The following is a 72,089-nucleotide window of genomic DNA, read 5'->3' on the forward strand; positions in this document are numbered from 1 at the left end:
GCTCAGGCCACTTGGATGACATCTGTCCCTGAAAACAGTCCTTGTGGCCAACAGGAGGGAGCATGCTGTCCCCATCCCCGCCTGAAACATGTGGGCTGAGAGCCGGAGGGCAAAGCGCAGCGGCTGCCCCTCACGGATCCCTAAGGAAGGGGCGTTCCAGGTCAGGCTTGGCACCCTCCCCCAGTGCTAGTGAAATGCCAACCTGATCGCACCTCAACATCGCAAATACATGCCACGCCTCCTCTTTCAACTTACCTTTGATGCTTTGAGCCTTGGATGCTGCATTAATGTTTATGTTGCCACCAAGACTCTCTGCTTGCGTTTGCCTGGGATGTGTCTATCTGTTCATCCCTGTTTTTAACCTCTGTGTGTCTTGTTTCAGAGAGGCCCAGTCTGAGAGTCTCTGCCCTTGAATAGCAGAGTTTAATCCATTCGTATTTGTTATAATTGATGTTTATTCTTCTGCATTTTATTTTAAGCTTTGTTTCTTATGTTCTTGCCATTTTTAAAAATGTTCTAGTCTTTTGCTGTATTAATTAACTTTGCTTAGTTTTTATATACACAATTTAGGAGTTTTATATTCTATTTTCATTTTATTAATAGTGCCCACAGACCCCCTGAGGCCCTTGTAGGTGCTCAGAAGTTCCAGGCGTGGCTGGCTCCTTCTTCCTGTGGTGGAAAATTGGGGTCCACAGGCTGATCCATTGCACCCAGGCTCTCAGAGGTCCCAGGCCAGGCCCTCGCAGACACAGCCCCTCTTTCCCCACAGAACACGGTCCCTGAACTGTCCTACCTTGGCGTCCTTGCCTACATCACAGGACATTCTGCTGCGTACCTCCCCTTCTCGCACAATCCTTCCTGGGACAGCTGAACTGATATCCTTGCAAATCTCCCTCTGTGGCTCCCAGGCATTCCCAGGTTTGGATCCAGAGCCCAGTAAGGAGAAGAGGCTCAGCAGGGCGGCCACTCGCCCGCCAGGCTCAGGTGCAGGCCCCTTGGTGCAGTTCAGAAGCCCCGTAAACAACAGGTTTGGCGCAGAGGTCGTGTCCCGCGGCGGAGAAAACAGTGGCTGAGCCGACAACCTCAGACCCGCTCCCAGGCAGCCGCCTCCGATACTCCCTTTCTTCCTCCTCCAAGCCATCGTTTTAAACCCAAAAGAAAGGCACCACAGTTCAGCTACTTGCTTTATGCCGTTTAATTCACACAAAGACTAACATTCCCTGGTGATAACGTAGTGTTTCCCTACGATCCCTCACGTGGTGGTTTCATTTTCAAAGAGAAGCTTCTCAGCCATAAAGGATTTTTAATCTCTGACGGAGAACTTCTGGCAGGAGCCTTAGGAGCCCCCTCCAGTGAGGATCGGAGTGGAAGGTCACCAGCCTCGGACACCGGAGACCGGGTTCTAGATCCTGCTCCAGCATTCGGTACCCAAGGCACCTGCACCAAGTGGCTCAGGCGTTTGCACCTGGGTTCTTCATTGGTAAACGAGCATCGGACGGGTGCCCTGATGACTTCATGGGTGGGGGTACCGTGCCCTAAGGGTGAAGCGGAGGTCACCAGCTGGAGGGGCTGGAAGAGCAGCAGACACAGCACCCCCGTGGGGAGGGGGGCCGGCCTCAGGCCCCCCGTGGAGATGTGGGATCCTTTTGTTTTTCACAAGGCCAGCAGTTCCCACCCAGGATTTGGATCCGGGGTCCAGTGATGGCTGTTTGTCCCCCGGCCCTTTGCATTAAGGAAGATGAGCAAGAGCAGCCTTTTCTCACGGCCCCACTGAGAGAGCGGCCGACACTCAAGCAGCCCCCGGGGGCCGTCGGGGGCCTCTCTCAGCTTCCACGCACGGGAGCCCAGGCCACTGTCGGGTCGGGGTGGGGAGCTCTGGCACAGAGGCCAATGGGGCATTTGATCCATGTTTGGAAAACACTGGGGTCCCCAAACCCCAAAACCCAGCCCAGGGGCCTGCCTTCGTGGAGCTGAAGTTGCCGGCTGCACCTCAAAAAATGCACCTCCCGTCTGTTCCATAGGCCAGTTCTGGGGGCCCGAGTGGTGGGTTAGAGAGTTGGGGGTGCCCAGGACCCGGAGCTGAGTTCTGTCACCCCCCTGGGAGGGCGTGTCAGGACAGGCCCTCTGGTCCCTGCGTCCTATGGGTGACTGGAGACAGTAAAGCCTGACCTGAGATTCCGATGGAATAAAAGGTGTGCTGTGGCTTAGTTGGGGGTCGTGTGTTTGTGAGGTCAAGGCTGGCGGGGAGTTTCTGTGGATGTCAAGGGCAGGAGGTACGACCAGGTCCAGCAGTCACCAGCAGGCCAGCGTCTGCCACCTCCATGCCGCCTCCCACTCTGAGGCCAGGAGGTTCTCTGCTTCTCTGCAGCCCTTGTCCCTGGCAGGGCTGAGTGTCCGCTCCCCAACATGTCCTTGTGTGAGGATCAAGGTTGCCAGGAGCCAAGAATGGCCCCCTCTGCACAGCCTTGGCACTCAAATGTCACTTACTCAGGCCCAAGAGGGGACATCTGAGTGACCGCTGGCCCACCGTCCATTCAGCTGTGTGTGGGGGGCTCTGTTATCCAGGGGTCAAGGTGCTTAGAAATCTGCAAAGCCCCACGTGGAGGCAGCAGAGACCAACACCCAGAACGACCCCACGTGTCACTGGGACAGCCCGGGGACACACCCTCTGCTCTTTGTCCTTGATACGCCTGTAGCTTGCCTCGAGACATTATAGGTCTTCTGCACCTCAGTTTACCAATATGAAAAAAGGGGGTATGGACGACTAGACCATCCCTATGGTCCCTGGGCACAGGCCCTGCCATCCTCGCAGTGGCCACGGGAGGGCAGCACCTTCCCTCTAAGGGCCACCCCATGTGCTCGGCCCTCCCGCCTGTCTCTGGCACAACCTTCCCTGCTTTCCTTAGTTTTTTATTAGTACAAAATGGCACCAACACAGAAGGCCTTTCAGAAATTTTCAGAAAATTTCTGGCACTGGTGAGAGGAACACCCACTGCCAGCGCCACGGAGCAGCTGACGGGCTGCATCCAAGGGATGTTTTGTTTCTCAAAACTTTAAGCATCATGAACTTACAGAACCAGTAACAGGATGTTGCAATTCCAGGTCCTGCTAAGGGGTCCTCCCAGCCTCTGCCCCCACCCGCAGCAGTCGGTCAGGTGACTTTCTTCCCGCTGACAATGTGAAGCTGGTTTTGTGGCTGCTTAAGGAACAGAATTCTGTCTGCTGCCCCTGGGGTAGGAGGCCCCAGCGTGGCTGGGCCCACAGGTGCGCTGCAGCTGCCGGGAGAACGTCTTCAGAAAGCAAAGTTGACCTCAGCCATTTAGTTTAAAAACTGAATATTAGGCCGGGCGCGGTGGCCTGTAATCCTAGCACTCTGGGAGGCCGAGGCGGGAGGATTGCTTGAGCTCAGGAGTTCAAAACCAGCCTGAGCAAGAGCGAGATCCCATCTCTACTAAAAACAGAAAGAAATGATTTGGACAGCTAAAAATATATAGAAAAAATTAGCTGGGTGTGGTGGCGCATGCCTGTAGTCCCAGCTACCCGGGAGGCTGAGGCAGTAGGATCGCTTAAGCCCAGGAGTTTGAGGTTGCTGTGAGCTGGGCTGACGCCACGGCACTCACTCTAGCCCGGGCAACAGAATGAGACTCTGTCTCAAAAAAAAAAAAAGTGAACATTAGTCCAAAAGTAATAGCACTTGAAGCCTTTTTATTTGGGTTTTTGTTTTGTTTTGTCTTTAGTTACTTAACCCAATTCAGCCAAATTCCTACTCTGGGTTATTTGTAATAGTGACAGTGGGAATCCTATATTAACAGTAATAACACAGTTAAACCATAACATTTGCAGTTTCCATTCAAGTTATGAAATTGTCTATTGATGATTGGAAACTTCCATTTTCAACTTTTCAATACAATTAAAACAAACTAAACTAATATAATTGATTGTTTAAAAGTTGAAAATTTTAAATGCTGAAAAAATTCTAGATATATTTCCTTCCTTCTTTCTTTTATCATTTGATTTATTTTTTTATTATTACAGAAGCAATGTTTGTTTACTGGCATTCCATAACATAAGAAAAGTTATAATCTAACCCAGCCAGGAGAATTTATTATTTAAACCCTTGCCATGGAAGCTTCCAGATCTCTTTGTATGCACTCATGCAAGTGCTCGCATACACATGCACATTTCATGCCTGTTCCCATCTCCAAATTCTGTGTGTTTAGATATTTAGGTAACATCCAACTTTTGATACTTCAAAACTGAGCAAGTATAATTGGGTAAAATTTACTAAGAAGTTTTAAAACTTAAAAAATAGCGATTTCTTTACCCTCAAGTGCTGGACAACGAATTCCTCGGTTGCCTTCCTGGGTGCCCACCTTCCTCTTCTCTCCCAGGGAGGGACTCTCTTCCTTTCCCTTCCGCTGTCCCCAAGGGGTCTCTAGAAGGAGGTCAGGAGCAGGCCCAGGCCCTGCTGCTCCAGGGGCTCCTGGAAGGCCCTGGACAGTGACAGAGGCCGAACCGCCCAGGTGGGCTGGGGGCAGGTGGCCGGGCCTGGGTGGCTTGGGGCCAGCTCCCTGGAAAGACTCAGTTCTCTGGCTCAGACCATTCCCTCACTTCCTGCCGCCTCGCCTGCCCTGGCTGTCCCACCTCCCCCTGCTCCCGCCCTGCAGCCACGGAGCCTGGCAAGCACCTTGTACCTCTGGGCTCACCCTCCCTGACCCCCCAGGCAGGACCCCCTGAACACACCCACCTCGGTGCACTCACATGGTGGGAACAGGGACCACCTGCCTCTGCCCCCTACCTTGACCTGCAGAAGGGGGTGCCGGCCAGAGCAGGGCCTCAGGAAACTCTCCGCACAAGACGGATGCTGGGGAATAACAGCGTGCCCGGGGCTGCAGGGTGCTTCAGGCACCCAAGCTGCTTGTCCCCGCCGTTAATTCCTAAGTGCTGAAGGTAATGATTTTTCTAGACGCCTCAGCCATATTGATGGGAGCATTGCCTGGTCCTCCTCCCCGCAGAGGGAGGTGCAGAGCAGTGGAGAGAGGACTGGCGCAGCGTCCGAGACCTGCGTTCCAACCCTGGTTCTATTGCTGATGAACTCTGGGCCTCAGTTTCCCCGCTGGTAACCGGAATCTGAGTCCCCAACTCATGGTGTTGCCATGAGGCTCAAGATGAGCTGAGATCCATGGGAACTTTCAGGAACTTTTGAAGCACAACATAAATGTGGGTGACTCTTGTGAATAAAATGTCCCCAAGAGCTGGGTCCGTGCTCAGCCTGAGTCCTGCCTGGGTCATCTGGGGTTCCCCAGCCTCACCGTCTGCATTTGGAGCTGTGCTCCCACCCGGGGCCAGAGCAGAATCTCCTGGTGGCCCCAGGTGGCTGCAGTGAACACATGGCTCATTGGCCCAGGGATCCAGTGGAGGGGATTTCTGGAGGCCACCATGATTCTACCCGATGACAGTCCTTCCCTCCTATGTGACGCATTCTTTCTAGAGCCACCCTGAAGCCCCATGCCCCGATCCAGAGATGAGCCTGCCCAGATAGAATCACACAAGCAGTGGGCTCAGCTCTGGGATCACAGCGCAGGGCAAAACGGTGAAGAGGCTGCCACTGCGGTGTTACCTGAGAGAGCCAGGGTCACCCCAAGCTCATTGTCCGTCTCTGCGAACAGAAGATAGTCTGGTGGCCTCTGTGGTGACATGGGTAGAGAAGCAGGTCCATGCCCTATATTCAGTGCAGAGAACAGCACATGCAAAGGCCCTGTGGCAGGAACATGCTTGGTATGTCTGAGGAACACTATGGCCAGAGCTCAATGAGCAAAAGGGAGAATGGTAACGTGGTATCCAGAAAGTAGCCAGCGGCCACATGATGGCGCCAAAATTAAGACTTTGGCATTTGTTACAAGTGTAATGGGAAACCCCTGGAAGGTTTTAAGTAGGAAAATGATATAATTACATTCTTCTTTTAAAGGGAATAAATAGTAAGAAAGTAATAAAGAATAATGAATACCCACGTATCTGTCACCCACCTTAAAAATACGTCATTACAGACACAAAGATTGTGTTGCCTTCTGTCCCTCCTCATCATGGATGTAAGCCAATATTCTGAATTTGGTGTTAATTACTTTTACTATGTATTAAGCCACCTTAAAATTCTACATTCATATGTCACTTAACAATGGAGATATGTCCTAAGAAATGTGTCATTAGGCGATTTTGTCCTTGTGCAAACACCACAGAGGGCGCGTACACAAACCTCGATGGTACAGCCTGCCACACACCTGGGCTAGCAGGTGTGTTCTGTTGCTCCTAAGCTACACACCTGTTCAGCATGTTACTGTGCCGAGTACTGTAGGCAATTGTAGACAATGGTGAGCATTTGTGCATCTAAACATATCTAAACATAGAAAAGGTACAGTAAAAATACAGTGTTACAATCTTATGGGACCACCATTGCATATTTGGTCTGTAAGTGATAATATTATTTGCGGTTTTCTTGAGACAGGGTCTCACTCTATTGCCCAGGCAGCTCACTGTAACCTCAAACTCCCGGGCTCCTGTGATCCTCCCGCCTCAGCCTCCCTAGGAGCTGGGACTGCCGGCATGAGCCACCACTCCTGGCTAGTTTTTTTTAATTTTTGTACTTTTTGTACAGACAAGTCTTGCTTGTTGCCCAGGCTAGTTTCAAATTCCTGGCCTCAAGCCATCCTCTCACCTGGATCTCCCAAAGTGCTGGGATTATAGGCGTGAGGCACCATGCCCGGCCTGTTCAACTTTTTATAAATATTATGCTATCCATTTTTCCTGCTGCTTGGTTTTATTGCTCAACATTGTGTTGATAAATTTCTACCATGCTGATATTTCTAATTCTAGTTCATTCTCTTTATACTACATAAATGATCTGTAAAATATCGTTATTTTACATTAACCTGTTGACAAACTTTTATGTTGTTTCCTATATTTCTCAATGACAAGTAATGCTGCTGTGAAGGTTTTTGTTTGTTATGTATATAAGCAAGTCTCTCTAAAATAAATACCTAGGAGTGGAATTTCTGGGTCACAGGAGATGCACCTGTTCAACTTTACGAGGTCATTACCTAACTGCTTTTGGAGTGGTTGTACCTGGTGACGCTCCTCCCAGCACTGGGTGGAGATTGCACCACATCCTCAGGGCGCTTGGTATCATCGTGTCATCAAACTTCAAAGTTTTTGCCAGTCTGGGTTGTGAAATGGTATCTCACTGTAGTTTCGTCATTGCCTTAATTACCGCCGAGATGGAGTCTCTGTGTGAATTAATTTATTGATCATTCCTGTTTCTCCTCCTGTGAATTGTTGGTTCATCTCTTTTTATGATTTTTCTTTTGTGTTGTTAGCTGTTTTCTTACTGATTTTTAGGATTCCTTTATACGGATGCTAATTCATTCATTCAGCACATTTTGATTATGTGCCAGATACTACTACTACTGTTTTTCTTTTTTTCCTTCTTCTTCTCCTGCTCCTTCTTCCTCTTCCTCTTCATTTTTAGACACAGGTTCTTTTTTTTTTTTTTTTTCTTTGAGACAGACTCTCGCTCTGTTGCCCAGGCTAGAGTGAGCACCGTGGCGTCAGCCTAGCTCACAGTAACCGGGCTTAAGCGATCCTACTGCCTCAGCCACCCGAGTAGCTGGGACTACAGGCATGTGCCACCATGCCCAGCTAATTTTTTCCATATACTTTTAGTTGTCCGGTTAATTTATTTCTATTTTTTAGTAGAGACAGGTTCTTACTCTGTCGCCCAGGCTGTAGTGCAGTGGTGCAATCATAGCTCACTGCAGCCTCAAACTCCTGGGTTCAGGTGATCCTCCCAAGTAGCTGGGATTACAGGTGTGCACCACCATACCTGGCTAATTTTTCTATTTTTTGTAGAGATTGGGTCTCGATATGTTGCCCAGGGTGGTCTTGAACTCCCGGGCTCAAGTGATCCTCCTGTCTCTGCCTCCCAAAGTGCTGGGATTATAGGCCTGAGCCCCCACACCTGGCCCAGATACTCTTGTTAGGTACCTGGAGTTTATTGTTCTTGCGGAGCTTACTGGTTTATGGCAAATTCCACATCTTTCTATGCCTTGAATTCCCTGAAGCACAGCTTGTTTCATGTTTAGTGACATTAACACTACTCAGTGTTGCCAAAGGCTGTCAGACTGATGCATCCATTATAATATAATCCATTATATTCATAATGTAAAAATCCCATGAATCTCCCATCTAGTGGAGTTAGGAACCAATCACGATCATCACCTGGGTCCCTTATTTCACTGAGATTGCAAAATAATTCCTTCTGCACTTACCAGCTGGGATTCTTCCAAGAAGAACCTCCATCATCAACTGCAGAGGGGTGAATGGTGGCTGCCCTAAAACAATGTCCACCCAGAACCCGTGAAGGTGACCTTATTGCAAAAAAGGGTCTTTGCAGATGTAATTAAGTAACGGTTTTGAGGTGAAATTGTCCTGGATTATCGAGTAGGCCCTAAGTCCAATGACAAGCGTCCTTACAAGAGAGAAGCAGAAAGACACAGACAGAAAAGAGAAGGCCATGTGAAGACGGAAGCAGAGCCTGGAGCGATGCGGCCACAAGCCCAGGAACGCCGAGAACCAACAGACGCTGGAAGATGGAGGGAGGATCATTCCCCGGAATCTTGGAAGGGAACTTGGCCCTGCCAGCGCCCTGATTTCAGATTTCTGGTGTCCAGAACTGGGTGAAAATAAATTTCTGTTCTTTTAAGCCATGAAGTTTGTGGTCATTTGTTATGGCAGCCACAGGAAACTAATACAACCAACTATGAAATTAATCTGAAATGCATTGTGGACACGAAAAATACTTGGTTTTTTTTCCCCTCTATTTGCCAATTTACAGAAAAATAAAGGGCTGCTCTAGCAACCTCCAGGATTGACCAGTGAGTTTTCTTTCATTTTTTTTTTTTAAGGATGATTATGAGCTCATGCGTGTCTATATAGCTGGTGTTTCAATCCATTGCAGTCATTATTCTTTTCATGATATTATTCTTTTGGATGCTTAAGTTGTCCCAGGAGCCCCTTAACGATGGCCCCAGTGTTTTTTTTTTTGACATAACTCCAGGACTCTTAGATAGATTTCTTGTTTTCTGGCTTAAAAAGAAAGATAGCCCAGGTTCGTCGTATACATTCTTGCCCCAGATCTGGAACCAGCCATCTCCCAGGAGCCCTGAGTCCTGTAGTGGAAAATGGTATTTAGAGACCACAGTCTGGTTATAAGGGTGTTCATTGCTTCTAGGTGGTTGCTGCTGCTAGGTCTTTTCATTGACAGACCTAAGAAATTCATGCTTTTTAGAAAGAGAAAAGGAATTTATAAATTCATACTGATAATTCCAATTCAAATGTATGATTATCTAGCTTTTTAATTTTTATTTGGATCTCTTTTTTTAATCCTGCAAATCTTGTTACTAAGGACATTAACATAACTATGTAGGCATATACAGTAATAGAATATAGCAATTGCACACTCACATGCAGAGTTTCGAAATAATGATACCAATGTAATTACTAACAAGATTCCTGTGTGCTGTTTAAGATTTCTTGGTACATCTTGTCCTTAGGATGTACCTCACCAGGTGTGTATGGTAAAAATACTGTGTTTAAAACAACACGGAAATATCCTTCTCTGTGTGGTTTGTGCCATCAGATCAATGTACAATTATTCGATTGTTTTACTATATTTTGATGTTTCAAGTTAACTTGAGGCTTAACTTCTAGGGATTGCTTCTTCCCTTCTTTATTTAATTTTGTTTTATAATTATGTAAAACCCAAGTTTCCAAAGTCAAAACTACTAAACAAGGTGCACCCAGAAAACCCCACCTTCCAACCCCACCCTCCCCATTCTTTCCCTGGACAACTCCTTTTAGGTAACTATTTTTATTAACTTTTGGTTCCTTTTTCCCTTGTTTGTGCCTGAAACATAAATAAATACTTAAATATATTCAGATTTTCAACTTTTCTTATGCCATCTGTAAAGCTGCATGCATACATATACACTGTTCTATACCTTGCTTTTTCCACTTAAAAATATAGCCTATAGCTGGGCATGGTGGCTCATGACTGTAATCCCAGCAACTCAGGAGGCTGAGGCAGGAGGATCACTTAAAGCCAGGAGTTTGAGACCAGCCTGGGCCACATAGCAAGACCCCATCTCTAAAAATTAACAAAAATTCAATTAAAAATATATATGTAGCACCTACAGATTATTCCTTATGCAGTTCCCCATTATGTGAATTACTCTGGTTTAGTCAACCAATCCCAACTGACAGAACTTTGTGTTGTTTCCAGCATTTTGCTGTAAATAGAGCCATCATGAATGGCTTTTGGGAATAGAGTTTTGGGGTGAGAGGGCTGGGTCCCAGGATGCAGGCAAGAGTACTCCCGTTTGTTTACATTTCATTTATTTGTTTATAGCATCTCTCTCCAGACAGGAATGTAAGCTCCTTGGCCATATTGCCCACTGTTGTGTCTCCAATTCATCAGAGATGCTCTTTTCTGGTTGAAAGAATGAATCTTACGATGTCATTCCTCAGCTAAAATCCTGCAATAGCTGCCATCCCCCACAGGGTAAAATCCAAACCCTTTAGTGGCACAGAAGGTACCAGTGATGGCCTGACCTCCCCCAGGTACCACCCCTCCCCTCCTTGGTTCACGAGGCGAACCCTTTCTCAGTCTTCAAAACCCAGGCCAAGCACCAGTCCCCCCGTGGAGGTTTTAAACATCGGCGTTCTGTCCATCGTAGGGCGACTGGTTATTTCAATGTCCGTGCTGCTCTCTGGACTTGAGCTCCAGGAGCGTGAGAACCGTCTGTCCCTCACCCGTCTCTCAACCGCCTGTACTTAGCACCATGTCTGGCACATGGCAGGTGCTCACAAAGCTTGTTGAGTAAACAAAAACGAAGACTTCTGTAGTTGAGAGAAGGTGGATACAAAAGGCTTGGGTTCAAATCCTGGCCTTTTACCCACTACCTGGGGGCCTTGGGGCGAGTCTGCATCTGGGTCTCTTCTTCTGTACACTGGGGACCATGCAGCGTCATCGGGGGTGGCCGTCGGGGCTAAATAAGTCACGTGTGGAAGTGCTTTGGGTATGATAAAGAACAGTGTGGAAGAGCAAAGTGGTAACAGGGTAGATAAAGGAAGTCAGAAGCAGATGTGAGCTCAACCAGAGATGAGGAGTGTGTTACGGAGTGACAAGGGGGCAGTGAGGGTACACATAACTGACCAGTAAAAATAACGGCCACACTGCTGGGCACTTACTAATCAAGCCTCAGCACTAAAAGACAGATTATGCTCTCATCCCACATGACTCACAAGTGGCAATGAGCACTTGAACCTGGGTCTGGTGGCAACAAGGCCCAGGCACTGCTGGACTAACCAGGGGGTCTGCAGGGAGGTCCTCTCTCCTCCCTGTCTCCCGGGAGCCTGCCTTCTTCCTCATCCCTTGTCTTTTTTTGATGCACAGGGCATGGCCAGGGCTCCAGATCTCCCACTGACAAGAATCTCTTTCCTTTTTATTGATCTTGGTCCCGGAAACTCCTCCCACCTTGATCTCTGTGCCCTCAGCTGTGTGTGTCCCCTGGGGTAAGGCAGAGAAGGGATATTTGAGCAGGTACAGAGGAACAGAAAAGAGAACATTTTAAATGGCAAATTTCCAAAATCATTTTATTACATCTCAATGCTAAAGGGAGGTTGGGGCTGGTTTACAATTTATACAGATTAGGGTGATGATTTCATGGGAGGGTAAGTGGGCTCCATTGCCTTTAAATTTCTATTCCTATCGACTTCCACTGGTGATGTCTGACTCAAACCCCTTCTCGTGTATTTAGACCATCTCACTTCCGTTCATGGACGATGGTTTCCCCCGGTTTAATCCGAAATTCAGCAGGTATCTCAGAGGGGTGATGGGCAGGCAAGGTGTGGCTGCAGCATGGCCTCCTCTTCCTGTCCTAGCTCAGGCTTCAGGCTACTTAAAATGCCAGCGTCGTCTTCTCCTACCATTCTTCTCTTCAATAAATCTTCTCAAGTACGAGAGGTTGTTGTTGATCTTGCTTAGGTAAGACTGGAGCTCAGAGGCTAGAACATATTCTGTAAAAGAAGAGTTAGTCGGAAAAGGTCAAAACTTGGAGGGTCCTCGTGAAAACAGAAAATGTGGCAGAGCCAGACGCCATTCCCTGCATCATATTTAGAAGTATTTCTGATTCCTTGGAATGCCCTCCATGCTCCCATTCCACTGGCTTCAAGCACCTTCACTGTGTCTGACCTTGGGCTTGTAGCTTCCAGAATCCAAGGGGTGGTGTGTTGAAGAGGGTTGTATTCTTGGACCTGGGTTTCCCATGCAATGCTCGGTGGCCCTTACCTGAGGGTATGTAGGTGTTTTCTAATAAATAAATTGCAAGAGGTCTGTATTTGGCTATTGTCTTGTTTTTGTAACTGACCTTGGTTCCTCAGGTCATTCTTCCTTGATGGGTTAGCCATATTTGCCAAGCTAGGATGGAATTCTACAGAACTATGAGATGTGAGTCACGCAACTGGGGTGCCTGAGTCACGCAACTGGGGTGCCTGGGTCCAATCGCTCCTGCACAGAAATCTGGGCCTGCAGGAAGTTGGGGCGAGAAGACGCCCAGTCCTCTGTTCTGGCATCAGTAAAAGGAGGCCACAGTTCAGATCCTTTGGCTGGGGGCAGGGAAAGCAGCCCCCTTACTATCTACTGGGAGTTGAAGTAATGATCCTAAACAGCAAGTCTAAGGGAGGGCCACGGTGGACTTACAGGCAGATTGCGATGTGGGGCCCCAGGGCACGTGTCTAGGACATCAGATCTCCCTTGTGAGGACAAAGTGGAGCGGCCCCTAGGGAAGGAGCATTTAGGACGTGGTATATGGGAAACCACCCAGTCTGTTGGTGTAGAATTTTATTAAGGAGCATGACAAATCCAGAATGGGGAGACAGATCGGTGGGTCTAAGCTCCCTTTGGTTACCCTGCTAGCAATTGGACCTGTGCAAGAGGACATCACTTTGGAAAAAGGAATTGTTGCTTTTAATATTGTCTATAGTATAATATGGGGAAATTATAATTATAGCTGACATCAGTTTTTTCCTCTCTTAGTATGTATTGGAGGAATAAAGTGATATAAGAGGAAACAGTAAGTGAACCAGGAAGGAAATATGGGGAGAAAGTCACAAATGGGACTTTATCGGGGGTGGGAGGTATGGAAATTTAAGAGTTTTGAAAGACACATATTAAGGTAGGGTAATATTGAGTGAGCAATACTGATTGGAGACCAATTCCATTGTATCAGAGGATGTAAAAGCATCAGGAATGGTTAACAGAAATAGATAGCAAAGACAAGGGATCCAGGGAATGTGTACAGTTCACCACAACTTTACAGAGAAGCGGATAAAATAAAGATGGGAAGGTTGCAGAATATTGACATTTTTGCAAACACATAAATGTGGTGAGCCAAGAACAGAGTTGGAGCCTGACCCAGTGAATTAGAGGGTGCAGTGGAGGCCAGACTGCCCAGTCTACTTCCAGTACCCTGTGTCTGGGGCTTGAATCTTGAGCAGACACAGTAAACAATGTGTGGTCTAGTTAACCTCACCCTTAGAGAATGTGCAGGAGGAGTTAGACGTGTGTTTGCAATACAGACCAACAAAAGTGTGTGGGAAATTATTTGGGTCGGGTTTAATAAGGTTAACTTGAACCCATACTTTTATGAGACCTTCTGGATGTTGTCATCTTGATTCTCCTACTATCTCTGGCCAAGACCAGGGAGGTGATAAATCACATAGTTGTCTATCCTTATTGTCTCCTTTGCTCTATTCACTGGCATCACTGCCTGGACTGGGAAGGTGAGTCTTCACCCTCTGCCCAATATCTGTCCGGGTTGGCCATCTGGGCCTCCTGCCATTGAGATGACTCTGCTTCCCGTACTATTGCCAGAGGAGACGGGTCCACCCAGAGAAGGGAGTAAAACAGGAGTCGACAAATTGCAAAATATAAACAAGAGTTGATCTCACTCACCCTGATCAGAGGGGTACACGAAGTTGGCTTCCACTACTCTGTGGTTCAGGGGCTGGGTCCTGCGATAGTCATTCTGGATAGTCTTGTTCTCGTGATCCAACAAGGAATTTTCTAGCCTCAAAACCTGTGGACGATATGAGGTGACTTATGGAGGTGAAGAGGCACTGGGCAACTTAAAAATGTTTAGTTAACAACTGGACTACATCTTGGATTTATGTAACCCTTATTAATAAAATAAGAAGATCTCAAGTCCAGAGGAGGTTCTGGATACTATGTGCTAGGCATTAATTCAGAACATATCTACCCATTCATTCTTCCAACAAGTATCTACACACATCTCTTTTCATCTTTTCTATGAGTATTTGGTCAAAAGTAGAAAGGAGGGAAAGATGTAAACAGAAATATATCAATTGGTAGGCTCAATTTTTGTTTTTCTGAAAATGTCTATAATTTGTCTACATCCTTGGAAGGCATTTTTGCTGCATGTACAATTCTATATTGGCTATTTATTTTCTTCAGCATTTTGAAAATATGGTACCACTGCCTCTAACTTTCATTGTTGCTGTGTTGAATTAACTCTTGGTCTAATAGTACTCTTTTCATGTTAATCTGTCTTTTCTCTCTGACATATTTTTAAATATTCTGCATTTGATAGTTTCACTGAAGTATTTAGTGCAGAGCTTCATATATATATTAAAAAGATATATACATATTTTATATATACACACACACAAACACATACACACACAGAGGGAGAGGAAGAAACAGAGGAAGAGGGAGATGGGGAGGGAGAAACTGAGACATTGGGAGTCTTGAATATATGACTCAGTATCTTTCAACTCTTCCTGAAAATTATCAGTCAATATTTTGTCAAATCATGCCTCCTTCCTATTGTGTCTCTCTTCTCCTTCTAGGACTTCGGTTAGATATTTGTTAGACATTTCCACTATACTCTGTGTCCCTTTACTTCTTTTTCATATTTCCATCTCTTTTTCTCCTTGTGCCGCATTCTAGATAATTTTCTCTGCTCTGTCTTCCAATGTACTAATTCTCTCTTGAACTGTATGTAATATGTTTTTGAACCTATTCATTGGATTGGGTACAATTATATCTTTCCATTTCTATTTTCCAAATTCTATTTGGGTTTCTTTTTCCAAGTCTGGTTGTCCATTCTTACACTTTTTTCTTCTTTCCTCATATTTAAATTTCTTATTTCTTTATACATATTAAACATTCTTATATTAATTATCAGATATTTCTAATTGATCTGATATAATTATCTGAAATATTTATAGGTCTGATTTTGCTGGCTTTCACTCATAGTGTCTTTTTCCTTGTGTGTTTTGTGCTTTTTTTTTTAATTGAGCTAATTTCAGGTAACTTTATTTGTGAAAATTCTTCTAGATCTGCATTTAAGGTGCATTTTCCCAGAGATAATGTACATTTCCTTTTTTCAGGCTTCTGGGGCACTCTCAGCCTGGGTGGCAACATTTTTATGTGTGGGTGTCCTTGTGTAGGGGTCTTTTTCACCTTTTCCTCAAGCAAGGAAATGAAAAGTTTAAGAAAAAGAAATATTTGTTCCTGAGGAAGAATATCAACTCAGAAGGAAATGTCAGCTTTGCCTTGCAAGCTTAGTAACATTTGCCCGTTTATTTAATTCAACAAACCTTTATTACATACCTGAACTATGCTAGGGGACAAAAGATGACTGACATGGCTCTTCTCAAAAGGCTACAGGGAGTTTAGAATGATAACGAGCTAACCATGAAGCTGTCCTTCTTGCATAAAGCCATTTAAGAAGTTAGAATGTCAAGGACCTAGAACAGTGCCTGGAAAGAACAGCACTCAATAAATATCTGCTTCACTGGGCAACTCCTCTCCTATGACTTGAATCAGGCTCCAGTCCTTTCACTGCATTTGCTGTTGTTGGGTTCCCTCATGCCTCAGTTTGCCTATCTCTACCACAGCACTGGGAGGATCACCCGTGGCTATATAGGTGACGCACAGTAGCCCTGTGCATGGAAAAGGCCGCCGGAACCCCAGGAGTTAACATTAGCTGGGATTTGGGGAGCACTCTTCTTAACCAGGCAGTCCAAACAGAAACTTCTGCAAAGCGATGCCATGCATTACCTGGGCCTTGGAGAGCTTGACAGAATCTGCAAACACAAACCAGTGGACGTTCTCGGTACAGGGAGGAGTGGTGAGTGATCCCTGGTAGCTGTAGTAGTGCTGGAGGTCCGCCGGCAGCATGTCCCTAATGTCAAGGCTGGTCAAAGTTGTGTTTTGTCCTAACCAAGGAGACAGGAGGGAAAGGAATGCAGGGGCCGCTGCTGCCCCTGGGAGGACCGCTCAGGCCCCACCATATTTAAATGCCCTGATTTAAGCAGAAGAACACAGAAGCTGATAATTGGGAAACATTTCCTCAGTGTACGCCTTACTGGGAGGGGTTAAGAGGAGAGACTCTGGGGACAGCCACCTCAGATACCTCCTACTGGCTGAGTGGCCTTGGCTGGGTGCTCGCTCTGAGGCTGTTTCCTCGTCTGTAAAAAGGGGACAATCAAAACGATTGCTGTGAGCAGAAAGGGGAATAATGTTTATAAAGTGGCTGGTACATTGAACCAGTCCATAGGGAAGTGGCTGTAGTGTCACTGCTATCCTCATTCTCATTGTTTTCAGTGAAATGAATGACCCCTAGAGACTTCCGGGTAAGTGTCCTCAAAGACAGAACAACATTCCTTGGTTTGGGCTCCTGTAGAAGCAGGTGGGTAGAGGTTAGAAAGGCAGAACCAGAACCGAGCCAGGGGCCAGCTGAGCATCTCCTGCCACGCCCAGTGGGAAGCCAGCTCAGCCATAGCTGGGGCGTGGGGACAATGCACTTCTGTGGGTGTCTGAGGCTCCCACAACAGCCACACCCATTCCTACTCCAGAGAGTGACTTGTTTTGTTCACGTCAACCACTCTCTGAGCCCCTGAGCCCAGCATGATACTACCAAAGCAACATGGAATGGAGTTAGATTGTCTCTTAATTTTCCTGAGCACTATTGCCTTTTTTTCTTTCCTTTTCTTTACTATTTTGGTTTTTTTTTTTTTTTTTTTTTTTTTAGGGACAGGGTCTCACTCTGTCACTCAGGCTAGAGCACAGTGGCACAATCATAGCACAATGCAACCTTAAACTCCTGGGCTCAAGCGATCCTCATGCCTCAGCCTCCTGAGTACCTGTGATTACAGGTGTGTGGCACCATGCCTGGCTAATTTTTTAAAAAGTTTTTGTAGAGATGGGGTCTCGATATGTTGCCCAAGCTGGTCTCAAATTCCTAGGCTCAAACAACCCTCCTGCCTCAGCGTCCCAAAGTTCTGGAATTACAGGTGTAAGCCCATGCCCAGCAGTTCTGCACTTTTTAAAGGCAAAGACAGTTTTGATATATGCATAAATAGGCTTGTTCAACGAAGACCATAATGTCTAGCAGTACATAATCCCACAAGTAGGCAAACGATGTCTAAGTTTTATTATTATTAGAGGATTTCAAGACAGAACCTTCTAAAGGGTTCTATGGCACAGATCTGTTTTCATTACTCTAATATATTTAAGTGAAGGTCAAGAATTCCAGAATCATGGTGCGGCCACTATGAAAATAGTATGGTAGCTCCTCAGAAAATTCACATAGATCACCACACGATCCAGCAATTCCACTTCCCAGTACAGGCCCAAAAGAATTGAAAATCAGGACTTCAACAGATATTTGTACACCCATGTTCATAGCAGCATTATTTACAAAAGCCAAAAGGTGGAAACAACCCAAATGCCCACCAATGGATAAATGGATGAACAATGTGGCATATACAAACAATGGGATGTTATTCAGCCTTAGAAACCAATGTGGCCAGGTGTGATGGCTCATGCCTGTCTGTAATCCCAGTGCTTTGGGAGGCCAAGGGAAGACAATCACTTGAGGCCAGGAGTTCAAGACCAGCCTGGGCAACATAGTGAGACCCCTGACTCTACAAAAAAATTTTTTTAATTAGCTGGACATGGAGGTGCATGCCTGTAGTCCTAGCTACTTGCAAGGCTGAGGTGGGAGGATGGCTTGAGCCCAGGAGTTCAAGGTTACAGTGAGCTATGACGGGGCCACTGCACTCCAGTTTGAGTTACAGACCAAGACCTTGTCTCTAAAAATAAAAAAGGAATGAAATTCTGATACACGTGATAGCATGAATGAACCTTAAAGACATGATACTAAGTAAAATAAGCCAGACCAAAAAGGACAAATATTGTATGATTCTTCTTACATAAAGTGCCTAGAATAGTCAAATTTATAGAGATAGAAATAATGGTTACAGGGTTGGAAGGAAGGGGAAATGGGGAGTTATTGTTTATCGGGTACAGAGTTCCAGTTTAGGAAGATGAATATTCTGGTGATGTGTGGCAGATGGCTGCATAACAATGTGAATGTACCTAATGCCACTGAATTGTACCTTTAAAATAGTTTAAGTAGTAAGTTCTATGTTATATATGTATTACTACAACAAAGCAAACGAATTTCAGAACCATCTGCAAGTTTAGGTAACTGGAGACCTTCTGGGGGTCGAACATACCTAAGGCTGATATGTGGGAATTTAGGAAGAGGTCATTTGTAATTAAAGAACTTTCGGGTTGCTGAAGGTACCTTCTGGGTATTCTGTGAACATAGACCTGCTCCTGTCATGTATTTGACAAGAATTTAATGCCAGCCACGTGCCAGATGTGTTACTAGTGCCAGGGTTGCCACAATAACAAGGCAAAGTCCTTGCCCATTGCACTCTAGTAATGGGACAAGATAGTAAACATGTATATAAAATATAGGCGGTCATGAGTACTGAGCAGGAAATTAAAGCAAGGTGATGTGTCACGTTTCAGAGGTGAAAACATGGGGACAAGTTGATGGTGTGGACGTGGGGGGCAATGGAAAGAGGAATTGCCGGAGGGGGCGGGTGTTGAAGTCAGGGCCTGGGAGGCTGAAGGTGTGGCTGGAGTAGGCTGTGCAAAGTTGAGGCTTCAGAGCTAACACAGCTATAGCTCAGGGTCAAGGGTTGACCATGGCAGCGGACAATTGCTCTGACATGAACTCTGCCTTCTGGAGGCAGATGGTATATAGACACCGAGTGCCTCTATGTCCAGATGGGATGAGGAGGGGCTTCATTTTTGACATTCATCTCAGCTTGGAGCCGGGGTGGACCTCTCTCTAGTGACCAGGACTGTCCCTGCCAACTGGGGTCAGAGGTGAGAGTCACTGAAATGAGGCTATCCTTGCTTAGTGGAACTCCAGCCACCCAGAAGTTCCAATCATGGGAGTCAACAAGTAGAGTTTGTCAACAGGTTGCTCGGAGGTGTCCGCTGCCTGAGCCAACAGCAGGAGTCACTGCAACAAGTGATCTCAGGCAGGGAAGGGTGGGCTCCCTTGGCAGGGCCTGTCAGCCACCTTGTCGCCCGTGTCACCCTCCCTCTGCCCCCGCCCTACCTCACACTCATTCCCCTTCCCTTACCTGGATACCTGATGTTGGCCAGATGAGAAATGAAGCTGTTGTAATAAGTGTTTTCGGCGTAATCCTTCACCTGTAGGAAAAACACGGAGCAGTTAACGTAGTGGAGAAGAGCCCTCCCGCCGTCCTGCTCACCCAGCTGCTGGGGTCTCGCTGACCGGGCAGAGCTGAGAGTAAGGAGGAGACGGCCCACCCCCCAGCTGTGTCTGGGGGGCACAATCTGGCTGTTCTTTGCCAACAGCTTCCTGGGCTCATGTGTCTCTTCGAGGGAGGATTAATGCTAACTTAATTCAAGTAATATATACCAACTTAGCTCCAATATTACTCTGTTTCTTCCCCATCCTTTCTTCTATTTTTGTCATCTATATTACATCTACATATATTATAAACCAAAAAATATAGTGGTATAATTATCACTTTAAATAATCTTACAGGTTTTATTAAAAAAAGAAATTAAAAGGAGAAAAGACAAAAAATATATGTATATAGTTTTTCATATTTACCATTTCTGGCATTCTTCATTTCCTTTTTTTTAGAGACATGGTCTTACTCTGTCACCCGGGCTGGAGTACAGTGGCGCAATCATAGCTTACTGCAGCCTTGAACTCCTGGCCTCAAGCGATCCTCCCACCTCAACCTCCCAAGTACATGGGATTATAGACACAAGCACCACTCCCGACTCTTCATGTCCTTCTGTAGATTCGAGCTACTGTCTGGTGTCATCTCCTTTCATCCAGAAGGACTTCTTTTACTACTTCTTATAAGACAGGTCTGCTAGCAATTATCTTGGTTCTAGTTTGTCTGGTAATGTCTTTATTTCACCTTACTGTCTGAAGGGTGGTAGTTAGATACAGAATTCTTGGCTGCCAGTAATTCTACTGCCTTCTGATGACTTGAGAAATCAGCCATTAATTGTACTGTCATCTCCCTACATATGATAAATCCTTTTTCTCTTGTTGCTTTCAGCAGTTTGATTTTAATGTGTCCAGGGATTTATCAGACTTCGGAGATGTTGAGTTTTTTGGGTTGGTAACTTAATGTTTTTCATCAAATCTGAGAAATTTAGCTATTGTTTCTTCAAACATTTTTTTCTTACACTTTCCCTCTCTCCTCTCCTTCTGGGAGTCCCAGTACATACATATTGGTACGCTTGGTTTGGTCTCCATGAGTCTGTAAGGCTCTGCTCATTTTTCTTCAATCTTTTTTCTATGTTCTTCAAATTGGATAATTTCATTGCTCTATCTTCAAATGTGCTGATTCTTTCTTCTACTGCCTCACATCTGCTTTGGGCCCATGTAGTGATTTTTTCATTATGTTCACTGTACTTTTCAACTCTAGACTTTCCATTTATAGTCTCTGTTTCTCTATTGAGAGTCCCTTTTTGAGTCATTGTCATCATATTTTCCTTTAACTCTTTGAACATAGTTTCCTTTAATTCTTCAAACATATTTATGATAGTTGCTTTTAAGTCCTATCTGCCTAACCACTCTCAGTCCGTTCAGGTCAGTTTCTATTGGTTTTTCCTCCTAAATATAGATCACATTTTCCTATTTCTTTGCATGCCCCAATTTGTTGTTGAAAACTGGAAATTTTAGATAATATTTGGCATCAAATCTAGACTTTGATTTTTAAAAATTGTCCTGAAGGGTTTTGTTTGTGTATTTGTTTAGTAACTTGCTTGGGCTTAATCTGTAGGATATGTCTTCCCAGAAGTAAGCAGCAGCTGATTCTCTGCTCAGTTTTTAAGTCTTATTTTATTTTTTAGCCTGAATTCCTAGGAGCCACCTAAGGTGGACATAGCTTTGTGGTCAGTCAATGATTTGGGCACAGGTTGTGCTCCATCCCCTTGCACCTTCTGCAAGGTACAATCTGCAATCTGATGGATCTGTATATGGGTTGAGAAGCACATTCAAAGTTCACCCAGTTCTCATATTGGCTTCAGCTTTTACTGTCCATGAGGCCATGCTGGGGAATGTACAGAGTCCTTCTGTGTCTCTCACTTCTAGGATCTTGCTCATTAAATTTCTGATTGGTCTGCTACTCTCCACTCACACTAACTGGGACTGCAGCCTCAGACTACCAGAGCTGCAGGTTCTTCCTGTTTGCTTTCTGTCTTTTCTGCCAAGTTTGCTACTTTTACTGGCAGTGTTCCTGGGCATGGGCTTTCAACTTCCACCCCTAGTCAAGTCAGCCCTCTGCCCCAACAGTGAAGCTGCTGGTTTTCCTGACCAGCCCTGCCCTGATAAAACCACCTGCTGACCAAATTAGGGGTTGGGGATGGGAACAGCCCCAAGCAAGAAGTCTGTAGACACTCATTATTCTTACTCAAAATTCTAGCCATTTTTCATTAACAAATGCTGCAATTTATTGTTTGGCCTTGGTCCATTTCCAGAGCACCAAAATGATGGCTTTCATCATTTTATCCAATTTAATACTTGTTTCTTGGGGATTGGACTCCTGACTACTTCTAGCCACCTATCCCTAAGTCCCACTCTCTCGACTGTCTTAGAAGTGCAGAGGCACTGCCTTTGTCTGGTTGGACTGCAGGCTTCCCCTTGCCCTTCAGACTAGTTTGTGTCTAGTCAACCCTTCTGTGACTCCAGCTCTTTTAAGTCAGCTTGCCCAAGTTATTCAAGGTCCCCGAGGTTGATGACACAGAAGGAGCACAGGAACTGTGGGCAGGGTGGGAAGAAGGGTTGATTGCCCATCAAGTCAGTGTTTGCAAGAATTGTGAGTGCAGAAAAGGGTGAAGAAGGCTACGAAGGAAGACCCTTCATCTAGACTTCACCCCTTGTTTGGACGTCAAACTACAGCTTCAAACACAGACACACACTCGAGTTTCTGCCTACCTCAATGAAGGCTGCCAGTACAGCCAAACCATCTGGGGCATCTTGGGCGACGTCGTAGCTCTTGTACTTAGAATTGTAGTGAACAACATGAATCTGTGGAAACAAGATAGGATGAGTCCAGGGCAGTTCATAGAGACCTCAAATGCCTGAGGTTTCCTGGGAAGGAGGAAAAGAAGGAAAGATGCTGCACCTGAGGCCCCAGAATGTCCCACAAACAATTCTGACCCGTCCCCTTCATCTCTGCTCTGAGTGCCATGTGTCAAGACCAGAAACTTCTCCAGGAATGGAGAGAGCAGGAGTGGGATTCTGGGAAGAAGGCAGCTCTAGTGCATTTCCCCAAGCCCACCTCCCGCCCAGGAGACGGGCTGGCAGAGTCTGGAGGACTCATATGAGGACAAGGGATCTCCTGGGGTGCCTGGGGGGTTGGGGGAGAATGAGCATGAGCTCCCTTGCCCCAGGAAGCCACCGTAAATCTGCAGTAACCCTAAGGACGGATCCAGGCAAAAGAGGTAACCCAGAAAATCCAACACATACAAATCCTGCGGACTGTAGATTCCCTCCACGCTGTGAGTTCTCTGCAGGTGGGGACCCTGCCTGTACTCCCAGCACAAAGCTGTGATCAGTCAATAGTTGTTGAGTGAATAAAAAATAAACTTAACCTCAGGGTGAGTTAACTGTCACCACTGCACAAAGTCTTTTGGGTGCTTTAATAAGAAGAGTGACTATGGAGTTTGAAGGAAAGAGGACCCAATCAGGGTTCTCACATACCTCGATCACGTGTCTGACCCCATCAACGGTGTGCTCGGAGCCGCTGATCTCCAAGGATGCGCCACCCCAGTGGAAATGCATCTGCTGGGCTATGTACCGGGTGCCATCCGCGGTCGTCACTTGCATGGTTGAGGGCAGGCTGATCTGGACTGGAAGAGACCAGGCAGGGCATGGGGTGGGCCAGGTGGGCGTGGAGGGGTCAGGCCTACAGGTGAGGTGGCTTCCCTGGTCACCTCCACCTGCCTGCACCCAGGGCAAGCCAGTAGCATAGGCTAGCTTACAATGCCACGACAAGGGTCACCAAAGGAGAGGGGCACTGGCATACAGGGTGCAGGGTGAGGTCAGGATGGGAGCGGGCACCTCTCCCGGGGTGCACACCTTCCTGCCCAGAACCAGCAGGTCGGGGGCAGGACCACGCAGTGGCAGGTCCCGCTTCTTTGGCCCTAGGGAAAGGGAAAGCCCTGAAAAAATACAGCTGATGGGTGTGGAAACCAGAATTCCACTCGCTGCCTCTGACTGATTTTGGAATTTGCCCAAGGTGTGGGAATAGGAAGTGGGGCTTCTTGGGACTATTTTGATTAATTTTACTACCCAGAGTTAGTATTGTTTGTAAGGTCAAGGTGAGGTTGCTGTCTTCTTCACAACATGGTTAAAATCCTCATCCCATGTAGCCTTCTAGAACTAGCCCAGCTAACAGCCGGCTGTACCCGGATGTCAGAAAGTGTCCCAGCTGGGCTTCGACACTCCTATTTTATGGACAAGGCAGCTGACCCAGGGAGGTGGAAGACTTGCTCAAAGGCACACAGTTCACTAGTCAAGAGCAGATCCGGGCTGAGAACTGAGTGTCTAGGTCCTCATCTCAGACCAGATGTCACCTCGATGTGGCTCAACATGTCTTCAGAAGACAAGAGACCAAATCCCACAGCAAGTCAGGGACACGCAAATTCTTGGCTTGGGATTTAATCTGACTGTGATCATCAACAGATGCATTAAAATGTTCTCTTGTCAGTGGAAAAATGAAGTGTTCTTCCAGCTTCCTCCTGTCTCTCTCCCTACTGATGTCCCACAGGGAGTCACCCCAGTCAGACACCTGCAATATTTCACCAGCTCAGGCCTTAGGGAAGTCCTTGTCTTTTGGAATGAGCTAGGCAAAAAGGAAAAATGGACTGAATGACTAAGAAAAATATCTATGAGGATTTAATTTGGGCCTTGGAAAGGGGCAGACAGCATCTGTCTTGTCAGCAAGGTCTTCCTGTTTAAAGTCATCGGGGTGTGCTCGCTCCGGCAGCACATATACTGAAACTGGAACGATGCAGAGAAGATTAGCATGGTCCCCGCACAAGGATGACACCCAAATTTGTGAAGTGTTCCCTACTTTTTAATAAAAAATTTTAAAGTCATTGGGGCCCCGGCACAGTGGCTCATGCCTTTAATCCCAGCACTTTGGGAGGCTGAGGCAGGAGCATCACTTGAGGCCAGGTGTTTGAGACCAGCCTGTGAAACATAGTGAAACCCTGTCTTCACAAAAAAATTTTAAATAATGAGGTGGGCATGGTGGCACATGCCTGTCATCCCAGCTACTCGGGAGGCTGAGGCAGGAGGATCGCTTGAGCCCAGGAGTTGGAGACTAGTGAGCTATGATCACTCCAATGCATTCCAGCCTGGGCAACAGAGCAAGACCCCATCTTTAAAAAAAAAACAACAAATAATAAGGTCATCAAAGATGGTTGTAAACAAGTAAGTTTTCCTAAAAAACAAATATTAGATATCTGGTACCTGTAACAAATATTAGATACTTGGTACCTGTAACTTCCAAATTGCCTAAAGGAGCAGGCAGCTCTGATTAAATTTATAACGTAATATGCTATAACACAGGAATCTGGCCTCAAAGATTTTAACAGGCCCTTTGGCAGAACAAATGCTTTGTATTTAGAGCTTGAAATGTAGCCGGCTTCAAAAATCAATGCTCGCAAGAAAAAGATGGAAGAGCCTTTAAAAGGAGACGTGCTGAGAGCGACGACGATGGGAGCCTGGGAGCCGAGGGCCAGGCCAGGGCTTCCTAAAGGGACAGTTAACACCACGTGAGCAATTACAGTTCCCCAAAACACAGTTCCCGGGAGACAGACACGTCAGTTCTGGTTACACTGACAGGCCTGCACAGGCCAGGTTGGAAAATGGCAGCAATTCTGAGCTTGTTGCTGTGCTTTTGAAAAGGAGAAGCCAAAATATCTATCCCCAAAAGTCAAACTCTCTGCACCTTCCAGATCAGAAAATGGACTCAACTTACAGAAGAGGTTGCTCCCCTTGATGGGAAACCAATTTAACCAGTTTCTCATCAGACAAGAAAAACCACATCATCCAAGCACTTGCTGTGTTCAAGAAGCAATCAGCAAAGTGTCAAGGTCATGAAAGTCAAAGAAAGACTGAGAAACTGACAGAGCCTGGGGGTACTAAAGAGACAGGACAGCTAAGTCCAATGTGGGATCTGGGAGTTGATTCTGAGCCAGAAGAAAAACAAGAGTAGGAATGTGATGTCATTTAAATGAGGTCTGGAGTTAATCGTATTGTATCATCTTAATTCCCTAGTTCGGTAATAATTGTACTATGGCTAAAAAATGTTAGTGTTAGGGGAAGTGGGAGAAGGGTATATGGGACTCTCTGTATTACTTTTGCAATTTTTCTAGTGGAAAACATTTTTAAATAAAGTTTTTTTTAAAAAAAATAAGACACAACCAGCCTTCAGTCTTCAAAGATTAAAACCTGCTGAGAAATCAGCATCACCCATGGGTGGCTGTTGGGGGTTTATCCTGTTACGTGTAAGTCCTTTCTGCTCAAATGCACCATTCAGTGAATGTTTTCCAATCTGTTCTATGTCAGGCTCTGTGGCAGGTACTGCAATAGAAAGATGAATCAGGGATTGTCCCTGTTTTCAAGGAACTAAGTAAATGGAGTAGCCGTTAGCATGTATTAAGAAAACAGTGCCAGGTATGGTGGCGCATGCCTGTAGTCCCTGCTACTCGGGAGGCTGAGGCAGGAGGATTGCATAAGCCCAGGAATTTGAGGTTGCAGTGAGCTGTGATGAGGCCACTGCACCCTAGCCTGGGTGACAAGAGTGAGACCCTGTCTCAAAAAAAAAAAAGAGAGAGAGAAAACATGCCACTACACACTTATTAGAATGCCCAAGATCCAAAACACTCACAATGAAAATGGTATAACCACTCCGGAAGATGGTTTGCCAGTTTCCGACAACAGTATACCTACTCTTACCAAATGATCCAGCAATCGTGCTCCTTGGTATTTACCCACATGAACTGAAAACTTATGTCCACACAGAAACGTGCAGACAGATTTTATAATATAATAGCTTTATTCATAATGGCCCAAACTTGGAAGCAACCACGATGCCCTTCAACAGTTGAATGAATAAGCTGTCCTTCATGCAGACAATGTACTGTTATTCAGGACTAAAAAGAAATGAGCTACCAGGCCAAGGAAAGATATGGAGGGAACTTAAATGCATATTCCTAAGTGAAAAAAGCCAGTCTGAAAAGGCTACCTGCTGTAGGATTCCAAGTACATGACATCCTGGAAAAGGCAAAACTATGGGGACAGTAAAAGGATCGGTGGTTGCCAAGGGTTAGTGGGGAGGGACGGAGGAAGGGGTGCAGTACAGAGCATTTCTGTGGCTCTGAAACTATTGGCGGATACCTGTCATTATAAATCTATCAAAACCATAGGAGGTACAACACCAAGAGTGAACGTTAATGTAAACTATGGACTTTGGGTGGTAATGATTTGTCAGTGCAGGTCCATCGACTGTAACAAATGTCCCACTCTGGTGTGGGATGCTGAGGGGAGGGGCAGCAGGGAAAAGGGAACCCCACTCTCTGCTCTCAGTATTTTCTGCTCAATTCTAAAAAATAAAGTCTATTAAAATATATAATAATATAGAACAATAACATATATATGTTCCAAGATACAAAAAGAAACCTAGAAAATCAAAATTAACAAATCATGACAACTTTTTTGTTAAATTTGGTATTCATCAAAATTTCATTAGTTTGAAATTTGTAGATTAGTTTTTTTTCTCCTTCAGTAGAATTCCCAATGTGCTTCGAGCTTGCTAAAATATAGCCCATTGTAAAGAGTATAGCCAAATAATTGCAAAAGCTAAATTATAAAAATCTTTCAAAATACTTGACATTAGAAAATATAATTAATGTGAACTTTGGGTGCATTCTGACATGCTGTAGTGTGAGGTGGGGACCCCAAAGGAACAGGCTTTCGGCCTACAGAGATCCAACAGCCCAGAGGAGGAAGGCACCTCTGCAAACTGGAAGGAGGGAGCCATTGCCGGCTCCTGGGAAGCTGGGCTCTCCCTTTACACCTGCCCTCTTCTGGGCCCTCAGCACAGAGCCCCGCACGCAGCAGGTGGTACCAATAGAGTCTCAATCATCACTCCTGGTGACTGTCCAGGTGGGGTTAACAAAGCTTCTCCTCTTCCTTTGGCCTTTTTGCTCCATCCCTTCCACCAAGGGCAAGAACGGGAGGAAGAGCTCCCCCACTTGCCAAGCTGCTGGAAGCTTCAGAGAGTAAACTTTGGAAACAGGAGCGCAACATTAATGATAAGAATGAGACTTTCATTAAATATTTGTGTAAGGCTGGGCACAGTAGCTCATGCCTGTAATCCCAGCACTTTGGGAGGCCAAGGCAGGAGGATCGCTTGAGGCTAGGAGTTTGAGGCCAGCCTGGGCAACACAGTGAGACCCCATCTCCACAAAAAAATAGAAAAATGAGCTGGGCATGGTGGCGAACACCTGTAGGTCCCAGGAGGCTGAGGCAGGAGGATCACTTGAGCCTGAGAGTTCAAGGCTGCAGTGAGCTATGATCCAGGCTACTACACTCCAACCTGAGCAATAGATCCAGACTCTGTCTCTAAAAATAAATGAATAAATATTTGTGCGTTTCTGGGCTCCTGGCCACACATACCTGAGCCCTATTACAGACATGACTTCTCCCACTTGCTACTTTCACCAGCTGCACAAAGGGCAATTGGATTTATTTTCTCAACTGTGCAAATAGGAAAACCAAGTCTGGTGACTTCCATACACCTGTGCGGCAGGCAGTAAGCTCACCCGACCCGGTGGGAGTGATGGAGTGAGAGCTCGAGGTATCCAAGGAATAGACATCTGGGGTCCGGGTCCAGCTTGGCCGTTAGAGACTGTGTGACCTTGAGTGAGCTCCTCGGCCTCCTGAGACCTCTGGTTTCCCACTTAAAACATGTCCCCCTCTTGGGGTGCCATGAGGCTCAGAGGAGATGAGCCCACTTGGGACACCAGGAAGATGTTCTGCAAACGTAAAGCGTGGATTTTACAGTTGCCCAGAATGGACTCCCAAAGTGGGGGTCCCGCAACCTAGCTTCTCCTCTCTGACCTTCACCCCCTTTCTAGTAGGGAACAAAACTAGAGCTTTCTTTTGAAACCCCAGAGAAACACTGGGCCTACCTGTCAGGAGCTTTGAGCTAATCAGACTCAATATATATGGAATATATATGGAATATAGATATATATTACTGTATATGGAATGAACATATATGAACATATATGTGGACTCTGTGGAAGGCCAGCCCAGGGCACAGATGAACAGAAGACACAGGTGAGAAGCTGCCTCGGCACCATGGCCCGTCCTGCCTGGCGCTGGCGGGGCAGGTGGGAGTGGGCGCGGGTGCGAGGATAACGCAGCGGGAAGGAGCCAGCGGGACGGACGGAGGCTGCCGGCTTTGGAGGAGCCATCAGGATTCCAGGCCTCAGGGCCTCAGTGCCCGATGCTGAGCTCTGGAGCTCTGTGGCTCTGTGCCGGCCACTCCCGGCAGGTGTGCCTGTCACCTGCCTTCCCCTGCAGACCGCCAGGGCTGCCTGTGGTGCCACAAGCCCACCCTTACCCGTGTGGCCGTTGTTGGTCATGGAGAAGTCGCCGGCCTGGCTGCCGTAGCCGGTCAGGTTGAGCGGCCTCAAGGACGGGTTGTACTTCACGTTCCTCGTCTGCAGGTCGATGGGTGACTGTTTCTGTCCCCCGCAGGCAGGGTAGTGCAGCGACCAGTGAGCTTCATCCAGCGCCCCCTCTGTGACAGGAGAGAGCAGGTCACAGTCCGAGGCCCCCCAGCCGAGCCCCCGCTGCAGGCCCCTCAGCAGGCCACAGGCCAGGGCCCCGGGCCCACAGGGGCCTTCCAGAAAGCAGACGCAGGGCGTCCGCAAGGAGGCTGACGGGACATCTAATGAACTCCCAGGACCCTGATGACTGGGGGCTTGGGCGCCAACTTCTAACTTCCCCGTGGCACCCACTGGCCCTGGGAACATGACTTAGTGTTTTGAACACAGTGAAAGTCTTTTATACGTAACTTTTTTCCTCTCCTTTGAACTATTTCCAGCTGATAAATGCATAAATGGGGTCCTCGGCTTGGTAGGACTCTGCCGCTGCCGGGGGCTTCTCCTCATTTCCTCTAAATGGCCCAGTTTTCCTTCCAAGCCCCCAGGAACACAGCCCCCTTCTCCCTGTGCTGCAGGAACCCCCTCCCCACTTTCTGGCTCCAGCCCCTGTTATGGGCCCCCAGCATGGCGAAGACCACCTGGGTGTTTCCACCTGTAGATTCCGGGCAACTGGGGAAGCATCAGGCTCAGGGAGGACCTAGAATGGTTAATTGTTTTCAAAATCCGAGGAAGGAAATTTATCTTTTCAGAGATGATTGATAATCACAGGGGACAGAGTAATGAAGGCCAGTTGTCATTACGGGTGACTTGGCCCCCAAACAGCTGCAGATCTTGGTTTTAGCCATTTGCAATTGAAGACCCAACCTCACCCCCGCTTCGGGGTAGCTCTGTGGTGAGTACGTAGCTTGCTTTAGCAAAGGTGTTCGTACGGGGGCCTCTCACAGCTTCTGGGTTTGCCATCAATGGAAAAGTCAATTCTTTATTTCTCTGCTCTTCACTATTTAGTGATTCAAACCCATTTTTAAGCAACTCTTTCCTAGAGGCAGATGCCAAGACCAAGGGACCAGGCAGGAGGCCTCCAGCACAGCCCCTTCTTGGATCCAAATGCTCTGGCCCAGGGCCCTGTCAACACTGGGGCATCTCTCGGAGGTTCCTGGAAGGCGTTTGCAAAAGCTGCCCCCGGAGCCTCCAGTGGCTTTCCAGGAAGCCCACAGTCTCCAGGCTGGCTGAGCCTGGGGAGGACAAGACCTTCATTGTCTGAATTCTCTCTTCCGTAACTTCGGAACCGCACCCAGCTCGGCTGGGCCAGATGAAGCAGAAAGCCCCAGTGCCTTCCAAGCACCTGGCAGGTATGGGGACAGCCTCTGCTCGAGGACAGAGTGATTGGTTAGAGTCGGCCCCTCTGAAGCTGGACTTCCTGGGCCTCCCTGGGTGTCCCTAATACAACTGCCCTTGACTTAATGGGACATACCACCCGCCCTGAATGTGTGCTTCCCGCGTGTCCAAGGGAGGGGCAGATTTTGCAGACAGCAGGCTCAACACTGTCTGCCCCTTCTTCCTGCCACCTGCCAGTGGCCACCAGCCTCCCCTGAGGCCCCACACCACTGTCCAGTGCAGAAGAGAAGGGGCCGCGGGCAGGAGCTCCCTCACTGGCACAGGAAAGGGTGTGCAGTGTTCCGGAGCCCACAGACACGGTCTTCCCACCTTCGGCTCACGTGCGGGCCAGGACCCTTGCTAAATGCCAGGATCTTAAATTTCACATGTTAAAAGTCTGGTTTGGGGAGGCTGGAGACGATGTAAAGGCAACTGGGTTCTTATCAAAATGTGCATGAAATTTCCTAGAAGGAAGTTCCCCCAAGCCCTGCAGCACCTTCTGTGAGGCTACCAGGAGTCCTTTCTAAGAACTTTATTCTCCATGTACATAGAACAATAAAGCAAAAGCTTTTATAATCAGAAGCAGCGGCGTATGCAGGCAGGTGGGGAGTGGTGGCTCACACCTGTAATCCCAGCACTTTGGGAGGCCAAGGCAGGAGGATCACTTGAGGCCAAGAGTTCGAGACCAGCCTGGGCAACAGTGGGACCCTATCTCTACAGAACATTTAAAAATTAGCTGTGCGTGGTGGCTCGTGCCTATACTATAGTCTTAGCTAGTCGGGAGGCTGAGGCGGGAGGATCAGTTGAGCCCAGGAGTTCAAGCCTGCAGTGAGCTGTGATTGGGTCACTGAACTCTGTCTGGGCAACAGAGGGAGATCTGGTCTCAAAAAGTAATAAATAATAAATAAAAAAGCAACAAGGGGGCTCAAGCCAGCCAACACAGAGGGTGGAAAAGATTTCAAAGCAGAAAGCCCACAAGTGAACCAGGGGGTTGTGAAAGGAGAAAGTTATTTCCTCTTTTCCTTACTTGAAGTTTAAGTTCAGTTTGTTCTCCATACATTCCGAGACCTTGGAAAGGCAGCGACCGAACCACAACCAGCAGACGCCACAGCGGGTGTGGGGGCCGCCTTGCCACCCTGGGAAGTGCCAGGCTCCCCTCTTGTCCTCAAGAAGGGGGCTGCTCCCTTCTTTGTTGCAGGGGGAGCCGAGGAGCCATGCAGGGGTGGGGGGCTTACCTGAGTAGGTCCACTGGGCCCCATGCTGGGCCTGGGTGCCCAGGAGGAACAGGGACAGAAGAGGCACCAGGGCCCTCATGGCGTGCAGGTCTGAGATTAGGACTGATTCTGGGGAAGCTCTTCTTTTAAAGGCTCAGGAGCTGTAAATAACAATTTGCCGTGTCCAGCCAGCTGATCCACCCTTTGCTGCACCCACTAAAACAATAACATCCTCCCCACAATGGCTCTTCTGACTTGGTTCGTCGGGCCAGGTGGCCCGAGCACGTGGCTGCTCTGTTCCGAGTCATTACCACATCCAGGTAGTCCATGGGTTCGGTTAACTTAGGAAAAGTCACCGGAAGGCCACACAGTACAGCCATTGTAGACAGGTGACCACAGGAGGGGAAAAGGCCCAAGGCAGGCAGAGGCAGCTTGAAGGCCTTCCCTGCACAGCAGCACTTCCTGTGCCCTTTCTCCTGCCACCGGACATCCGGAATGGCTGCGGGGCATGGCTGGTCCCTGCAAACCCTGCAGGGTTTCACCTGGAACCTCCTGCCTGTCTCAGTAATGGCCACAAGCCACTGCTGCGGACTTACGGCTGCCTCGAGCCAGGCACCTGGGGAAAGGGCCTGGCCCCACGTTCGGGCATGAGGTGGAGGGTCCTAACTAGAGCCACAGAGGTGCCCGTCCTTAGCAGTGCTTGCTCCTGTGTCCCAGCTCATGGGCCACGTCCCACTCTGTTCCTTTGGGCCACCTGAGCTGGCAGGGGCGTCCATGATCCTCCGTGGATCTGTTCTGATAGCTGCAGAGCCCTAGGACACACCCAACCAAGCAACAGAGGTGGCTCCATGGATTGTCTAATCCTTGTGCATCCACTTGGCTAAATAGTCCTTAAAGTTAGCTGAGGGAGAAACTGCCGAGCTTATACCTGCTGACAGGCGGAAGTCCCAGGCCCTTCAGAGAGCCAGAGGGCAGGCCAGGTCCTGTGGGGTTTCCACGCTGGCCAGACACAGAGCAAACCCCCTCCCTCCCTCGTTTAACCCATTGCTCGCCCGTCCCAGGGATGGCAGATGGCAGCACACCTTCACAAGGACGTTAAAGGCAAACTTGGGATCTCCTTACATTTCAAAGGGCTCCCTATTGTCATTTAATTAGGGAACATCTGCTGCTGCAAGGATCTTGCTGGAAACAGATCCCTAAAGCTCAAGAGCTGAAAGAATCTTAAAGAAAACAAAGCGTGGTTAGGAGCTAGGGTTCCGAAGCCAGACAGGGCTCAGATCCCAACTGTGCCAGTTACTCACTGTGTGACCTTGGGCAAGTTACTCAACTGCTCTGTGCCTCAGTTTTCCTGTCTTTAAAAGGAGTTAATGATAGTACCTCACTCCTGGGGATTCAGCAATAAATGTATGCCTAGTAGTCTGGAGCAGAGCCTGGTGTGTGCCAGATGGCATTATTATCCATTCAGATTCCTCATTTTATGGAGAAAGGAAGTGACTTAACTTTGTCACCCAGTTAGTCAGTGAGGGAACTGGAGGTAAAAATGACTCTTAACCTCCAGCTCATGGAACTCTTTTCCATGTTTGCAGAAATTAAATGTTTGAATTCTTTTTGTAGAGACAGGGTCTCGAACTCCTGGCCTCAAGCTGGCCTCAAGCATCCTCTTGCCTCAGCTGCCTTAGAGACCAACTCTCTGCAGGGCTCAGTGGCTCACGCCTGTAATCCCAGCACTCTGGGAGGCTGAGAGGGAGGATCACTTGAGCTCAGGAGTTCAAAACCAGCCTGAGCAAGAGTAAGATCCCATCTCTATGAAAAATAGAAAAATTAGCTGGGTGTGGTGGTACACACCGATAGTCCCAGCTACTCTGGAGGCTGAGGCAGGAGCATCACTTAAAGCCCAGGAGTTTGAGGCTGCCATGAGCTACCATGATGCCACTGCACTCTAGCCTGGGTGACAGAGTGAGACTCTGTCTCAAAAAAAAAAAAAAAAAAAGAGAAAGTGAACCTCACTTTCCCCTATCCCCACTGAAAAATAAAATAAAATTTAAAAAGGACCCACTCTCCAGTCCTTGCTAAGTTTGTCACACCCTGCCTGCTGAGCCCTGACCTGCAGAAAGGGCTGCCTTATAGATCATGAGACCCCACCTCTGCCGAGGAGAGTAAGACCCCTTGACATCAAACTGGCCAGAAAACACAAACTGAGCCATCTGAATTGGGAAACACAGAAAGAATGGGGAGGGGGCTGCAGATGGGCGGAGGCTGCAAGTTCAGGATGTGACAGAAGCCAGGGAAGCTGGGATGAGCCCGGGCCATGGGGAAGGGGACGGCTGCACCGAGGGGCGAGAGAGAGAGGCCCTGGGGCATCAGAGGAGCTGAGAGAAGCTTTCAGAGCTAGGAGGGCTGGAGGGCTGTTGGGAGGCTCACCAGCCCATTTCCCATGGGGTTTCGCTGCCCTGAGGTGGGCGCTATAGTTGAGCTCTAGCACTTTTGCTACCCCAGGCGTCTCCTCACAGGCAGCACACAGAGGGTCCTGCAGCCGCTCTGCGACACACCGTCGGGCAGGTCTCAGGCCGAGCCCTGAGTTCTCTGTATCTTTGGCTCAGGCAAGAGTCTGGGCGGCCAGTGGTCTGTGCAGCTGGCTGATGCTAAGAATTGGTGTAAAAGTGAGTAATTAAGGTAATAAAGGGGTTGGATCAGCGACACTCTTGAACATAAGAGCCATCTGCTAAGGGGTTAGGAGGTGAGGAGAGAGGGCCCCTCCCTCTTCTGCACTGCACACTCCCAATGACAGGAAGGACTCAGGATCCGACAAGGTCACTTTTGTTGCCTAATTTCTTACCCATTGTCTTCTTCTGTCCTAAAATTTTCCATCAGCTTTGAACAGGAGTCTTCTCCGTGCACTTGTGAGGCACAATGTTTGCTTTGGTTTGTTTTTGTTATTGTTTTTTTAGTGTGGCCCTTTTTACCCTGAACTTCCTTCTGCTTTCATCCAGCCACACACCCAGCTCATCAAGGCTGTTTTTTAATTCTAAATGCCTGTTTTTCTAGGGCTTATGGTTTGAGTGGCTGTCTGAGATGAGCTGACAAGTATGTCATTTTCATTACAACACAAGGTCAAAAGGGAGAAAGGAGCTTTTATTCTGCTTTGGTTTCACCCCTGCTGCATGGCAAGGCCCACCGAGGCAAAGTAAAAGAAGAGGGCAGGGAGGCGCGGTCAGCCCAGGTGAGCAGGGAGGTCCTGTCAGCCCAGGTAAACAGGGCAGCACCATTAGCCCAGGTAACTGCGAGGCATGGTCAGCCCAGGTAAGCAGGGAGGGATGACGACCCCCGGTGAAGAGAGGCCCCACCAGCCCGGGTGAGCCCATGTGCAGGTTTGCACAGGACCGGGTGGAAGAATGAATCTGACTGCACCACAACATGCACATTTGGGCTGTAAGGAACACACACAGGCCATGGTTCTGTTCCAGGTGGGAGTGCCAGCTCTCTGGAATCTGAAGAATGAGTCAGTCTTCCTGGACAAGTGAGTTTTCTAAATGGTTAAAGGCTCAATCTTATATAAGCCCAAGACATTTAATCCATTTTGGATTAAAACCTCTAAAATGTATCACACTTTTAAAATAGATTAAGCTGAGTATTATTGAACTGTTCTTAATAACATTCAGCTGAACTTCCTTCTGCCTTCACGAGTCGCACGAATATATCAGTTATTACCCTGCATTGTAACATACTGATGTCTACCGGGCCTATAACCATGTAAGACAATTCTCCCTACATGAAATAACCCCTAACTGTAATGTTTTTGGATTTCTTATATCAGATATTGAGGGGGAAATGTCACCTAACTTACTCAGTTATTAAAGTTATACACATACATGCTCACTCGTGATATGCAAAATCTGAACGACCATAAGGCAAGAGCATGACCAACTAGAATGGAAGCTAGACTGGGTGCTGTCACAGGGTCTGGAAGCCCCCTGCTCTGCCAGGTGTTAACCCTGGAAGTTGGTGGATGGTAGGGAGATTTGCAGGTTCCCAGGAAGGGCTGGGTGGTGGGAGCAGTAATGTGTATGTGTTGATTTTATCATTACCATGGCCAACATAGGCTGCCAACTGTTGCCCCTTAGGGTTGTTTGTTTGTCTAACTTCATCTCCTGGCTTCCCGTGTGCTGTTTCGGATCTGTTTGGCCAGAGACCAGACGACCACACTTCTTGGAATTACATGTACAAGAAGAATGGACGGAGCTGAACTGAGAGCACAGAGACTGTCATCTAGCTAAAGTATGCAAACCCTCAAATGCCTTTTTAGACTACTCAAAAAATTTCTATTTCCTGGCCCAGGCACGGTGGCTCAAGCCTGTAATCCCAGCACTTTGGGAGGCTGGGATAGGAGGATCACTTGAGCCTAGGAATTCGAAATCAGCCTGAGCAACCGTGAGACCCCATCTCTACAAAATATTTTAAAAGTAGACGGGTGTGAGGCCGGGCGCGGTGGCTCACGCCTGTAATCCTAGCACTCTGGGAGGCCGAGGCGGGTGGCTCGCTCGAGGTCAAGAGTTCGAGATCAGCCTGAGCGAGACCCCTGTCTCTACTAAAAATAGAAATAAAAATTATCTGGACAACTAAAAATATATAGAGAAAAAATTAGCCAGGCATGGTGGCACATGCTTGTAGTCCCAGCTACTCAGGAGGCTGAGGCAGTAGGATCGCTTGAGCCCAGGAGTTTGAGGTTGCTGTGAGCTAGGCTGACGCCACGGCACTCGCTCTAGCCCGGGCAACAAAGTGAGACTCTGCCTCCAAAAAAAAAAAAAAAAGTAGATGGGTGTGATGGTGGTGCCTGTAGTCCCTGCTACTTGGGAGGCTGAGGCACGAGGATCACTTGAGCCCAAGAGTTCAAGGCTATAGTGAGCTATGATCTTGCCACTGCACTCCAGCCTGGGCAACAGAGCAAGACCCTGTCTCAAAACAAACAAACAAAAAAGTTCTGTTTCCTTTCTGATTTGCAGCTATGTCCATATAAGTGAAGCATTGACACACCAAATTATCACATGAATATCCAGCTACATCCAGCCCCAATTCCATGAGTACACCCTTGCTTTCTCTCACCAGCCTCCCTGGTCTCAGAGTGCATCTCCAGCCTCAAGTGTCCTCCTGGAATTCAGCACCTGTCATGTCGGGGTGACCACCAGCAGGCACTTTCCTCCAGTGTAACTACCCTACCACTTCACTGGGTACCAGTAACCCACAGCCAAAAACACCCACCCCAAACCCTGGTGGAAATCCTCTTCTATTATTAATCTAGGTATAAGCGAAAAGGAGCCAAATACGTAAAAACTATTCATAGCTCAGCCTGCCATCCACATTCTATGCCCCTTCTCCCTGCAAACTCACCGCAGGTCCTGCTCTTGGAATTAGATGTTCTGTTTGCATCTTCTGCCAGCTGGACCTTCTACTCCTTGGAGTAGCCAGAGTCTTGCTGATAACCCTTAAATATACTCCAGCCCCAGTCACTTCTGTAGGGCAGGTTTGTCTGTCTTTCAGCTCCACCCTTCACTGGCCAATAAGCAATTCCAAGTCCATACCCATACTTGCTGGTTATGCAAGTAGAAGACTGTATCAGTTTCCTGTCATTGCTGTAACAAATCGCTAAAACCTCAGTGCTTAACACAAATTTGTTCTCTTACACATCTGGAGGTTGGAAATCTGAATTCAGTTTCGCTGGGCTAAACCAAGGTGTGGGCAGGGCTAGTTTCTTCTAGAGGCTCTGCAGGGATAATCTGCTCCCTTGAGTTTTTTCAGCCCTTAGCGGCCAGCTGCACTCCCCGGCTTCTGGCCTCTTCCTCCAATTGCTCCAATCTCTGGCTTCCTCCTTTGATCCTGACCTCCTCTTATGAGGGTCCTTGTGGTTACATTTAGGGTCTACCCAGGTAACCCAGGATAGTCTCCTCATCTCCAGATCCTTAACTCAGTCACATCCACAAGTATCCTTTGCCCCATGAGGTGACATTTACAGGTCCCCAGCGATTAGGATGTGACCATTTTGGGAGAGCCATTCTTCAGCCTACCACAAGGATGTAGGGGAGTGCTAAGCTAAATTACACCAGGAATTGCTGGAAACCGGATTTAGACTTCAGAGAACAGAGTAATAACTCAGCAATGGCAAGAAACGCACGAGGGAGGGTGTGGAGGGACAAAACAAACGAGGGCTAATCTGCCTGGAGAAAGCACGGTTGCCAGGCACTTTCGAAGCTCTTCATGGCCACAGTGGTGTGACCAGAGTTGGCGGATAAGACCAGAACATCCCTGGTAACCTGTAAAACGGTCAGCAGCACTAAGGGGAAGGGCCAGGGGCCCAGTGTGGTCAATCTGCCAGGAGCTAGAGGAACCATCACTGTCACCCAAGACAAGAGTCGACGTGTGGCTGAGTCACAGTCTGGCGTGTAGGAGGAGCCTCTGCCTCACAAATGCAGAGGCCTTTACTTTGTGCCCACACAAACCTCTGCCAGATTGGTCTAAAAATGAAAAGGATGTCGGCCAGGCTCGGTGGCTCACGCCTGTAATCCTAGCACTCTGGGAGGCCGAGGCAGGTGGATTGCTTGAGGTCAGGAGTTCAAGACCAGCCTGAGCAACAGTGAGATCCCATCTCTACTAAAAATAGAAAGAAATTATCTGACCAACTAAAATATATATATAGAAAAAATTAGCCAGGCATGGTGGCGCATGCCTGTAGTCCCAGCTACTCGGGAGGCTGAGGTAGTAGGATCGCTTGAGCCCAGGACTTTGAGGTTGCTGTGAGCTAGGCTGACGCCACGGCACTCTAGCCCAGGCAACAGAGTGAGACTCTGTCTCAAAAAAAAAAAAAAAAAGAGGATGTCACAGATACACTGAAATTTAAAATCTCTAAGACTTTCCACTTCTGCAAAGGCAGTCTGACTTATTGTAAAGCAAACCTGCCGCCGAGAAAACTAGATATGTTACACGATTTTTTCTTCTTCTTCTTCTTTTTTTTTTTTTTTGAGACAGAGTCTCACTTTGTTGCCTGGGCTAGAGTGAGTGCCGTGGCGTCAGCCTAGCTCACAGCAACCTCAAACTCCTGGGCTTAAGCGATCCTACTGCCTCAGCCTCCCAAGTAGCTGGGACTACAGGCATGCGCCACCATGCCTGGCTAATTTTTTCTATAGATATTTTTAGTTGTCCAGATAATTTTTATTTCTATTTTTAGTAGAGATGGGGTCTCTCTCAGGCTAGTCTCGAACTCCTGACCTCGAGCGATCCACCCACCTCAGCCTCCCAGAGGGCTAGGATTACAGGCATGAGCCACCGCACCCGGCCGATTTCTTCTTTTTTTTGGAAAATTTCTTAGAAAGCATCTGAGATCACCAAAGCAGGGGTATATAAAAAAATTAATATATCACTAAAAGTTGGGTTTGTACCAGGAATGCAAGGTTGGTTTAACATATGAAAATCAATGTAACAAAAATAAAGGAGAAAAAGATATTAAAAACATTTCAACATGTACAGAAAAATCAATTGACAAAATTCACCATCCAAAAGAGAAAATTAAAATCTACTTACAATTAGAAAACAGAAACTCTTAGGAAGCTAGGGGCAAGCCAGGTGTGGTGGCTCATGCCTGTAGTCCCAGCTACTCAGGAGGCTGAGGCAGGAGGATCACTTGAGCCCAGGAGTTCGAGGCTGCAGCAAGCTGTGATCTGGCCACTGCACTCTAGCGGGGCAACAGAGTGACCTAATTTCAAAAAAAAAATTAAAAATAAAAGGAAACTAGGGGAAAAGGAGGAATTTTCTCAATTTGATAAAGAATACCTACCCAAAAAACTACAGCAAACACCAGACTTAATGATGAAATATTAAAAGTTTTCTCCAGAGATTGGGAAACAAACTAGGATGCTTGCTACCACTGAGAATATTAAAATCTTCCTGGAGATTCAGGCTAGTGCAATAAAGGGGGAACATTTTAGGGATCAGAAACGAAGAAACAAAACTGTCTTATTTACAGATGACATAATTGATTACATAGAAAATCCAAAAGATCAACAAATAAACTATGACAATTAAGCAATGAGTATACAAAGTTGATGTATACAAAGTCAGTATATAAAATCCAATTGTATTTCTATATAACAGCAACAAACAACCAGAAAGTGAAAATTTTTTTTAATTTTATTTTTTGAGACAGAGTCTTGCTCTGTTGCCCAGGCTGGAGTGCAGTAGCATCATTATAGCTTAATTAAACCTCAAACTCTTGGTCTCAAACAATTCTCCCACCTCCACCTCCTAAAGTGCTGGGATTACAGGAAAGCATTAACACACCAGCCTGAAATTTAAAATTTTTTTTCTTTTCTTTTTTTTTTTTTTGAGACAGAGTCTCGCTTTATTGCCTAGGCTAGAGTGAGTGCCGTGGCATCAGCCTAACTCACAGCAACCTCAGACTCCTGGGCTCAAGCCATCCTCCTGCCTCAGCCTCCCAAGTAGCTGGGACTACAGGCATTCGCCACCATGCCCAGCTAATATTTTCTATATATTTTTAGTTGTCCAGCTAATTTCTTTCTATTTTTAGTAGAGACAGGGTCTTGCTCTTGCTCAGGCTGGTCTCGAACTCCTGACCTTGAGTGATCCTCCCGCCTCGGCCTCCCAGAGTGCTAGGATTACACTACAGTAACTCTTTGTGCTATCATTGTCACTTTTGTATAAATCTAAAACTATGCTAAAATTAAGTCTATTTTTTAAAAACTTATACAATCTACAGTGGCATCAGAAAACAGCAAACACTGATGAATAACTCTAATAAAAGATTGTTGGGAGAAATTTAAGACCTCAATAAATGGGGGAATAGACAAGAATTTCTTAAACCAGATATAAAGAAAGAGATTATTTGAACATTAAAATTAGAAACTTTAGTTCATCAAAACATACTGTACCAAGTGAGCAGTCAAGCCCCGTAATAGAAAAAGATGTTTTCAGTACCTATAACCAATAAAGGACTCATTCAGAATATATAAAGAACTCTTACAAATAAATAAGAAAAAAATCCGGTAGCTCATAGACAAAAAGGCCAAGACTTGCGTCATCTTACGGAAGAGGATTTCCAGATGGCCAATGAACAACTGAAAACGTTCAAGCTTTTTAGTGACAAGAGAAATGAGAATTAAAACTATAATGAGATGCCACTACAAATTCATCCCCACCATGCTGGCAGAAATTTGAAAGGACGACAATACCAATGTCAGCAAGATTTCAAAACAGTGCACACTCTCATATTAACACATTGCTATTGAGAGTACATGAAATTGGTTCAGCCACTTTAGAAAACTGTCGAATATATGCAAACCCTGTGACCTAACAATTCTGCTCATGGGTATATACCCAAATGAAACCTGTACATTTAGTTACCAAAAGGCATGTACAAATGTTCATAACAACCCTATTCATTATAACCCCAAAGTAGAAACAACCTAAGTATCCACTGACAGCAAAATGGGTAAATAAGTGGTGGTATATTCATACAATGGAATGAATTGTAATAGTTACTGCTAGGCCGGGCGCCGTGGCTCACGCCTGTAATCCTAGCACTCTGGGAGGCCAAGGCGGGTGGATCGCTCGAGGTCAGGAGTTCGAGACCAGCCTGAGCAAGAGTGAGACCCCCATCTCTACCAAAAATAGAAAGAAATGATTTGGACAGCTAAAAATCTATATAGAAAAAATTAGCCGGGCATGGTGGCGCATGCCTGTAGTCCCAGCTACTCGGGAGGCTGAGGCAGGAGGATCGCTTAAGCCCAGGAGTTTGAGATTGCAGTGAGCTATGATGATGCCACTGTACTCTAATCCAGGCAACAGAGCAAGACCCTGTCTCAGAATAAATAGATAAATAAAAATGGTTTAAATATTCAGTTTTGCAAGGTAAAGAGTTCTGGAGATTGGCTGCACAACAATGTGAATGTATTTAACACTACTGAACTGTACACTTAAAAATGGTTAAAATGGTAAATTTTATGTTGTGTATATTTCACCACAATAAAAAAGTTAATAATGACAATTTCTTTGTCATTAATTTGAAAACTTAGATCAAATGGACAAATTCCTATGAGAATATAACTTAATAAATCTCAGGAAGAGACAACCAGAATAGTTCTGTAATCATTACAGAAATTGAACCAACAGTTGAAAAATATTCTCATGAATCAAAAACAACCCCATGACGTATTACAGGCAAGTTTCCCTAAACATTTTTTTTAATTTCAGCATATTATGGGGGTACAAAGGTTTAGGTTACGTATATTGCCCTTGTCCCTCCCTCCCTCCCCTAAACATTTAAGAAACAAACAAATAGGCTGGGCGCGGTGGCTCACGCCTGTAATCCTAGCACTCTGGGAGGCCGAGGCAGGTGGATCGCTCGAGGTCAGGAGTTCGAGACCAGCCTCAGCAAGAGCGAGACCCCGTCTCTACTAAAAATAGAAAGAAATTATCTGGCCAACTAAAATATATATATATATATATATATAAAATTAGCTGGGCATGGTGGCGCATGCCTGTAATCCCAGCTACTCAGGAGGCTGAGGCAGGAGGATCGCTTGAGCCCAGGAGTTTGAGGTGAGCTAGGCTGACGCCATGGCACTCACTCTAGCCCAGGCAACAAAGCAAGACTTTGTCTTAAAAAAAAAAAAAAAAAGAAACAAACAAATAATCCCAGTTTACACAAAACATAGCCTAGACAGGGACAGGTAAACCACAGGTGAGGGCGCGACGTGGCGTTTACGTACCGTCTGTGGCCAGCCTCTCGCTGTGATGGCTGCACGGAGCAGTCACAGTGGAGACTGCAGGGTCTGCACGACCCACATGTTTACCAACCAGCCCTTTACGGGAGAAGTTTGCCCAAAGCAGACAACTTTCTCTGACTCATTTTATGAAGCTGGTATGTCTTTGGCATCAAAATCTAACAAGGACAGCATGAAAAAAAATTATAAGCCAGTGCCCTTCATAAACTTAGATCTAAAACTCCTAAACAAAACAGGAATGAATGATCTTCCTAAGACGTTCCTAGTTTTCAGCCTACATTTGCTGGGCTTTTTGGGTCCCTCATGTGAGTGTCATGTTTGTATTGATCAATCTCTTCCAATTTATTGACTCAACTGTAGCAGGCACCAATGCTGACTTATCCATCCCTTTCCCCTTGCCCACTTCCCAGCTCCTCTTGTAGCTAAGAGAAGCTATGTCACTCACTTTTAGCTAATGAGACACACAAAGAAATCTGCTGGAGAGACTTTGGGGAAAGGATTTGCTTTCTTATAAAAAACTTACAAGAGAAGAGCAGGAGAGCTTGACAACATTGCTTCTTTTCCCTTCGTTGGCCCTAAAATCAGGTCTGATGCCTGGAGCTGTGGCAGCTATCTTGTGACCCCGAGGACAGAACACCGGCATGCTAATGACAGCAGATCAGAATAAGAGGCAGAATTTGGGTCCCCAAAAGTGTTAGGCAGGGACCAAATCTGCAGGTGGCAGATACAGGCCAGGACAGAGGTTCCTAGGGGCAGAGAAGCCAGGGAAGGGACTTCAGGAGAAGGCAGCTAACAACCACAAACAGCAGGAATGTGAGGTTTGAGGCACACACACCTGTGCAGCTGCAACTTCGTTATAAAAACACCTGTCAATCATGTATATCAATCACCTGGTAACGCCCCACACCTCCAGTAACCGCCCCCCCACACACACCCCATACCAGGCCAATAAAAGGAAACCTCCTAGGAGTCCTTAGGGTCTTTCTCCACTAGTTCCTCTCTGGAACATACCCTTGCTTTGCATAGCTCCCTTCTTTTCTGCAGTAAAAGCTGTTTGTGTGGAATTGCTTCCTGTCTGTGGTCACTCCGTCACACTGGCCCTACTTGTGAATTTTCTAAGCAAGGAGCCAAAGAACTAGGACAACAGTCTGCCGAAAGGCCGGACCTGACACAGGCTTCCTCGAGCAGCTGAAGCAGCACCAGCAACTGCCTCCAGACATCTTGTTTTCCAAGGAAAGTAACCCCTCTTTTATTAAGTCCCTTGTAGTTACGTGTTCTGTTGATTACATCTGAATGCATTCTTAAGTAATATATCCACAAATATATAATATTTCAGTCATGAATCACTTTTCTAAGCTTTTCTTAAAGAGATGGGGTCTTGCTATATTGCCCAGGCTGGTCTCAAACTCCTGGACTCACGAGATCCTCCCTCCTCAGCCTCCCCAGTAGCTGGGACTACAGGCACATGACACTGGGCTCATCTGTGAATAGGCTTTTAAGTATAATTAAAGTCCTTAAAACTTGCAGATGGACCCACTCATGGGTATAAATGACCCTGGTATCTTTGGAAAAGTTAGGTTTAAACTATCAAAAGCCTCAATTTATTTCTTACTTAATTCTTTGACCTTCTTTCTTAACTTAAAAAAAAGTTTAATACAGAAGCTATGGCCGGGCGCGGTGGCTCACGCCTATAATTCTAGCACTCTGGGAGGCTGAGGCGGGCTGATTGTTTGAGCTCAGGAGTTCGAAACCAGCCTGAGCAAGGGCGAGACCCCATCTCTACTAAAAATAGAAAGAAATTATATGGACAACTAAAAATATATATAGAAAAAAATAGCCAGGCATGGTGGTGCATGCCTGTAGTCCCAGCTACTTGGGAGTCTGAGGCAGAAGAATGTGAGCTAGGCTGACGCCACGGCACTCTAGCCTGGGCAACAGAGTGAGACTCTGTCACAAAAAAAAAAAAAAAAAAAAAAAAAAAAAATATATATATATATATATATATATATATATATATATATAAGTTAAATTCCAGTTAGAGGGAAAAAATATTAAAAATAAGATTGGCTGGGTGCAGTGGCTCATGCAATCTCAGCACTTTGGGAGACTAAGGTGGGAGGATCGCTTGAAGTCAGGTGTTTCGGACTAGTCTGGACCACATAGCAAGATCCTGTCTCTAAAAAAATTTAAAAATTAGCTGGGCATAAAAAAAAAGAATGGGAAGAATTTGGGTGCATTTTCAAAGTTAAAAACATTCCCTCTCATCATTTGTGGGGTTAAATATATAAAATATATAAATATGTAAAATATAAAAGTATAGTTTTATTTCTTTTTTATTTATTTATTTTGAGACAGGGTCTTGCCTTGTCCCCCAGGCTGGAGTACAGTGGTGTCTTCATAGTTCAATGCAGCCTCAAACTTCTGGGCTCAAGCAATCCTCCTACCTCAGCCTCCTGAGCCACTGGGATTATAGGCATGCGCCACCACACCCGGCTAATTTTTAAATTTTTGTAGAGACAGTCTTGCTATGTTGCCCAGGCTGGTCTTGAACTCCTGGCCTCAAGCAATCCTTCTGTCTTGGCCTCCCAAAGTGCTGGGATTACAGGTATTAGCCACTGTGCCCAGTCCCATAGAAATAAAAATATATTTTTAAAGGTCTTATCCAAATTTGTGCATATTTCCTTCCCAATTGGAGTTTTTCAGCTCCCTGACTTCAATTTCTCTGAGCCCACATTTCCACACTATGACCTGATGAACATGAAGAGGCTTTTAAGAACCTTGAAAATCCTTCTAACGTGCAGGTGGACCCACCCACGGGTGTAAATGACCCTGGTGTCCTTGGAAGAGTTAGATTTACCCTATCAAGAGCCCAAATTTACTTCCTACTTAATTTCCTAATTAAAAACAAATGATAATGATGCTATTATTGCGGACAATTTCCCACGGCCAAGAAGAAATATTAAAGGCACTTGTTTGCACATTCAGCCCTCTCTGAGCTACCCAGTTTCGAGGGAAGCCAAGAATACTTTTATCAGTGAGGAAGTACTGATGCCACATATAGCTGAAAATTCCATAATCACACAGTTCTGAAGTGGGGTCAACTCTATGCAGGAAAATTTATGAGGAAATTGCTCTCTAGTAAAATTAAAAGACCAGTCACTGGAAAATGACAGTGACAATGAGCATCTGCTTGTCTTTAATTTAAAGTGTTAGGCGAGCAGAGCCTCATCCCATCTGAGGGCAAAGGGTACTAGGTTGCTAACCTTTCTTGGTCAGAATTCTTTTTTAGAAGAGACAGGGTCTCGCTACATTGCCCAGGCTGGAGTGCAGGGGCTATTCATGGGTGTGATCATAGCACACTACAGCCTCGAACTCAGTAGCTGGGACTATGAGCGCTGTGCCTGGCTCTTGATCAGATTCTGGAAAAGTGCCCCCAAGAACACCTTATTTTAGATTTTTATTTTCCTCCCACAACTACTGCTCCATTAAAATATTCTGGAAAACACAAAGCAGAAGCCAGTGCTGTATTTTTGCTTATCTGTATGCATTTTGTTTGTCTCAGTGTCATGTTTGTGAAAATGAAACAACTTGTCCCCTGAAGTCCTGAGAACCACCGCCATATTTAAGGAGACTGCTCTCCCCTAAGAATGCAGTTTTTCCAGCTGAAGATATATTGTGTGCTCACGACATCCAGTGGTCAGAAAAAGTACTGTGCAGATTTCTTTTTCTAGTTCCATGCAAGGTCCGGGTGTGACTGCAAACAGCTGGCCTGCAGAGGGCTGCAGGAGGGAAGGGTAAAGCAGACGCAAGGAAAGAGGAACGAACTTGGCGCCTCCCTGCTGCAACGCCAAGGCGACTTCGGGCTGGCCCAGGAAACCTATTGGATGGCTGGGAAGATGCCCAGAAAAGGTTGTTTGGATATTCAGGAAATTCTGTTTCCCAGACCACCAAATATTTGTTTATAGAGAACATGATTTTTTTAAAATTTTTATTGGGGTGAAATTACCATAATACATCGTAACATTAACTTTTTCAAAGAGTACAATTCAGTGGCATTTAGTGCATTCACAAATGTGCCACCTTTATCTAGTTCCAATACATTTTCATCACCCCAAAAGAAAACCCCATGCCCGTCTCCAACTCCATCCCCTGGCAACCACTAGTCTGCTTTCTGTCTCTATGGATTTACCTATTCTGGATATTTCATATAAATGGAATCATACAATAGGTGACTTTTGTCTGGCTTCTTTCACTTAGCCTGTTTTTGAGGTTCATTTCTGTTGTATCACATATCAGTAGTTAATTTCTTTTTATGACTTGGTAATATTCTCTTATGTGTATATGCCACGTTTTGTTTATCCATTCCTCAGTTAATGGACATTTGGGTAATTTCCACTTTTTGGCTGTTGAGAATAATGCTGCTATGAACATTTGTGTGGAAGTATAGGTTTGAGTATCTGTTTTCAATTCTTTGGGGTACGTAGCTAGGAATGTAATTGCTGGGTCATAGGGTAATTCTACGTTTAACTTTTTGAAGAACTGGTGATAGATTTTTTAGACTCCTTGAAATTGATAGAGAAAGAATTTTAGACCAGGACCAAATTTTCCCAAATGAACAGTTGAATTTTTTTTTTTTTGAACAGTCTCCTTCATTATGTGTCTCTGACTTGTGAGCCCAGTCTGAAAGTACCCATGGGACTGAATGCAGATGGACGAGATAAAAGAACCCATTCAGTGGAAAGTTAATTTGCCCAAGGATTCCCTGTTGACATTTGTTTAACTTGAGTGACAGCTCAGCAAACAGAACTCTTTGCCCCAAATCTTTGTTATGATCTCTGTCATAACATTTTATTTCAAAATTGCCTCCAGACCTAAAATGAATGTGGGCAGCCAATGTGAATTAATTAAGCTGAAAAGATCTCTCAAAACAATGATTTCTCTGATGTGTTTTCATTCCAATCTTCCAGGTCACTAATTTGTCCTGTTTTTTTTTTTAAGGAAAAAATAATGAGGGGGTGTATTTGGTGCCCTCTGCAGTAAAATATCCTTGATGTGACATCAGTGGAGAAGGGGCTGCTTGGCACAAATGAATGTTCTAGAGAACATTAGCTGATCCCTGTAAGCCCCCATTATAAATATGTTAACCATTTTGGACAAAAAGCTTTCCAAAACTGAGTGCTCACTTTCCTGACTTACCGAGCAGAAGATGCTGCATGTAATAATGAACATTATTGTTGGACCGAGTTTGAGCTACAACACACTGGTCTTCTCAAGAGCTACGGCTTGAAGAGTGTGTTACAGTGCCTGTAAATTACTTCAAAATCCTTCAGCACGATCTGTTCATGTGACTTAATTTCAGTCTTCGTCCTAGGGGCAGTCACCTCTGCTAAATCAGAAATACAAATCTCCCGAGGTGATTAGAACCTATATTTGAAAGGCTCAACAAAAGCCCACTACAGCTCTTTATCTCCAATCAACACCAGATGGTTTGTTAATTAGCACAGGGCCCACTAAGAATAATTTTTCATTGATGAAATGAGGAGTGTCCAAGACTGATGAACCAGCAGAGATTACTGTCTAGAGTCTACATGTCCCTGTCCTTGTATGAGCAGTTGCACAAATCAGTGCACCCTATGTGTCATTTTAATTCGCAAGTAGCCTCATTTTTAAAAAGTAAAAAGAAACAGGGATGCCAAGGCCCAGCCTTCTTGTCTCACTTTGGGAGCAGAACTCCCTGCAGGATCAGCCTCAGTGGCAGCCACACGGTGGTCAGTCCTGCCCTCCTCACTGCCTGGAGGTGTCTTTCCTGAGAGACTTCCCCAGGCAACCCCTGCAATGTGTTGCCAGGGAACCCAGCACCCCAGGACCCAACTCGTCCTCCACAGCCCGGCTTAGGATCATCCCCTTCGTGGCTGAGCCCCTGCAGTCTGCAGCACTGCTGGCACGCAGGCACGGGGGTGCTTCTCACGTGGAAACCAGCCTCACCCCACTGTTTGCCAAGACAGGAAGGCAGCTGCATTCCTGACCCTTCGGTCTTGAGAAGCTAGAGGACAGAGCTCACTAAGAAAACAAACTAGGGAGTGAGTTATCTGCATTTTTTAGAAAACACACACAAAGCAATCAGTAATAATATTGAAATGGTTTCTGAGGAGTTCCCCAAGTAAGAAAATGTATTTTTAAAGTACTTATTGAGAATGACAAGAATCTTCAAGAGGCCTTGGTCACCCTGGGCCTTTGGGACTCTTTCAATCAGCCTAACCTCAGAGAGATCGCAACAGAGAGTCCCCGAGTTGGCCACCTACCAGGCCAGGGTTCCCTGGGAGCCACCCCTGACCCAGTCACCCGTCCACTCCTGTTCCCTGGGTTGGCACTGCCAGCCTCCCAGAGCATGGACTCACCCAAGACACTGAGTTCACATAAAAGCTACCCCAAGGGGCCTCCAGGACCAGCAAAGGCATTACAGTGCAGTCTTTAGAGACCCCTCACTGCGAGACTGAGGCAGGTAATTAATAAAAAAAAAAAAAAACCCTACTCACTAAATTTGAACTTTCCGTTCAGCGCAGCCTGTGGCCACAGTACATTTGGTTCCAGGAGTCCCTCTGGTTAAATTATGTAAGGCTTTTTCTAAATAATCAAAGGAATTTTTGGAAATGTGCCCCCAGGCCAGTCCTTGGCACCCCACTGGGGAAGACAAAGCAAAAAGAGACTGAAGAAAGGTGGATCTCTTTTATTCACCTCACCTCTGGAGCCCTGGGGCAGCTCTGCATAGCTAGATAACTAATCCTAAAGCGAATCCTTCGCCACAAAAGAGGAAATGACCGAGGGCCAGAGTGGCCCCTCCTGGTGCCTCCAGGGATCCACCTAGATTGTGGTTCATAAGGGGAGGGGTGAGGAACAGAAGAGGAAAACACAGCGGGATCTAACCACCGGCGGGTGCCCACCCGCCCCCCTCCCCGCCAGCCCGTTGGAATCTGCCCCAGGGCGCACAGGACGTGGGCCCCTCTTGCCCCGCCACCCTTCTTTGTGCCTGACCTGAGTCACAGCCTCTGGCAAACAGGTGTGGGCTCCAGAAATTGCACACTACAAGGAACACATGCCTTTCCTAAAACAAAACAAAATAAAGAAATAAAATAAATGAAGGAATAAACAAAATATGCAAGCAATGCGCAGAGAAATAAAAGTAAATCCCTCTATTTCCCGTCCTCCTGTCAGCCCTGGGCCCAGAGGGAGCCGCTGCTAAGCCGTCGCGTGGGTGTGGTTGGCCGTGTCCTTCTGGAAACCTCTAGATGCACAAACTCACGCAAACATGCAGTTGGGTTCACAATACACGTGGCCCAGAGGTCTGATTTTTTTTTCCCACGTTGTACCTACACCGAAGATCAACCTCATGATTTCAGTTGTTGAAATACATCCAGTTTTCCGTATGCACCATAATAGGGTACAGACGAGGGAATCACCCGTCTCCTTCCTCGCACCTCTGCTCTCAGTGACAGCGCCTTCTCTCCTCAGTCTCGGCCAGCTCTGCTGTTTGGAAGGTCACCCCCCCCCCATTTCTGTCCCCAAGACTCGTAATCCCAGCGGCCTTCTCACCCTCCCCCCCCCGGCTCTCCACCCCCCGTTCTCAGTGCACCCTCCTGTCCTTCCCCGCCGCCCCCAGTCGCTCCCACCAGTCGTCCAACACACCGGTGAGTCCCGCGGGCTCTTCCTCCCGAAGCGTGTCCCGCATCCAGCCGTCGCTCACCGCCCTCGTTGCCGCAGTCCCACCCGAGCAGGAGCCTCCTCCTGACGGCTCGCAGCCGGCTCCTTGTCCCCACTGCCATCTCCTCCAGCCCAGGGAGCTCGTGCCAAAGGCAAAGCCCGACGCACTTCCCCTTAAAACCGTGCGCTGCTTTCCCATTAAAACCAGGACAGGACTCCAACTCCTTCCCTGCGCCGCGAGGCCCTGCACGATCCCAGCCTCCCTCTCGGAAGTGAGCACGGAGCGGAGCGGGGTCAGGGATGCGGGGGCGAATGGGGGCAGCGGAGCGGGGCTCAGCAGGGACAGTCTCGGAGGGTGAAGCCGCACGGTCCTGGCTGCCCCGGTGGGGTCGCTAGAGCAAATGTGGCCCATCGGCCTAGCCCCACGGGGCAGACGCGGCCAGGCCGGGTGGCCCCGCATGCTTAGTCGTCGTCCTGGGCTGCCCACAAACAGCGCAGCCTCAGCTCCCAACCTGGAGGGGCAGACCTCGGCGTCTCACCCTTTCCTCGTGAAGGAGCTCAGGAAATTTCACCCCCAAAATAACGCCTTGGCATAAAGAATATTCTGAATCAAAGGACCTTAGACATCAACAGGCCTTGGAAGGGGCCTTCCCTCTGTCTTCACAAAAAACCAGACCCATCAAAAAGAACAATCGACTTGCCTTCCCCTCCCAGTTATCTCAATATATTGCAGGAAAGAGGATCAAGGATGCAACCAGACCTGGCCCAAATCATCTTAAATACAATACCTGTCTCTCAGGTTCATTTAGTTTCTGGAGAGAATCAATCTGTTCCCCTCCATCTATTCATTCTCCCAAGTATTTATTCAACCTCACTAGTAACCATTTATTGCCCCTAAACAGAATTACCTATATTCCTCATCTCCCCTTTTGCCCTAAAATGAGAGTATGTAAACTTCTAGACCCCACTGGGATATTGGGTAGTCACTCTGTGATTCTCTCGTGTGTAAGGGAAATAAATTTGTCATCTCTTTCTCTTGCTGTGAGTTGCTCCCTCAGTGAACCTTCCAGGGCAAAGGGGACGGTTTCCCTCACCCCACACTTGGACCTCCCTCCCCCTCATTCACTTGGGTCTGGCCACACTGGCCTTCCTTCTGTCCCTTGAGTATGTCAAAATTAGAGAAGATGGAAAGATTAAGTCAGAGGGGGTGCAGCTGCTGGAGAGCCTTGTAGATCGTAGTAGGACATTTGGATTTTCTCTGAGTGATTCTGGAAGCCACTGGCAGATTTGGAGCAGAGGAAGACTGTGGCTGATGATTTGACTAACCGGAGCACTCTATGCAGAGGACAGGCTGTAGGGGCAGCAGCAGGGTGACCAGTTAGCAAGCGATTGTGCTAACACAGGGAGAAGGTAATGCAGGCCTAGCCCATGTGGGTAGCAATAGAAACAGTGAGAAGCATTTGGAGAAACATCTAGAGCCTGCATTTATCTTGAAGGTAGAGCCAAGAGGAATTACTGATGAATTGGGTATAGGGTGCAAGAGAAAAAAAAATCAAAAAATCAAATCAAATCAAAATAAAAAACCTCAAGGTTTTTGACCTGAGCAGCAGGAAGTTTGGAGCTGCCCTTTACTGAGATGGGAAAGACCGTGGGAGGAGCAGGTTCTGGACATAGTAGATGTCTCAGCGTAGGAACCCTGAGGACAAAACCTGGCAAGAATTTAGACGGAGGTGGTTTACTTGGGGGTGATTCTACGCAAGCAAAAGAAGGTAGCAAGGAGAGTGAGACAAGTTAGGAATGACACTTCTGTAACCAAGCCTTGCTCTTCCTTACGTATGTAAATAAACACGTATTCAGATTTCCCCCTTCTTTAGTTAAAAGGCAGCGCACCATCAATATCAGCGCTGTTCTGCCCTTGCTTGGGTCTCTTTACCATATATATGTCCTGGGATCACTCCATGTACATGCTAAATTTGCAAGTGAATGCTAATGCCTGGCAGACTGCCAAGGCCCCCAAGGAGAGGGACAGTTGGCCACTGGATGTGCATGTCTGGAGCTCACAGGAGGGTCCCCTTGAAGATGTAAAATTCGGAGACAGGTGAGACCACCCAGGGCTTCAGTGTAGATCCAGGGTGGTCTGTTAGGAGTGCTGGCTCACACCATTGCCACCACAACATATCTTTAAAATTTTTTGTTCTAGAAGTTTTCAGCCACACGATAAAGTAGAGACAAGAGGATAATGAGCTCCCTTATGCTCATCATTCAGCTTCAACCATAATCGGCATTTCCCAATGTTGTGATATTGATATATATGACCACATGCACTTGTTTTCTTTTAAGGGTATTTTAAAGTAAATTCTGTGTCATTTTACCCTTAAATGCTTCATTATGCATCTGTAACTGGCAAAATCTTTAAATTAAAAAAAAAATAATCACGGTATTAGTTTCCTATTGCTACTGTAACAAAATTCCCACTAACTTTGTGGCTTCAAACCACACACGTTCATTACTGTACAGTTCTGGAGGTCAGAAGTCCAAAGGGGTCGAAAATCAAGTTGTTGGCAGGGCCGGTTCCTTCCGGAGCTCTCTGGGAGAAGCTTTTCTGGACTTTTCCAGCTTCCCGAGGCCTCTGGCCTCCCTTGGCGTGTGGTCCTGCCCCACTCGACCCCTCCTTCCACGATCACATCTCCTGCTCGTGACCCTCCTGCTGCCCTTGCATGAGGACCTATGTGATTACCCTGGGCCCACCTGGGCACCCAAGATAATCCCCATCTCAAGATCCTTAACTTAGTTGCACGTGCAAACGTTATTGGCCACATAAGGTCACGTATCCACAGGTTCCGGATCAGGACGTGGACTTATCTTTGGGGGCCCATCGCTCAGCCTGCTAGAACCAGCACGCCGTGTTCGTGATCAACAACATTTACAGGAATTCCTTAACATCATCAAATACCCATTCCGTATTTCAATTTCTCTGGTTTCACTCAAAGATGTTTTTTACATTTAGTTAGTTTGAATCTGGGTCCAAAGAGTCCCCGTCGTGCGAGGTTTTTGGGCCCCTCCGTTTCTATTCTCCTGTACCAGCCCCTCCTCTCCTCTCCTTTCTTTTCTTTTTTTTATGACTATGATTTACTGGAGAAACTTGGTCTTTTTTCCTGTGGAATGAGTGGCATTATTTAACTAATTCCTCTGTCCCCGTATTTCCTGTGAAAGGGCTGAACTAGGTCCGGATTCAATTTTTTCAGCAAAAATCCCTCCGAGGCTGTTCTCAGTTCTCCCTGTCACATCACGTCAGAAAAGGCCACATCTGGAGGTGCAGTTATTGTACTGTGAAGACTGACCACAGGGTTAGGGTGGTGCAAGCCTGAGAGCCTGACCCCTGCCCCTGAGCCAGAAAGCAGCCTGCAGGGAGCGAACTTTGGCTTCATGCAACTGCAGGGTGAGAGGCAACTTTCCCTTTGCCCCGGAAGGTTCACTGAGAGATCAACTCACAGTAAGGCAGGTTAATAAGAGAAAGAGATGACAAATTTATTTCCCTTGCCCACGGGGAGAATCACAGTGACTACCCAATATCTCAGTGGGGTCCAGAACTTTATATACCCTCATTTTAGGGGAAGGAAGAGATGAGGAATATAGGTAATTCTGTTTAGGAGCAATAAATGGCTACTAGGGAGGTTGAAGAAATCCTTGGGAGAACGAATGGATGGAGGGAAACAGATTGACTTGTCAATGATTCTCTGTGGAAATTAAATTAACCTGAGAGACAGGTATTGTATTTAAGATGATTTGGGCCAGTTCTGGTTGCATTCTTGATCTTCTTTCCTGCAATATATTAAGATGACAGGGAGGGGAAGGGAAGTCAATTGTTCTTTTTGATGGGTCCAGCTGGTTTTTTGCAGAGAGAGGGAAAGCTCCTTCCAAGGGCCTGTCGATCTCTATAGGCCGGGCCTTTAATTCCAAATACTCTTTATTACAGCCTGACACTCACCATTTCTCTTCCCACTTTATTTCCCTCCCAAGCACTTTTTACCATTTGTAACCACTCATTAAATTTTTGTAGTTGTTAGTAGAAATATATGTTGCACATCATTTTTGTATTTTTATATGAACATTTATCAAAAGGAAATGTTTTGGCCGGGCGCGGTGGCTCACACCTGTAATCCTAGCACTCTGGGAGGCCAAAGCGGGTGGATCGCTCGAGGTCAGGAGTTCGAGACCAGCCTGAGCAAGAGTGAGACCCCGTCTCTACTAAAAATAGAAATTATCTGGCCAACTAAAATATATATATAGAAAAAATTAGCCAGGCATGGTGGCGCATGCCTGTAGTCCCAGCTACTTGGGAGGCTGAGGCAGTAGGATCAGCTTAAGCCCAGGAGTTTGAGGTTGCTGTGAGCTAGGCTGACGCTATGGCACTCACTCTAGCCCGGGCAACAGAGCGAGACTCTGTCTCAAAAAAAAAAAAAAGGAAATGTTTTGGTTTTTTGCTGGTGTATAGAATTGCAATTGGTTCTTCTTGCTTGGATGGGCACAATGGAGTGGCTCACGCCTCTAATCCTAGCACTCTGGGAGGGGAAGGTGGGAGGATTGCTTGAGCCCAGGAATTGGAGACCAGCCTGAGCAAGAGCGAGACCCCCTCTCTATGAAAAATAGACAAATTAGCTGGGTGTAGTGGTGTGCACCTGCAGTCCCAGCTATTCAGGAGGCTGAGGCAGAAAAATTACTTGAGCCCAGGAGTTTGAGGGTGCAGTGAGCTATGATGACACCACTGTACTCTAGCTTGGGCAACAGAGCAAGACCCTGTCTCAAGAAAAAAAAGGAAAAAAAAATAGCCAGGACAAAGAACTTTGATATAGGAGACACAAATACATGGTGAACAGTAGCTCCAGAATCTCTATGTAGGAGGAGCTCAGAGTAGCAATCAGATCGGAAGAGACACCTGGAAGACCTGCCTAAAAACTGCATCTGTGCTTTACTCTTACCTAGATCATGTCTGGGGAGGTGTCTTGGGGCGTGCTGATGGGAGTTACAGGGGAGCTGGAGACCCTCAGTTGGTGTCCTCACTGCAAGTATGTCCACGAGCTGCAGAGAAATCCATACCTCTCCCCTCCCCGTTCAACGTCTCATCCCTCCAGGTGCTCCGAGGAACACCTGTGGAAGGGCGGCTCCTAAGAGCAAATATCCAGGAGGTCTGCAGGCCTTGACATTGTTCACGTCAAAACAAGTCAAGGAGAGAGTGAGCACTGAAGTGGAGGTTTTCCACCTCGCTTCCCCGCTCCCTCTGACGTGGCACTCGGAGTGCAAGGGCTTTTTAAATTGCTGGTTAAAGGAGAAAAACATCATCCGAACAGCAAGTGAGTGCCAGAGCCTGCGTATCACGGATGCCTGGCTAGCGCCGCCCAGGGCAGCTGTCTGGGTCTCTAAACCAGAGTCATCCCGTCGGTCCAGGAGGCTGAGGAGAGAGGTGTCTGGCCCAGCAAGCCTCACGGCTCAGAGAGATCCGGCTCGAGCCGCAGAAAGATGGCAGATGTCTTCTGTGTCCTGCACCACCAGTCCCCACGGGAAAGGGGGCTTTGCATGCCTGTGATGGCTGGGTCCATTTTTCCTTCAGAATCTCATGGGTGCAAGCAGATTCCTGAAGAAGGTCACCACCAAATCTCAGCATTGACAGATAAGGACAATGAGAGGAATCTGGGACTCAAAGATGGGTTTGAGGGAGCCCAGAAATGGAACCCAACATCCCCTGTGGAGAAGCACTTCATCCATTCAAAAAAATGTATGAAGCACCTGCTTTGGGTTGGACATGTGGATACCGCAGAGAATATGAGTCCCAGCCTGGGTCCCCAGTCTGATGGGGCAGACAGCCCCGTGAGCAGGTGGCTGAAGGGTGCTGGGAGCCCAGAGGAGGGGACACCCGTCTACAGTCTGGAGGTCAGGAGCAGTGTAGAAGCGGGAATGATGAGGAAGACGTAGTTGGTTCATATAACTTCTTCAATATGGACACTATATATAAAGCCCTCAATAAGGGGCTTGGTTGTTTTGAGCAGCCAGTCAAAGAGGAAGAAAGTCTGTATCCAAAGTGGAAGAAACCCCACAAATAGAAACGCAGGTTATCTTAGACCCCCCATGCATGTCCCCTGACCCTAAGGGATAACACAAGGAGTGACAAAGGAGGACAGGAGCTAGGAACCACGTGTTTCTTTATCCTCCATTCCCAGGCTCCCTGGCTCAGCACCTGGGATTCCACATCTCCAGGTACCATATTCCTGGGCTGTAACAAGACTAAGGCCATCTCATTCCATAGCTGGCTGTCAATTTCATTCCATGAAGTTAGAGACATATTTATTAGTATAATTAATTCTTTGACTTTATACTTGCCAGTCCATGCTTTGGTTTTGGGAACCAAAACCCTCTATGCCCACACTCAGCCCAGAAGCACACCTGACTGTTTTTAAGGAGACTTTGCCCTCCTGCCTTCCCAAGTGTGACTTTGCGTTTCCCGGAGTCTCCAGCCAGGCGAATGGTTTGACTGTTCATCATTTAAGAACTTCCTGAAAGATTCATCAGCTCTTCGAGGGAATGCACCAGAGACAGTTTGTGCCCTGAGATCTTTGCATCCATTGTGTCAAAATCACTGTCTTGCTATTCCCACCTTGTCTCACGGTTCTCACCCAATCCTAACCCAGTCTCTCCATTGAAAGACTTGCCTGGGACCAAACTTCCAATGTGCAGTCTGCTCCGACCTTAATGTTCCCCCCAGAGGCGCTGCCCAAGCTTTGGTGGTCTCCCTTACTGCGGTTAGCAATTAATTGTAGGGGAGGAAAAAAATCTTTTTCCCTCTGCCCTCCTAGGTTCTAGGCGGGGGCCCTGTAAACTAGGCTGACAGAAAGGACAGATTTACAAGAGAAAAACAAACCGAAGTTTATTAATATTCGCATCTCACAGACACATGGGAACGCTGACATGAATTACTCAAAGTGATTGGACAGTTTCTTTTTCTTTTTCTTTTTTTAAATTTCTCTTAGAACAGTATATAAACTTGTCTCGTTTAAAGGAAGTCCAGAAGGAGGCAGTCTGGGTCTGCGCGGTGACTCCAGGAACCTTTGAGTCACCCACGCTTCTTCCTTCCAGCTCTCAGCAGCCTGGGATGGGCCCCACCTCCTTGTGGGTGGAGATGGGTGATTCAGTTTCCACAGTGGGATGCAGAAAGGGTGCTCGTCCACCTCTTAAGAAAATTTCTCAGAGTGACAGCTTATTTTTGTGACAACATTCTTTTTTATACAAAAATATTTATTTATTTATTTATTTATTTATTTATTTATTTATTTATTTATTTATTTATTTATTTTTAGACACGAGGTCTCATTATGTTGTTCAGGCTGGACTGGAACTCCTGGGCTCAAATGATCCTCCCACCTCACCCTCCCGAGGACCTGGGATTGCAGACTCGCACCACCGTGCTTGGCTGGGGCAACACTCTGAGTTGGGCAAGACAGGTGTTTCTCCCCCGTTTAGCATATAGGGAAACTGAGGTATGGAAAGTCATAAGGGGTGTCCCAGATGGGGCCAGGACCAGAGCCCCAGTCTCAGGGGCTGACAACAAGCACCAACTAGTTCCCAGAAGGAAAAGCAAGTCACTAAGCCAAGGGTGGCTCAAAAGGCCAGAACCAAGATGCCCTCGGGCCCCAGCTAGGGAACCGCCAGAGCAGACCTCCTTAGAAACCGGACATTCCGGAAATACACGTGGAAATCACTCAAGCGTCTGTCTCAGCCAAGAGCTCCGTCAGGACACCTGGCTGCAGGTGAGCAGGAATGCCTGGTGGGGTGAGGATGGGAGAGATTGCCATCGTGAGAAATCAAGGGACAAGCACATAGCCTGATCACTGGTACAAAAATATTCAGGAAAAGAAGAAAAGAACGTTCAGATGTTCATCACTGCTCTGTTCATAACATCAAAAAGTGGGACCCAAATGAAATGATTCATCATCAGTAGTCTATGTTACAAGGTAAACTTAGGCGCATTCAAATTTTAAAGAGTTTATTTGAACAGACAGCAATTCATGAATCAGGCATCGCCAGATGGCAAGCAAGGAGGCGACAGTGGAAAACTTTCATAAGGTGTTCACAGAAGCAACACAAAGAAAATATATTTGATTGGTTAAAGTGGAAAGTCCTAGTTAGAGTTTAGTTTGGAGGTTTCTGGTCAGTTAAGTTTAAGTTTTGTTTCATTGTTTACATTAAGCTGGGCTTCAGTTTGCTTGCATAGGAACCCAACGTGCCAGACCCATCTCAGCCTAATTGCCTCCCAATTAATTTTTTTTTTTCCAAGACAAGGTCTCACTCTGTTCCTGGGTTAGGGTGCAGTGGTGTCATCATAGCTCACTGCAGCCTCAAACTCATGGGCTCAAGCGATCCTCCTGCCTGACCCTCCTGAGTAGCTGGGACCACGGGTGCATGCCCCCACACCAGGCTAATTTTTAGGGTGTTTTTGGTAGAGATGGGGTCTTGCTATTGCCCTGGCTGGTCTTGAACTTCTGGGCTTAAGTGATCCTCCCACCTTGGCCTCCCAAAGTGCTAGGATTATAGGCGTGAGCCACCATGCCTAGCCAGTTTTTTTAACAACTAGAAACATGAGGTTGGATTATTCCTACAACAGAGCCCTATTGTGTTATGAAGATGAATAGGCTAGACACACACACAGTAACTGGATGAATTTCAGGAACAGAATATTGGTGGCAGGGGTGGCAGGTGGGAATGGGATGATATATTGAGAAGAAAACCTAGAGTATAATTCCATTTGTATAAAGTTCAAAGCCATGCAAACTATACAATACATTAGGTAGGGATACAGCATTGTTAATCTGTCTTTTGTTATAGGGGCCTTAGCCCTGAACCTACCAATGGGGTAAGGAAAAGAAATCTTTCTTCCCCTACAACCCTAGTGGACATTTTTCTTTTCAATAGGTTTTAATCCCAGAACTTCCTTTTAGGTACATTTTATGCCCTTGGAGTTGGAACTTTTTGTACTCAAAGGGACTGAGTTTAAAAATTGAATTGAATTGAATTGAACAGTTCATTATTAGAGAAATTTCTCTGAATGTGTAGAGCACCACAAATTTTTTTAAATGTTTTAATTAAATTGAAAAAAATTCCAAAAACCTTTCTTGGGAAGTAGGCTCCTTTGCCAGTTCACACCGTCTGCCACATGCAGAGATCACAAAGGGTGGCCAGGACACTGAAAACCCACAAAGGGGTCCTGGCCCCTGGCTGGTCACACAGTTAAGGGGCCCCACCAAGAAGAAGGGCCTCTTCTCCCTCCTGCCGTGCCCTTGTCGGGAAGGGAGTTCCAGGGTTGAAGAAATCCAGAGGGAAACCGTGGCCCAGACTCCCCAGTCCTTCCTTCCACAGAGACAAGCAGATTCCGTGTTGTTTGATTTTATTACTAAAATAATACCAGCACCTAAAGAGGGTTTGGGAAGCAGGTGGGGGTGGGGCCACATGGGGAACAGCCCACAATTTCACCTCCTAAATATCATTTTCCAGAATTCGGCTATACTTTGCCCAAGAGACTAGATTGTTTTGCAATTACACATTATACAGGATAGAAATACTTAGTAACATGGAAAGATATCCAGGATATATCTTTAAGTGAAAAAAACACAAGCTGCTTAATGTGTTCAGAATGAGATCATTTGTAGAAAAGAAAAACTGTATCCATATAAAAGCATAGGAAAAAAGATGGCTGTGACCTAAGAATTCCACATCTATCTTTATACCCAAGGGAAATTAAAACATGTGTCCAAGCAAAAATTTGTGCCTGAATGTGCATAGCAGCATTATCCATGACAGCCCCCAAATGGAAAAAACCCAGTGTCCATCAACTGATGAAGGAATAAATCAAATGTGGCATATCCATACAGAAGAATAGTACTTGGTAACAAAAATAAATGAAGTACTTATGCATGTTACAAATGGATGGACCTTGAAAAGACTATGGAAAGTGAAAGAAGCCAGATGCAAAAGGTCACATAGTGTATGAAACAATTTATATGAAATAGCTAGAATAGGCGAGTTCTGTCTCTGTAGAGACAGGAAATAGATTAGTGGTTCCTTAGGGCCAGGGAGGCTGGGGAGAATGGCAACTGACAGCTAGTGGGTCGGGGTTTCTTTTAGAAAGGACAAAAATGTCCCAAAATTTTAACGTGGTGATGGTTGAACAACCCTGTAAATATACTAAAAAAACACTGAATCGTACACTTTTCTAAAAAGAGGAGGTGGGTATATTCCAAATTGTTAACAGGATTCTTTATGGATTTATGAGTGGGTCTTATTTGCTTCTTTTCACTTATCTGTATTTTCTAAATGTCTGACTCCTTTTGTAAAAGGAATAAAGCTATTTTTGGCCAGGCATGGTGGCATGCGCCAGTAATCCTAGCACTCTGGGAGGCCGAGGAGGGAGGATTGTTTGAGGCCAGGAGTTTGAGACCGTCCTGAGCAAGAGTGAGACCCTGTCTCTACAAAAAATAGAAAAAATTAGCCAGGCATGGTGTTTCATGCCTGTAGTCCCAGCTACTCAGGAGGCTGAGGCATGAGAATTGCTTGAGCCCAGGAGTTTGAGGCTGCAGTGAGCTACGATGAGGTCACTGCACTCTACCCGGGGCAACAGAACAAGACTATCTCAAAAAAAAAAGGGGGGCTGTTTTTAATAGATTGTGTTTCCCAGTGACTATGCATATTAATAGTTCTGCTTTGTTCTCTTTTTTGAGACAGGGTTTCACTTTGTTGCCCAGTTAAGAGTGCAGTGGCATCATCATAGCTCACTGCAACCTCAAACTCCTGGGCTCAAGCAATCATCCTGCAGGCATACACCACCACACCCAGCTAATTTTTCTACTTTTTTGTAGAGATGGCCTCATGATGTTGCTCAGGCTGGCTCACCTAGCCTGCTTTGTTCTTTTTGCTCTGACCTTAGTTTGCAAACTTCAGACTGATTTCAGAAAACAAGGGATTTTTTTTCTCATTTAATACCAGTCATTAAGCATTTATTAAGGTCCTCCTGGGTACCACTGTATACTGTAGGGGCCAGGGGAAACTTCCCCTTTCCACCAAAAAAGTTCGCTGAGAGATCAACTCACAATAAAGGCAGATTAATAAGAGAAAGGTTTATTTATCATGCGCCTGGGGAGAATCACAGAGTGATTGCTCAGTATCCCAGGGAAGTTCAGATATTTTTACACCTATCTTTCTGGAGAGGAAGGGAGATGAAGAGTGCAGGTAATTCTGTTTAGGGTGACAAATGGTGCCAGGGAGGACAAATGGACGGGGAAACAGATTGACTTGTAAATTAACCTGAGAGACAGGTGTTGTGTTTAAAATGATTTGGGCCAGGTCTGGTTGCATTCCTGATCTTTCCTGCAATATACTGAGATAACAGGAGAGGAAGGGAAGTCAATTCTCCCTTTGATCTTTTGACGGGTCAGTCCGGTTTATGCAGATGGAGGAAAAGCCCCTTCCAGTGCTTTTTGATCTCTAAGGGCCTTAATTCAAAATACTAAGGAGTCATATTTTGGGGTGAAATTTCCTGAACTCGTTCAATAGTTTATTTCCTGCTAATTCTCTCTTCTACTCATCTTAATGCTCAGGGGTCACGGGGACACAGGCCTCCCGCTCCCTTAGAGTTTGAGGACTGAAGGGCGCACACTTTCGTTATCCTCGAGTCATATTGTCTGCAGCTTTAGAGATACAAGCTTAAAGGCTTGAACGGATGGCTTAATGCTATTTGTTTTTAAGTCTGAAATTTACATAATATTACTTTAACTGCTACAGGCTTTATGGTGACAACTGATGGTGACCTGGAGATTTAGTGGCCCTTGTTTTCTGTTTTACTTTTAAGTGTAGATAAATCTCTACTTCCTACTGAGTGTGTTTACATTTTCAAATTTATCTGAATTACCATGCAAAGGAATACCCGGGCCTGTGAGAATGAAGGTTGTCCTGCGGCGACACAACTCCTGGCTTGGGTGAGCAAATAGAAAGTCAGTCTCTGGTTCCTCTACCACCCCCTCCCTGACTCCCTCTGCTTAGGGGACTAGAGGTGCTAAGGAATAAACATATGAAAGGAGTTCAATTTAGATAGCAATCACGGAAATGCAAATTAAAGCAAGATAAGCTTTTCCGAGTCAGGACCAGCAAAAATTAAGATACTGATATCCAGTGATATCAATCTGCTGACAGTGGTGACGGTAGGGCCCTGTTAGCTGTATCTGTGAAAATGTTATATATTTGTACCATTTGACCCGGTAATTCAAACTCTAGAAATCTGTCCTGCAGACACACTGGCACTCAGGAAGTTTGTTGCAGCGCTACGTGTAAGAGTGAAAAAGTGGGAACCTAAATGCCCATCAGCAGGACTCTGACGAAATCACACTGATATTCAAGCGACTATGTGTAATGCCATCCATGTGGCTCCTGGAAATACACACAGGTGTAATGGGGGCAGAAGAGGGGCAGAGAGAGCAAATTACATAACAATATATCTAGCATTAGCCCGTTTTAGTTTTTTTTAAAGTATGTAGCTATATGAATATTTATATGTTTCTTTGAATATTTGTAGAGGAAGAAAAAAAAACCTTTCTCTATCCTCCCAGGTTCTGCAGCTAGGGCCCTAGAAATTAAACTGACAAAAGACATTAACAGGAGAAAAGCTGAGTTCATTACCGCTCGCAGCACTCACACACCCAGGAGAACTCGGCGATGAACCGGGTGGTTGGCACTGGGGGCTGGTGCGGCATCTTCAGTGGGGTGGACAGCCTGCGGCCTTGGGCCACGTGTAGCCCTCCAGACCCCCAAGCACGGCCCCTTTTAACAAAGGGATTTGTTCTGTGAAATTTGGATTTAGTCAAGAGGCTGCACTCAGTGATCCAGAAGGCCACACGTGGCCCCAGGGCGGCAGGTTCTGGGCCCCTCAGCACCTGTGGGAAGGCAAAGACGCGGGGAAACTATGAGGAGAAACTCCTGGAAGACAAGCGTTGTCTGCGTAGGTCTGCGCTGGAGATTGCTTCGGCGCTGTCTCTGGCGTGGTCCCCAGTGACGGGGAGCCTAAGAATTGTCCTCTTCCTGGCGTGGGAGAGGAGGCAGCTTCACAAGTGGAAATTTGACATCTTGCTTTCAGGTGTAGGAGAGGCAAAATTTTACCTCTGCCTTCGTAGGGTTTCCAGCCGGGCCTGGGAGTTAAACTGATATAAAACAGATGTGGAGAAAAAAGAAGACACTTTATCGGAGAAATACGAGCCCCTTTAAATCTCAGGCCCAAAGAGGTATGAATGAACCAGCGGTCATGTCACTCCCATTGACCCAAATAAGTATCTCTCTCTCTCTCTCTCTCTCTCTTTTTTTTTTTTTTCTTTTTTTGAGACTGAGTCTTGATCTGTCGCCCAAGCTAGAGAGAAGTGGTGTCATCATAGATCACTGCACCCTCAAACTCTTGGGCTCAAGCAATCCTCCTGCCTCAGGCTCCCGAGTAGCTGGGACTACAGGCACCTGCCCCACCATGCCCGGCTAATTTTTTCTCTTTTTTGGTAGAGATGGGGTCTCACTCTTGCTCAGGCTGGATTGAACTCCTGACCTCAAGTGATCCTCCTGCCTCCGCCTCCCAGAGTCCTAGGATTACAGGCATGAGCCTCTGCACCCAGCCTAAATTAGTACCTTAGTATACCTCTCGGAGTCACTTGCTGTATGGGTGCCAGACAAACTGACAGCCAAGTAGCCATAAAATACCACACATCCTATAGCTCAACAACGTATAGCTATTCACTAGCCAATGTTATTTCTATAATAACAGTAATAGGAATTCCTGACAAACAAGCTTTGTAATCACCTCCTCTCCTGATTTATCCATTTTTCTTTTTTTCTATTTTTTGTAGAGATGGGGTCTCACTATGCTGCCCAGGATGATCTCAAACTCTTGGCCTCAAGAGATCCTCCCAACTCAGGCTCCCAAACTGGCAGGGATTATAGGCGTGAGCCACCATGCCTGGCCCATCCTTTTCTCTTTAAAACCTTGAGCCTCTCCTTTGTTCCTCCCCCAGCACTCTCCAAAGCAAACAGGAAGTGTGTCGGGGCTGCAGTACCAACCTTGGCCCAAATAAACTCTCTATGTTAATTTTGCCTCAACTTCTTCCCTTTAGGAAGACACAGATTAACAGGAGAAAACAAATTTATTTATTATGTTTTAGGTGACACAGGAGCCCTCATAAGGAAAGGAAGACCCAAAGAAATAATTAGATTCACGTACTTATGAGCCTGGTGTCGTGGTATGCACCTGTAGTCCCAGCTACCCGGGAGGCTGAGAAGGAAGGATCGCTTCACCCAGGAGTTTAAGGATGTTTTGCCCTATGGTCACACCTGTGAATAGACGCTGCACTCCAGTCTGGGCAACATAGCAAGACCCCATCTCTAAAAAAATAAAAATAAAAACACTTAGGTACTGAGTTGAACAAAAAGTAGTTACTTGCGAAAATGTGACAAGGCGAAAAGGAACTTGTGCTAGGGTAGTTAAGGGGGTGGAGACGGACTGGGAAGGTTAGGGTTAGTTTAGCAAGGTTGGTTTGTACAGATTTCTCTCAACCTTGCCTTCTCAACCTTTGATGACAGGAATGTTACTCTCCTCCTCATACATGGAGCACATCATTCACATGGGGGTTTTATCTCTTGCTTTCAGGAAGAAAGAGGGGAGGACCAGGCTACCTTCCTACTTTTCTGCATCTGCTGGGTTTAGTTTGTTTTTTTAACATGTGTTTAGCTCTAAATCATCCCTATGCCGGAGTGGCATATTCTGGGGGCAGTGTGTTCTGAACTCCTTCATAATCAAACAGGAGGGGAGGACAGAGAGCTTTGCTGGCATCTGCTATTTCTCAGTTGTCTTCAGCTCAAAAATAATCTTTATGCCAAAGTGGCATATTTGGGGGTATTATCTTCGGATCTCCTGTGTATGCGTAGAGATAATCTGGAAGGTCACACACCAGACAGTTAACAGTGGGGAGGGAAGTAGGGAGAGATAGGAAAGGAATAGCCTGCATTTCTGTTTTGTTTGAATTTTTTTTTTTACAACAAGCATAGAGTACCTTTCCAATTTTAAAAGAAAGTAGTAAAACTCCACTGCTTCTTTTCTTCCCTATTTCGCAAAAATAACTGGGGGAATGTCTTAAGATACAAACTACTGGAATTATATTTGGGGAGATTATTTTATATGGATCACATAACATGCTGTTCAAACAGCCCCACCAGCACGCCCATCCCGTGAGAACTACAGCATTTGATGCCACTGACGATGTCACCGCTGACGCCACTGACATCTGCCTGTTTACTCGCCTACTGTCTGTCTCCCGCACGGAGCTAAGAGCCACGAAGGCAAGAACCTTGCCTTGTTCTCTCTCCTATCCCAGCTCCTACGACAGTGCCTGGCATACGGTGGGCCCTCCATAATATCTGTCGAATGAATAAATGAGCCTCGGCCCTCAGAGGAATGGCCAGATCACGTCAGAGCGTGTAGCTTGACTCCTATGTCAGCCCAAATCGGAAAGCAGAGGGGCTGCTGCCCCAGTGACGACACTGTCCAGGAAGAAAATCCTTTCCTCTACCCAGTTAGGTTCAGTCCTTGGGGTAAGTGAATTAAATTGACAAAAGAAAGATTAGCAAGAGAAAAGACGGATCTTTATTCATGTAGGTAGAGAAGTTCCCAGAAAAACGTGACTCAAGGAGATAGAATTTGGGGCTTATGTGCCATCTTAACAGGGAGGGGGAGGGGAAGACGTGCACTTGAGGGAAAATACATGACTCATAGGAAAGATAAATGGGTCCTTAGGAGACTCCACGGGGAGATACCACGGTTTTGTGACAATGTCTATTTAGGTATTACGACTTCTTGTCTCTGGTGATGGGACTCAGGCAGTCTTCCTTGACTGCTCCCAAGGAGGGGATTGGTGAGTTCTTTTGGGAGACTGACTTCGGCCAGATAAGAGAGTTCATAAAAAGAACATATTCTCAAATGCCTTCAGCTCAAAATAATCCTTATGCCACAGTGGCATACTCTGGACCCCTGCAACACTGACTTTTGCGTCATAGTTGTGTGTGCTTCTGTCTGCCCAGCCAGCCCCGGCGTCTTAAAGGCAGTGATTACGTCTGACGTGGAGTCCCCAGCACTGAGCTGGCGGGTGGAAGGTATTTAATACGTGTTGCTGCATGAAGAGCTTTTCTTTTCTTTCTTTCTTTTTTTTTCTTTTTGAGACAGAGTCTCACTCTGTTGCCCAGGCTAGAGTGCCGTGGCATCGGCCTAGCTCACAGCAACCTCAAAGTCCTGGGCTTAAGCAATCCTCCTGCCTCAGCCTCCCGAGTAGCTGGGACTACAGGCATGCGCCACCATGCCCAGCTAATTTTTTCTACATATTTTTAGTTGTCCGGTTAATTTATTTCTATTTTTTAGTAGAGATGGGGTCTCACAATTGCTCAGGCTGGTCTCGAACTCCTGACCTCAAGTGATCCTCCCGCCTTGGCCTCCCAGGGTGCTAGGATTACAGGCGTCAGCCACCACATCCTGCCTATGAGGGGCTTTTCTGAGTAGATCATGTGTAAAGCAAATGACAAGGGGGTGCTCTGTCCCCTGCCTCTATGTCCACAAACACCCATAAGCTCTACTGAATCTACACACCAGTGTACATCGTTTTGGGCTCTGCTCTTAGTCCAGAACTTGGGCTCTTTCCTTAGTCCAGTGGCTCTGGCCACATCATTCAGTTTTAGCAAGAACCCTGCTGTGTCCCTGTAGCAGAACCCCCACCCCTGGCATGTGATCACCCCTGATATCTGATCAAATTCCTCATCCTCTACTTTCAGTGTCTGAACACCCTGGCCTGCCTTTAGCCAGAATCCTGTTAAGTAGGTTTAGCCAAATCCCTCTAGCCATGAAGTTTCCTCTTCGGAATTTTCCATCCACTGACCCCACCCTGTTCCTTGGGTATAAATCTCCACTTGTCCTTGTTGTAGTCATAAGTCTGATCTCTCTCCTTACTGCAAAACCCTGTCATAGTAGCCCCCTTTGAGTAACGTCTGCCATACTGTTCTTTAAGAGTCATCAATCACTTTTTTTCTTTCTTTTTTTTTTTTTTTGAGACAGAGTTTTTCTCGGTCACCCAGGCTGCAGTGCATGCAGTACAGTGACCTGATCACAATTCACGGTAGCCTTGAATTCCCGGGCTCAAGTGATCCTCCTACCTCAGCCTCCCAAAGTGCTGGGATTACAGGCATGAGCCACTTTGTCCAGCCTTGAATCATTTTTCTTTAACACCCTCTCCAAAAGGTGAAACTACTGAGATGGCTGATAGAAACTGATACCTTCCCTTTTTATTATCCTCTTCTGGTGCATTTATCATAGATTCTGGCCCCGCGGCATTGCTCCCGATCAAACTGGCAGGAGGTAATGCTGCCTGCGAAGGAGGGGACCCCTCCCCTGCCTCCCTCTGCAAGATGACGAGATAGGCTCCTGTTTTTCTGGGAGTTAAAATGCCAGAATCAAAGAGGCTTCTTGTGAAGGAGAGGGCCATGTTCCTCTGGCTTTGACATACCCAGGGCCTTATGTGTGGACTGTAAAGGAAAATAAAACTCTCAGGACCACACCCCAACTCCTTATGCAAGAGGGAAAGTCAAGCCCGGAGGCTGAGTCCTGCAGCATCCCCTTCCCAATGAGTAGCTGTTCCTAACATTATGCATTAGCGGATCCCTACGGAAAGGTAAAGGCCTCAGGTATGTGCAAGCACTGCCCCACAGAGCACTCACACAGAGCACATGCATATTGTGTCTTCAGGTCTGTGGGCTAAGTCTAGCTCCCAAAACTAAGTCTGCTTGATTCCATACTATTGATTACAAGTTTATCTTCCCAGGTGCAGAGCAGAGACAAGATCAATCACTCTTTCACCTACTCAGGGACAGCCACATAACTGATTCTTCCTTCATTTCCTTTTCCTCTTCAAAGATTCACCTTATCTTATGTAAAATGTAGATTTCCTGGGCCTCACAAGAATGAAACCATTTGCCTTGCTGCCCCCCTCCTCCTCCTTTTTCTTTCCATGTGCCCTTTAAATACTGAAATTCCCAAATCTCCCTTGGGAAAAACAGTCACAGATGCATCTGTGATTTGTTTTTTCCAGGCGCATCCTCAAACTTTGGCTTAATAAACCTCCATTGATGGAGATCTTTGCCTCAGTCCCTTATTTGGGTTGTCAGCACCCTATAATCTCCTATGGTGCCCTAGTGCCCTGTGCAGACACTGTACCCAACACAGGGGCAAGCCAGGCCTTGCCTGGTGTAGGGGGGAAGGAAAACTCCCCCTTCACCTCTGGAAGGTTTGCTGCAAGATCAACTCACAGTAGGGCAGATTAATAAGAGAAAGAGATTTATTTATTGTGCACCTGGGGAGAATCACAGAATGACTACCCAATATCCCAATGGGGTCCAGAAGTTTATATACCCTCATTTTAGCGGGAGGGAGAGATGAGGAATATAGGTAATTCTGTTTAGGGGCAATAAATGGTCACTAGGGAGCATGAATATATACTTCAGAGAATGAATGGATGGTGGGGAACAGACTGACTTGTAAATGATTCTCTTTGGAAATTAAATTAACCTGAGAGACAGGTATTATAAATGGGTTGGGCCAGGTCTGGTTGCATCCTTGATCTTCTTTCCTGCAATATATGGAGATAACAGGGGGAGAGGAAAGACAACTGTTCTCTTTGATGGGTCCATCTGGTTTTACGCAGACAGAGGGAAAGGGAGTTCCAAGGGCCTGTTGCTCTCTAAGGGCCTTTAATTCAAAATACTCTTTTTACCAAGGAGTCACATTTTGGGGTGAAATTTCCTGAGCTCCTTCACTGGCACTGCCTAGGGAGGATCTCCACAAGAAAGGGCTGGGAGCTGGGACGACCCACAAGGGAGGGCCTCTCATTTCCTATTTCCAGGGTGTCTCCTGAGCACCTGGGAAGAAAAGGGAGAAAATGAATGGGCCGAGAGCTTTGCAGTTCACGTTAGAGCTCCTGAGCTCAAGCTGGAAAGCTAAGATGATCTCAGGTCAGAAAATACAGGGACTGTGATATTGTGAAATAGGTATTTGGTTTTCATCCCCAGTTCCCAGATCTTTGTAATCTTCAAAGTGATAAGTGTCTTTTTCTATGCTAATGAATGGACTAATGGACGGCAGGCCTTACATAGTTTAAGGGTGGGGGCTGGTCACCCGAAAAAATCAAGGCAGGAATAGAGGGGTGAGACTTACTTCAGACATTCCTTGGAATTCTAATAGTTTGTCCACAGGGTTCCTTCTCAGATTAAGAAACTATGCTTTACAGTAAATTGGATATGGTATATTAATCTTCTGATAAAGGAGAATGAATCAAATTCCTAGTACAAGAAGCACTGCCAAGGCCGGGCACGGTGGCTCAGGCCTGTAATCCCAGCACTCTGGGAGGCCGAGGCAGGAGGATTGCTTGAAGTCAGGAGTTCAAGACCACCCTGGGCAACGTAGTGATACTCCATCTCTACAAAAAATAAAAAAATAGCCGGGTGTGGTGTCCTGCACCTGTAATCCCAGCTACTCAGGAGGCTGAGTCAGGAGGATCACTCGAGCCCTCTTGCTCTGGGTGACAAAGCAACTCCTGTCTCAAAAAAAAAAAAAAAAAAGCCTACCTAGGATCCCTTTAGGGATTCCCTCCCCAAGCCCAGTTAGGAGGAGAGCAGACTCAAGAGGGAGACTTGAGAGATGAACTCAAGTTATTGAAGAATTATGATGCATTAAAAGACCTCATCTCAGAGAGAAGTTCTCAGGGAGGCCAAGAGCAGTGCAGTTTAAGAGAAAGATAGAACAAACCATTTGCAAAAGGACATGCTATTCCCGCCATTGGGAGAGGCCGGGGGTCCGGGAATTCTGGCATCTAAAGGCTGTAGTTGCTCCATGAGGGTTTGCATGTGCGTGTGTGTGTGTGCATATATATATAAATACACATTTAAGCTATTTAAAGTGATTTAAATTAATTGATTTCAATTCTTTTGAGATTTTTAGAATATCTTTAAGATCATTTGTAAAACCTCAGTATTAAAAAATAACAACAACAACAACAAAAATACACATTTAAGCTATTTAAAGTGATTTAAATTAATTGATTTCAATTCTTTTGAGATTTTTAGAATATCTTTAAGATCATTTGTAAAACCTCAGTATTAAAAAAATAACAACAACAACAACAACAAAAAAAAAAACAAGTCTGAGAATCAACATCCCAGGCTCCCACTTCTTATTCTATTAACAACAGAGGCGTTCAGCAAAGACAAAGATGCTTCTGTTGCCTTCCAATTAGTCTGCCTGGTTTGGATACAGTCCCAGGCCTCAGTACCCGGTGCTTGTGCACTGGCTCCTGGCAACAGCTGGGCCATCCCTGGCCCAGTGCCAGGGTCCGTCTCTTGGTCTCATACCCATGGTGTACTTGAGCTCACTCTGGACAGAAGCTCTTCCTCCTACGGCCAGGCTCACAGATCCCAGCCCTCTAGAGCAAGAACTTACATCTTGGCAGTGCTTGTTTTTTTTCTTTGAGGCAGGGTCACGTTCTGTCACCAGCCTGGAGTGCAGTGGTGACATCACAGCTCACTGCAACCTCCAACTCCTGGGTTCAAGCAATTCTCCTACCTCAGCCTCCCCAGTAGCTAGGACTATTGGTGCATGTCACCATGCCCAGCTAAATTTTTAAAAATTTTTTGTAGAGATGGGGGTCTCACTATGTCGCCCAGGCTGGTCTTGAACTCCTGGCCTCAAGCAATCCTTCTGCCTCAGCCTCCCAAAGTGCTGGGATTACAGGCATGAGCCACCACACCCAGCCAAAACTATCAACATTTTAAATAAGGGGACCCATAATATTGGAGCCCAATGCAAGAGGAAAAAGGTGTGCCTTCAAACAGTCAGTCATTCATTGCATAACAATGGAGATATGTTCTGAGAAATGTGTCATTAGGTGGTTTCGTCATCGTGTGAACATCATAGAGTGTAGTTACCTAGATGGTATACATATTTTTATTCATATATTTTTTCATACGGAAAAGCAAATGTCGCAGCACCATTACTCAATAGCAACCATTTCCCCTACTTAATCCACAATGCCAATATCAAGTGCCATATATCAGCTTTCTACATACGCTCCGCCATAATCTTACAGGACCACCATGGTGTATGCCGTCTGTCTACGCGGTCTGTCTACGTGGTCTGTCTACGCCGTCTGTCACTGACTGAAATGTCCTTATATGGCGCATGACTATACATAATGTATTTTTTTATAGTTGGCTTTCCCCACCACACTAAAGTGATTGAAAAAAATATTTAAAACTTGAAAAGGAGATCTATTAAAACTCAGACTATTGTAAATTTAAATACTTTTATTCACACCAAAAAAATAACTTCTTATAATTTTACTTTCCTAGCTTTAATGGAAGCAAAATCATCAATAGTCTTTTCAAAATCTTCTATAATATACTCCATATGATGCTGGCCAATCACACCCCACTGCTCACCGTGAATGAAGTCCCCTCCTGCGGCAGGGCCGGAGTGTGCACCCCCCGGGATGCTGCCTCTACAGACACACCGTTCCCATCACGGACACCTTTATTAGTTTGGAATTTTTGTATATCTGTATTTTCACTGTACCTATTTTGACTCTTAAAATGGGAAACAAAATGTCCTGAGGAACAGAGGTCCTTTTGCAACCCCTGGGCCAAGGCAGCTGCTCCCCCTTTGTCCCCACCTGTGCC

General features: G+C 46.3%; 1 protein-coding gene and 1 non-coding gene across 2 annotated transcripts; one reads left to right on the forward strand and one right to left on the reverse strand.

Annotated features, from left to right (window-relative positions):
- Window positions 1-1,451: 1,451 nt before the first annotated feature.
- On the reverse strand, window positions 1,452-31,873 carry CA6 (carbonic anhydrase 6). The gene is given in 16 exon segments (XM_045546572.1): window positions 1,452-1,535; window positions 4,799-4,864; window positions 5,313-5,377; window positions 5,621-5,687; window positions 10,975-11,060; window positions 12,040-12,129; window positions 12,289-12,365; window positions 12,367-12,400; window positions 12,480-12,487; window positions 14,083-14,189; window positions 16,196-16,353; window positions 19,585-19,654; window positions 22,431-22,523; window positions 23,199-23,347; window positions 29,140-29,319; window positions 31,795-31,873. Coding segments are annotated over 16 exon segments (1,413 nt in total).
- Window positions 24,471-24,577, forward strand: LOC123636154. The gene has a single exon (XR_006734363.1). It is a non-coding gene; the product is annotated as a U6 spliceosomal RNA (small nuclear RNA).
- Window positions 31,874-72,089: the final 40,216 nt, after the last annotated feature.

The sequence above is a fragment of the Lemur catta genome, chromosome 3 (assembly GCF_020740605.2).
Source record: "Lemur catta isolate mLemCat1 chromosome 3, mLemCat1.pri, whole genome shotgun sequence".
In the NCBI taxonomy this organism is placed as follows: Eukaryota; Metazoa; Chordata; class Mammalia; order Primates; family Lemuridae; genus Lemur; species Lemur catta.